The 70567-nt window shown below is 45.0% G+C and overlaps 6 protein-coding genes and 2 long non-coding RNA genes across 8 annotated transcripts; 6 read left to right on the top strand and 2 right to left on the bottom strand.

Moving 5' to 3' along the window:
• Positions 1–3359: 3359 nt before the first annotated feature.
• LOC101759064 (auxin-induced protein 6B) lies at positions 3360–4161 on the top strand. Its single transcript, XM_004966049.2, has one exon. The coding sequence runs from the start codon at positions 3483–3485 to the stop codon at positions 3912–3914; it is 432 nt and encodes a 143-aa protein (XP_004966106.1). The 5' UTR covers positions 3360–3482; the 3' UTR covers positions 3915–4161.
• A 1758-nt stretch (positions 4162–5919) lies between these two features.
• On the bottom strand, positions 5920–6886 carry LOC101786463 (auxin-induced protein 15A). The gene has a single exon (XM_012845435.2). It carries the CDS (start codon positions 6629–6631, stop codon positions 6248–6250), a length of 384 nt encoding a protein of 127 aa, XP_012700889.1. The 5' UTR covers positions 6632–6886; the 3' UTR covers positions 5920–6247.
• Positions 6887–11853: 4967 nt separating this feature from the next.
• On the bottom strand, positions 11854–28372 carry LOC101758656. Its single transcript, XM_004966048.3, has 26 exons — positions 27657–28372; positions 27498–27565; positions 27225–27411; positions 27086–27144; positions 26948–26990; positions 26508–26721; positions 26258–26283; positions 18891–18999; positions 18753–18827; positions 18017–18132; positions 17703–17817; positions 17477–17605; positions 16782–16829; positions 16375–16565; positions 16094–16290; positions 15720–16006; positions 15377–15526; positions 14754–15281; positions 14498–14647; positions 14277–14352; positions 13996–14123; positions 13204–13404; positions 12981–13118; positions 12791–12913; positions 12435–12653; positions 11854–12318 (listed from the first exon to the last, which is right to left on the bottom strand). The coding sequence occupies exons 1-26, from the start codon at positions 28370–28372 to the stop codon at positions 12139–12141; spliced, it is 4473 nt and encodes a 1490-aa protein (XP_004966105.2). The 3' UTR covers positions 11854–12138.
• A 9317-nt stretch (positions 28373–37689) lies between these two features.
• On the top strand, positions 37690–38854 carry LOC101758250 (glutathione transferase GST 23). The gene is made up of 2 exons (XM_004966047.2): positions 37690–38114; positions 38210–38854. The coding sequence occupies exons 1-2, from the start codon at positions 37764–37766 to the stop codon at positions 38582–38584; spliced, it is 726 nt and encodes a 241-aa protein (XP_004966104.1). The 5' UTR covers positions 37690–37763; the 3' UTR covers positions 38585–38854.
• Positions 38855–45997: 7143 nt separating this feature from the next.
• On the top strand, positions 45998–50284 carry LOC101757835 (methyl-CpG-binding domain-containing protein 2). The gene is made up of 5 exons (XM_004966046.2): positions 45998–46151; positions 47455–48038; positions 48444–48497; positions 48640–48791; positions 49669–50284. Exons 2-5 carry the CDS (start codon positions 47473–47475, stop codon positions 49863–49865), a joined length of 969 nt encoding a protein of 322 aa, XP_004966103.1. The 5' UTR covers positions 45998–46151; positions 47455–47472; the 3' UTR covers positions 49866–50284.
• Positions 50285–62710: 12426 nt separating this feature from the next.
• On the top strand, positions 62711–64397 carry LOC111256947. The gene is made up of 3 exons (XR_002677212.1): positions 62711–62947; positions 63975–64138; positions 64237–64397. It is a non-coding gene; the product is annotated as an uncharacterized LOC111256947 (long non-coding RNA).
• A 798-nt stretch (positions 64398–65195) lies between these two features.
• On the top strand, positions 65196–65934 carry LOC111256972. The gene is made up of 3 exons (XR_002677300.1): positions 65196–65306; positions 65694–65758; positions 65866–65934. It is a non-coding gene; the product is annotated as an uncharacterized LOC111256972 (long non-coding RNA).
• Positions 65935–66044: 110 nt separating this feature from the next.
• LOC101785658 lies at positions 66045–67566 on the top strand. Its single transcript, XM_022826238.1, has 5 exons — positions 66045–66332; positions 66403–66687; positions 66837–66985; positions 67067–67120; positions 67222–67566. The coding sequence occupies exons 2-5, from the start codon at positions 66538–66540 to the stop codon at positions 67316–67318; spliced, it is 450 nt and encodes a 149-aa protein (XP_022681973.1). The 5' UTR covers positions 66045–66332; positions 66403–66537; the 3' UTR covers positions 67319–67566.
• Positions 67567–70567: the final 3001 nt, after the last annotated feature.

Genomic DNA, 70567 nt, shown 5'->3' with positions numbered 1-70567 from the left:
TTGATTCAGAACGCACGCAGTGCAGGCACCCCCTGGCCATATCTCTGCACCAAAACTGTGGGTGCCTCAGGAATGGTCGCCGTTCAACTAATCACCACACTGTACACGGCTACCTACGCACAGTGGCATGCAGGTACGCGTACGTGTCTCGAGTCCAGAGGGGAGCTACATGCTGCAGTACACACTCACTACACGTGTCACGACCTCATAAGCGCTAGCTGCTGCAGGGGATGAACAGTGGCCTGCACAAGCATCGACACTAGCTTACTCCTCGGTTCCTGCGATCTCTGAATAACGCGCGTCCAAAATCTCGAGTTGCATGGTCCCCTGTCGGCTTCCTCCCTGCTCTGCTCTCGACCGATCGCCGAATCATGGTGCAGAGAGAGCTCTACAGCAGGCCGTTATAGGCCGGCAGCATACTTGCTCGTACCTAGTAGACGACGACGTAGAGGTAGAGACGACGTAGCAGCTTATCTGCAATCCCGTGAAGGCACGCCGCAGGGCTAGACGACGACGATCGATATATGCCTCTCGCTAACATCTCTGAAGAAAACGCGGCTGCAGGGATTAGCATATATGGTGGTCCTGACACTGCAAGTACACTTATTGACTCTTGTTTAAGAGATTAGCTTCAAGATCGGACAGAGGAGATGTCCTGTGCCGTACCTGATCATCATACCCCCAGACATACAGAAAAGCCATCGATCACAAGAACAAAAAGGATTGTACGTACAGCGTAGTAGTATATACGAGAGAGCAGGGTAAGCAGATCGATGAGCTCCATCGCTAAACTCCATGATCACTTCACATGCGTGCAACCGTTAATCAGGGGTTGCCCAGCTTGAAAAATCTAAGCTAAACAAATTAAGGCGCCAGATCGATCAGAGATTAAAAAAAAAATCAGGGCTCGTGATCTGCCTCGGTATCCGCGCGGCGAGAGGAGGAATCTATCCCGTTGATCGTACGACAGCAATCCCCCGTACGCCGATCTAGTGTAAATTCGTCAAGCATGCATTTGACTTATTGGCGAGTAGATCGAGCTTGCTTTGGGCGAATCTCTCCAGTTTGCTTGCTGATCTTTCCGGACTTCTGCTAGGCCTAGAACCAAAAAATATTTGTCATGCATTCTTCTGGAAAATTTAGTTCTTGTTTAGCTCTCTGTTGACCGGTCGAGATTCGACGACTATTCGACTAGCTAATGTTCAGTTAGATTAGATATAACCGCTTCTACCTAGCACAAAGAAAAGGAAGGAAGATACAACTGCTTTTGTGCACTAGGATATTTGCAAATTATTTTGTGTTCCATGGTCTGATCATATACAGTTTGTTAGTATATATAACTCTTGTTCAGGAGCCAAACTGAACATTATATTTATCAAGACTGAAGGATTATACTCTGATGATGATCCAACCTACTAACTGCCATCAAATGTGAACAGAGAGCAGAAGGGTGAAGTGCAGAAACATGAAAATTAGGTAGAATGTCAACACGGCTAATATAATTGTGCTAGCTAATAAAGCCAGTACTGGATGCAACCTTGCATCTATCTCACATTCATGGGCAGTTGATCCAATCCATGCATGATCTGCCCATCTGCTTGCAATTGCATTGCATTTGCAATGATTAGAGACCGATGGGAATCATCATGCAAATGGTGGTTCAGGATAAACTAATTGGGCCTTGGGTGCTGGCAATTGCCTATTTGGGTCCTCTGGCTCATGATTAGCATATGCGTGGTGGAGGAAAGGAATCTAGATCGTCTACTTGGACTGTACTTGCAATCTTCAGGAAATGGTCAAGTGCTGCATTCACATGATCTGGAATAATATCAGGGGAAATGCAAGTCTAATACTATTAAGGAATCTTGCATTAATGGTTTTCGCGCTTCATCAACCCATTTTGTTCAATTATTCAACGCACTTTGCCTTTTCCTTTTCTTTTAAATATAAAAAGGGGGAATGAATTCTACCAGGATCAGAACTAATATATGCTAATCATATGCATTAGAGGCATCTTACTGGTGACACGTATTTATTTTTTCATTGCTTAGGAGTAAAGCTTGATGATGATCCCGTATGCATGTGAATAAACCTCCTCACATGCAGATGCAGGCATGCACTCCCCTAGCTAGTCAGTCCCCTCTCTTCATCAGACCCTGCAGCCATGTTCTCCCATGCACACAGTTTGAAAAAGGAGAGAGAAAGAGTCTTGAAGTAGATGAGGAAGATAAAAGAAATGCAGTCAGAGCAAAAGTACAACAACTTTTTATACGTATCCATCTGTGGATGCATCCATATGGCAAGTTGGGGGTCCTCAAAATTTTGTTTGCGTTTGTTCAGTGGAGGCCACCTGATTAAGAATAATCCTTGATCGAGCGGTTTGTTTGTTTTGGCTCCCGTTGTTTTCATCTTGCCTCGGCAGTTTGTTTTGGCGATGCTGCACTACACTTAGTTGGATACACGTAAGGCAAATGATTCTCTGAATCCAAGTCATAATTTTTCCACTCCGTACCTCAAACTTCTGTCAGAGAGCGGGGTGTTTCAGAAGTGAGAATCATGTAGTATATGACCTCTCATTAGCCAGTAGGGGCAAATGTGTTCTGCTCTTTTTCTTTCTGAAAAATGAAGCACATTTAATGGCTCAAATCCAAACGAGATCGACCTAGTTTGTGACATTTTGCATTACAATGATTGCATCATTTGCAGATGCAGTTTGACTGTCTTCTTTGCACACTGAATGAAGCAGCCAAGGGTTCAAGATCCTTTCACCGAACTGCAGGCATGGATGCAGCATGAGCTGGAAGATGCTGGTGTAGAATTCAGTGTGACAAGAACAGCAGCGGAGTTCTCTACACTTTAGCATGCTTGACCGGTGACCCATAACATCCCTGAAATCAAGGGGGAAACCCAGCATGTATTCACATTTTCCACATCAGTGACATCACAACCAGCAGATCTAGGAGAGCTGGAGAGGAGACCAAGTTGGTAGTTCAGGGGACCATCAATCTCCATACTCACAACATGGACTGATTGACCATGCAAGTTCAGTACCATTGCAGTGAAGTCACTCAATCCTTGCCTACTAAACTGTGGGGTGTGGCTTTGCATTATTAGAACCGTATCTTCTAGATAGGTTATTCAACAATTTTTACCACACAATTTCTAAAAATGAATGGCACATAATGAGTGCAAAAAATGGAAAGACATTGTACGCATAATCAAATAATTTATGAATAAAAAAAGCAGGGCTCCCTTACCGAAAACTAATCATTAAAACAACCTCCATCGATTTGAACACATAAACTAACGTGAAGAGGCTCAGAAGTCACGAGCAGCCTACTCTGCGGCTCACACCCAGAGGCAATCGCCAATCCCTCCTCCTCCTCCTATATATTCTCGCCCTCCGTCCTTCTCCGTCCTCCATCACCTCTACCAGAGCCAGAACGCATCGAGCAATCACCAGCCACTGCATCTCGTCGGCAATGGAGGATTACCAGCAGGTGCAGCAGCAGCAGGGTGGCCGGGCGAGCAACAAGATCCGGGACATCGTGCGGCTTCAGCAGCTGCTCAAGAAGTGGAAGAAGCTGGCCACGGTGACGCCGTCGGCGTCCGGCAGCGGCGGCAAGGGCGGCGGCCGGAGCAGCGTGCCGAGGGGCTCCTTCGCCGTGTACGTCGGCGAGGAGATGCGGCGGTTCGTGATCCCCACCGAGTACCTCGGCCACTGGGCGTTCGCGGAGCTGCTCCGGGAGGCCGAGGAGGAGTTCGGGTTCCAGCACGAGGGCGCGCTCCGGATCCCCTGCGACGTCGAGGTCTTCGAGGGCATCCTCCGCCTCGTGCAGGGGAGGAAGAAGGACGCCGCCGCCGCCATGTGCGACTGCTCCTGCTCCTCCGAGACGGAGATCCTCTGCAGATGACGAGGCCGCTCGCCTGCTCTGATTCTCTGCGCTTTCTTCTTTTTTTTCCTCTCTCCTTTCTCGGGTTGGTTCTTTCTTTCTTCTTGGTTTTTTGCTGAAGAAAGGAGAAGAGGTTGCGTTGCACCGATGATGAGATCTGTAATCTGTACAACGATGGGAGGAGATGAAGGATTTTTTTCTTCTAGATCTGAACAAGGATCTTTTTATATGTAAGACAAACTAAAAGAAAAGCTTTGATCTTGCAGTTCCTGATGATTTCTGTCACAGCTCATTCTATTCTTAGCTGCATTGTATTTTTCTTGACAAACTGAAGCGAAGCAGATGAAAAATGCAGAAACTGAATCTAAGATAATGTCCTGCGCTCAGGTTCCTTTGCTTAGTATGCAAGTCTGTGCAGGTGGTAGATCAGCCGCTTAAAAGATTAACCGTACTTCCTCCGATAAAAAAATTAAGTTTTCACAGTCTTTGAGGTGAGTTATCATGGTGTTCAAGCGAGAACTTTGCCATTCAAATCTGCATATATGATTTTTATGTCCGCAAACTACATGTTTTAAAATATATCGATAGCCAAGATTTAAAAAGTTTGACGGGATATTAGTCAAAACATCATTTATTTGTGATCGGAGGGAGTAGTTCACGAGAGTGTGGTAAAAATATACTGTTTTAAACATTTAAACTTTTGGGAATGCCGGGCATCTACTGTTTCAGTCCGGAAGTAGGAATCAGAAGAAAAAAAAACTCTATTGTTTACTTGGTTCATGAGATACGCATGTACTCTGCATATTGCACTGCATTCTTAATTTCTGATTTTGTTGGCATATTCTTAACCACCATACTTCATATACTGTCGAGATTTGCAGGAAAAATAAAGATATTTCGTACTTATTCACATGGCAATTTGCCAAGCGCACCTGACTTCACATCGGCGACACATGAGAGGGGATACTCTGCATCTGCACCTGAATCTTCAGAAACCAAACCAGCATAATCTCTGCGTTTATCGCTTCATTTTGTTTTAAGTGCCTGAATTTACATCTGAAAACAACCTATCTTAACGATAAGCGACAGAATGAATGTGCACTTGCTATGTGCTACTGATCGTATCGTAGGGTTCAGTGTATCTGTTCTGCCAGGACAATCAGGTAGGGCCTGAAACTGAAGCATGTTTCTGCAGAAGACACCGTGGAACAAAGAACCAGGCGAAACTCTCTCCGAGTGTGAGGAAGCACAATGATTGGTCTATTCTGAGATGGGTGATTGGTCTGTTCTGACATGGACGTGTGTTTGTTCTATCTTGCAGCAGGGTACCTGGAATCCTGAACCAAACATTCCCCAACAAGCAATCTACAGGGAGCGAGATGCAGAGACAGTACCAGTTGCTGTCCTTGTAAGTTCATGACATACCAACTACAGTTTGAAATGTTAGCGCAGTTCTGAGAGGGACGTGCTTTACCTGAATTTGGTGTTTCTCAATGCTGAGAGCTGAAGTCAATCTGCAGAAAAGAGACTTAACATGGTGACCTTCCGTACATTGCTCAATGCTACATTCCAGGATGAAGTAATGAACATTTCAGATCCAGATCCAGAGCCTCTACTAGTAGTTGTTCAATTTATAGATCAAAGTCTTATTTTCTTGCAGTTTTTAAGTGAGCAATTTTCATTAACTAGTGATGCCTCAAGCATTCAAGTGCAGAGTCCATATTCTGTTTTAGTGGAGGTATGGAACTGAGGTCATGAGTTCGTGCATCACTTAGAAATGATGAATGTGAATATGGAGACGCACTGCCCCATCATCACAGATCTCCAACCAACCAAATAAAATCAAGTTCGGGTGATGGGAAACATGTATAAATCCACAAAATCTTTCCTTTTATTTTTTTAGTATAAGAACAACATGACCAGAATTCATCCCCTGACAGGGGAATCAGAAGTGATCCAAAATGCTTAGGAATCCACTGTCAGTAATCAGAGAAAGAAAAACAAGAACTGCAGAAACCCCATCGTCTTACTAAATGTTTATCCTTGATCAACAAAACAAAAAGTCTCCTACGGCCTGTTTGGACGTAGAAATTTGTCTCAAATCTTACAAGCTTTAAACATTAAAAAGCTTAATTCCCAGGAATTTTCTATATAATCCACGTTTCACGGAACAATCAACACACCATGCATTCACCTATGCTACGCTTGCATGCATGTGGCTGCTTGCTTGCACTCTGTAGTCTGTACACGAACTTCACCCTCAACTGAACTGAGCTGAGCTCATCTCATCATCTACACGTCAAGCAAATTGTACAAGAAGAAACCTAGCTACTAGGCCTTCGATCTCCTCACGTCTACCGGATGGCGGCCTTCTTGCCCTTGCCGCCGGCGGCGCCGTTCTTGCGCTGGAGGCGGCGGAGGAGGTCCTCGAAGTCCTCCTCGGCGCACGGCACGCGGAGGCCGCCGGCCTGCGCGAAGCCGAACTCGTCGGCGGCGCGCTCCATGAGGTCCCGGAACGCCGGCTCCTGGAGGTACCCCGTGGGCACGACGAACCGCCGGGACTCCTCCCCGGCGTACACCGCGAAGTAGCCCTTGGGCACGCCGCCCTCCGCCGCGGCCGCCGCCGGCTGCTCCAGCAGCGACTCCCGGAGGCCCGCGTCGTCCCTCTTCGCCTTCTTCTTGGCCGTCGGCGACGTCGCGGCGGCCTTGCTTGACCGGAAGTAGCCCATCACCATCATCGTCGATCGCCGGCGACGGTGAGTACGTACGTGTGTGTTTCTTGATCGCCGGTGAGGGCGGCGCGCGGCTGGAGGAGGGTTTAGTAGGAAGTGGCCGTGGCACCTGGTCGTGGGTTGGTGGCCGCCATGGCTGCTGGATGCTGCCTCCCGCGAGCTCTTCTTGGAGTTGGTGGCGGCCAACCACTGCAAAGGCGCAGGACGTGGTCTCCTCTCCTCTCCTCTTGTTCGTGAATGATTAGGGGGTTGGGGAATGAGGGGAGAGGCGGTCTTTTATACTGGTGGTGAATGGTGATGGTGATAATCTCTCGCTATAAAAAGAAAAGGAAGGGTGACGGTGATAAGTTTAATTAAATTTAATAAGGGTCTGATTGAGGTTTGATAATGTCCTGGATGAACTTCCCTCAGTTTGTTTTGTGAACAAAATCTGCTGGGAAACTAAAATACAAGCCATTCAGTTGCTGGTGCTCATGACCAACGGTTGTACTTGTACGCCGTGGAATTGTATTTTGTTTGATGAAATGCAATATCTGTAGAGGTCAAACTAGTTGATGTGCATATTTGTTTTCTAAATCTTTTCCGCGAGTAATATATTTGTGTTTTCTGACCACGGATTACATAAGAGGATGAGTAAATTTCATAATTCTATAAACAATTTTAGTATATCACAAAATCAGAGCAAATATAATTTTTTGTGTGAAGTTACTTATATCAACTATCAAAGTTGTGTAACAACAACGACGACGACAACAATGCTTTGTTAGAGACGGGCTCCCTAATTCCCATCCTAATGCGATAATTAAACTTACACCCAACACTATACCGCACGCAGCCGTCGCCAAGGAATAGCTAAACTTAATAGAAACTGTGAACGCAAGCAAAATCCAAACGAACGCACATTCATTTATTGATATATTTCATTCGAGAGGTGAAAAACAGGATTGAGAAGTATGAAACCGGCAAGCCGAGCTTCAGGCGAAAGCGTCTAAGTTGACTCGAGACCAAGATGATGATGATGATGATAAGCGGCCAAATGGAACGAGGAGGAGGAAGAGGAGAGGTCTCATTTCACCACGACCGTTTCTTTTATATAAGTACGGTTCAGATGCACTAGTCATTGCTGCTACCTTGGAGCAGTCGCAATCTGCTCTAAACAAATGGGTGTTCGGATTAATTTGCCAATTTGCGTCGATGATTGCCCCCTAATTAACTCTTGCACGCAATTGCCTTGCGGCCACCGATAGATGCGGATATTCCAGAGCTAGCCATGCATGATCCCAATGAATTGAATTCACCTTTTCTTTGCGTGTGAATTGCTGTGAGCAAAGTCTTTTGACGCGTAGCACCCTACAGTTTGGAGGCCGTATCCAGCAAGTACACAGGGCTGGTACTTCCCAGTACGAATGCATGGCACGTGGCGCCCTCGTATTGGCGGTAGATAGCCGCCTAAACGACCGTGCCGGGCCATAAGTTTGCCGTCCTTGTGTGCGGAAGCGTGCCGACCGTGCCGGGCAATAAATAAATAGAGTGCTAGGTCCTTTATGTAGTTTATGTAGGTTCCTCGAAAAATAAATAAAATTATAATGAAGTTTGTGCCGAAAGTGGCGAAAGCTAGAGTAAATTGAAGGGTAGGATGCGCTTGACTCCGCGAGTGCATAGAGTTGAGATATACGGTGAAAATTTGATCTTTAATTACTGCTTTTGCATTTTGTAGTTGGTGCATCCGTACCCCCTAATCATAGTATTTGTTTCGCCCTTCGCCAAATAAGCCACTTATTTGGTTTGTATGTACTTAACTTTCAAAGTTATGCCAAACATTCTTGCCTAACAATTGCATAATTTTGCCCCTAGCAATGGCCTTAAAAAAAAAAGAGGAGTACAATTAATAAATCAGCTAGCTAGAGGGGACTTGGACGCAAGAAGCACACCAATACCCCAATTACAAAAAGTTTCAAGGCGAGGACGCGCAGGACAACAAGGTACGAAACCGGGGAGGAGGAGAGTACGGCCGGATATTTGGTGGCCTGCCGCTTTCAACCCTTCATTAGTCAGTCGTCTACAGATTTCCTTGGTGTCTCCGTCGTCAGCACGTCCCGGCCGGCGTGGAATGCACGTTAATTCGCCGGTCAACCGGCCCTGCCAAATGTTAAGCGCAACCCACGTCATCATATCTAAACGCGTCTTTCCGGGGGAGATCGATTCTTCAGAACACATGCGAATGAATTTTCGACCTGATGTCATGCGGACTTTTGTATATGCAAAACTGTTGAGATCATATTTGACTTGAATTTGATTTCCAAACGAGGGGTTTGAATTTTGATGTACGGTGGTAGAGTGGTGTGGTTTTTGGAATTCTAGTGTGTGGAAAGAATTCAAAGCGTCAAAGCTAGCTAGCTAGCTGCTTGGCTGGCCAGCTTTGCAATCGCAAAAAGAGGAGTGCTGTATCGGGACTTCGAGTTGAGAGGTGGACACGACGCCTTCCATTGGATTGTATCGCGCCGACTGCCGAAGAATCTAGCTAGTTGATGAGGGCGATATGTCAAGCGCAGTATTGGAATTGTGTGGAAATGAGGCGATCTTGGGCTTGAAACGTCGACGGTGCGAATTGGAATCGAGGTGTCGAATTCGAAGAAAAACTTTGTGCCATTGACTTGGACCTTGATCCCGGCAGGCGTGTGATGGATGAGCTGTGCCCGTGCAATTCAGCATCGGTTTCGTACTTATGGTGTCGTCCAATCCACTCATCTGAATATGACGCTCATGGATGCAATTTCTAGTTTTTTTTTTAAGAACACGATAGATCTTTGTTTATATTGATGAATTCGTTCATAAATATGCAGCTTTCGGTGCGTCGTCCACTGACGTTCTACGCAATAGAAATAGAATATGAAGCACTAGTACGATTATCTTGCAGGTCTCAGATTAAATGGAGCTGGAATTGATCATGCGTGTGCAGTATATCCTGCATTGCTCACTCGAAACGAAGAAGACAAGAGACCCGTGACCCTGAATTTGGGCGGGGAGAAGAACTGGAGATGAGAGACGACGACAAGCTGAGATCCGATCCCTGTTTTTCCTCGTCAGCAAGTAGGTGAACTGGCACACACTGACACCCCAATGATTGATCTCTTCTTTTCTGCTCCTCTCTTTGGCTCTTCCTAGCTTGTGTACGATAAGATAACAGCCATGTCAGTTAACTGCCTGCTTATCCTATGCATGATTCTACCTCCAACAGCACACCACTATGCTAATGCTTCATCAGCTCGTCACCATTTAGTTGGGTTCTCGTCTCACATGACAAGATACAAATAGTGCTTCCGGAAGGAATATGCTGTGGACCCATGAGTACGGAATATTTCTACCTTATCACCTTTTCTTCTTCTTCTTCTAGAAGCCGGCCACGAACTGTATACATCAGGATCAGGCAAAGAGGAGGCCGGCACGTTTTTTTTTCTCTCAATTTTAATGGAGTGGCACACTCCAGTCCAGCAGCTAGCTCCATCGTATCAGTCCACCTTTTTAGCAAACCGGAGTGTGAAAGATGACCATCGACGACACCGTCATTTCAAAAAGAGAATCGAGGGCACAAAAACGTGCCCAGCAATTAATCCCCTCTTTTCCGAATCGGCTAAATTTATGATCAAAAGTTGCGAAATTTTATAAATCAAGTTGTAATTTTTTTGGTTTAGAGAGATGGAAGTCGTGGGGCACGTGAGTTTTGCAAGAGTTTCGGAGGTCAACGTGTATTGAGCTGGTGAGTAGTCCAGCACATCCTCCACTTCCCGTTGAGCCTCTCTTTCCTAATCACAAGCCTAAAAATTCCACTTTCCATGCCTTTTTTTTTCCCCACCTGATCTCTTGCAAAATGGAGTAGTAAACCCCTTTGCAAGAAAAAAACAGAAGTAATTGTTGTAGTGGTCTGGCGTCAAAAAGTTTAGCGTGGGAGCTCGATTTTTATACACGTCTCTCCACATGTGAGTGCTGGCGAGTCATCTTCACACCACAAAAATCAAAGTGTAGTCGAGGAAAAGTAAAAAACAGTCAAAACAAAAAAAAAGGTGGCAAGTTGCCTTCTGATTATTCGGTGTCCGTACGCAGTACGATTAGTGCGTGGAGACCGGCCTGAACTGGTCAGAAAAATCGGTGCCTGCAGATTATTCCACAAGACTGAAACGACCCATGGCAGATAGCCACGGATTACGCTTAACTGGCGCCATGAAGGCAACAAGGGACACCAGACAGAGACAGGAGGCAGGCGGGCAGGCGTATACATGAAGTCAAACCATGGTGCATGATGCAGAGAAATGTTAGAAACTTAGAGCGTGCTTGATACGAGATCCTATAGGAGGGTCACATCGAATGTTCGGACGCTAATTAAAAGGACTAAATATGAGCTAATTATAAAACTAACTATAGAACCCCTATACTAATTCGTGAGACGAATCTATTAAGCCTAATTAATCCATCATTAGCAAATAGTTACTGTAGCACCATATTGTCAAATCATGGACTAATTAGGCTTAATAGATTCGTCTCGCGAATTAGACTTCATCTGTGTAATTAGTTTTGTAATTAGACTATATTTAATACCCATAATTAGTATCCAAACATCTGATGTGATAGGTACTAAAGTTTAGGGGGTGTATCCAAACACCCTCTTATAATACCAAATCCATGGATTGTCAGTTGATAAGTGATAACAAGCTAAGTTTTTAAAGCGAGAGGAAACAAATTAAACTGACCTGCAAGCTTGCAATCACGTCTTCTTCTTGGTGCCTCATCGCAGCTCTTCGCGCATACCAAAACTGGGGGCAGCCGATGCAAAGAACAATTCGTCCTCGAGCTACAGGACATTCAATGGATTGGGTGCCAGGTCATCACGTTCGGATCTCCGTGATTACCGATGCGATCGATCACAATATAATGGAGAATTCCGCGACGACGTCGATCAAGTTGGTGATCGACAGCGAGATAAACAAAGGATGCTGCCGTCCGTGCGTGCATGATTTCGTGAACACGACGGCGCTACCTCCTGCTCACAGTCACAAGAAGCGACTGCAAGTTCGTCGTGACGTGGGGAACTTACCGTGCATGCCGTACAGGGTACAGCGATGCCTTTCGTTTTTCGAACACGTCATTTTCTTTCTTTTTTATTATGTTTAATTTTTTCTGCAACATGTTAACATGTACAGCAGTCTGCGACAGAAGGCACTGCTCCCCCACACAGCCCCTCTACACACGTCGCATTGGCAAAAAAAAAAAAAAAAGGACACAAGGAACCAACCTATACGCGTGTACGTATATACAGCTGTACGTACGTAAAGAATGGGTGTCGAATCCGGTCGAGCCTCTAAGGCCTCAGACGCGGACATACCTTTTTTTTTTTCCTTTTCTTCTGCAAAAATGGAAGAAACTGATCGACACACCTTCCTCTGGGACTATCTTGAGATCATCATCACCGTCATCCATGGATGTAAATGATGGTCTTCTGGCTGCTGCAGGATGGACCTCTAACAGCCAGCAGCACGGAGGAAGTTGTCGTACGGGCTCGCCGCCGGCAGCTTGAGGAAATCTTGCTGGAAGTCCTGGGCCGGCGGCGGGTGCGGGTTCTCGCCGTTGGGCGCGTTCGTGAGCTGCGGGAAGCCCTGCAGGTTGTCGTCGGCGAACGGGTTCGTGCTCCGCGCCGCGGTCTGCTCAGAGTTGGAATCATTGATGTCAAGACCTTGTTTTGGGTTATGTTCTGTTCCAAATGAATTGTTGAGGAGGGTAAAGGAATGGTTTTGAGAGAATGGGAGGTGCACTCTACCTGAGGCAACTGTGGGCCTTGGAAAAGAGCCAGCTCCATCTCGTTGGGCTGGCTGCTTGGCAGGCCAGCCGCCTGCACGCTCTGCTGGAAGCTCATGAAGGCGGACATCTTCTGCTGTTTCCCGATCGTCAGGGCTTCGCAATGGCTGGTCATATCCTTGAACGCCATGTCTGTTGACAACGGAGCTGCTCCTGCCTGAGGTGCTGCGTCCGCGCCAACCTGAAACACATCACAATCTTCACAAAGTTACCATGCCAAGCGACCACAACCTGTAACTTCGTGCAAAGGCTATATATATCAACATGACAGTACCACCCCAATGTCAGATAAAAATATGAAGGGGATGAAGACCATACCGTTTCAAGAAGCTGATCGATACTCAGAAGATCTGATGCAGGTACAGAAGATGCGCAAGCTTCTGTGCTTTCCGAAGCTTCCCCAAAAGCATCATGGTCATTCCCCAGGTCAATCAGCATAGCCTGTTGAGAAAACATACATGTTTAGCATGGAAGGTAAGAGACCGATACACGAGCCAGATGTATGGACCTCTTGGTGGTGGCCAGTCTCATGAGACCCTGATGAAGGATTATCAGTATGTGCTTCAAAGAACTGAGTGCTCATAGGACACATGTCATCAGGAGTGAAGTCACTTAGCAATTGGCTTCTCACATTATGCAACTCGGCCTGCAGAACTAGTGAAGTCATTAGCAGCTGCATGGAAATCGGTCAAACTGTGGAAACAAGATACAATTGTGAAGCTCAACATTACATCCATCATATTTGCAATGTTGTTCATGATTGTCGAGACTATGCATTCTCGAGATTGACTTTCTGATACTTCTATTTCTGAAAGGGACCTCAGTGCATTCGCATTGTCCTCCGGTGATCCATATATTTTTGACGGGTCATCTGAGGAATCTTTAACGGCCATAAGTTTGCTCTCATCCACCAAATGAAGGAACGGATCGGCCTAAACAAAATAGCAAACAAACGTTGAATATAAGGGCCACACCATACGTGACGAGTGAATATAAGGGCCTAAACAAACGTTTGCTCTCAAGACGCAGCAGAAGTGCTTCAAAAACTTAGTATATTAACAAAATAAATTGGATGGTTGTCAAACCAATGCATCATTATTGAGATCAAAAGATTTAAACCACATTCATCAATTAAACTCTAAACCATAGGGAACTGAAGGATATCAAGGGGCCATAAGATGGAAGGATGAAGAATCGATTCATGGGTACACAGTTGCTAGACTGTCACTACGAAACTCAGTACTCACTATGAGGTAAACAAAATTTCCAGGAACGATTAATATAGAAAGCTCATGATTTACAAACAAATATTAGGGTACATACAAGAGAAACAATGCAGCATAGCAAGTTTTGTTGCTTATAGGTTAATTTTAATTCAGACTCTCAGCTTGGATGTGTTCTTACCACTTTCCAACTAATATTCTATGCCATCATTCTGAATACAGTCTTGTTTAAGGAGTTAAACTACCATAGTCAAAAGAAATGCAGAAGAATAAAACTGTTCAAAATTTGTTCTTACATACCGCACGGTCATTGATCATTTGTTTACAGATTGGAATTAGTGGCAACACATTGTAAGCTCTTGACGAGAAAATAATCATGGTTGTGGACAGAGTAAACAAGGAGCGGCGCCGAGATGGTGCTAACGAATCTACAAGATAAAAAACAGGCAGTTAGAAAGGAACCAAAACCCCATTTAAGTATACATAACTACTGTGCCATCGTGTATAACATGAAGATAAACCTTACGTGGAACATTGAATTTCTATCTTGTAATGCTGCAAAGGGAATTTGACTATATTACCTGCTTCGGTGAGTGAATGGCTCCTCAAAGCAAATGCAACCTGAAAACTCTGAGTAAGAGCCTCAAAAGTTGATGCCTGGAAGAGGAAAGGGGAGAAACCATCAGCACATAGGACTTACGAAGGATCAGGTTGGACTTAGCGACAATTGAATGATTATCAGGTTCCTCTTACAAGCAGGGATTCATGTCGGAAAAGAACAACGCATAGAAAGTAGGCTTACCTTGGATCCAGAGAACAACAGAAGCAAACTGTAAGTATGAGCAATGGCTTCATAGTTTGCAGGAGTGTTTTCAGGAGATATTGCTTGAGCCCAAATGGACGACAGCAAAAGTGTGATCTGACGAGTGCTCAGCTTTACCAACACTGATTCCTGAATGCATTCAGCACAGTGCACAAACAGTTATTCATGATAAGAAATATTTTGCTCAAATATAGCTCATTGTTACTTCATACATCCAGGTTAGAATCAGTTATACCGTTTCCTCATCTGACTTGCTTGAGGAACTTTGGTCTTCCTTTACAGACATAGAAGGTGCTCTTAAAGACATTGAAGGACCTCTTAAAGATATTGATGGAGCTCTGATTGATACGGAAGGAGCTCTAATGGCCATTGAAGGGCCTCTTTTCATGGAAAAATTAGGAACTTTCATGCTACGCTTACGGCTTTGAGACACGGGCAGGATTTGACTCTTGTGTTGTCCTGTCCCTTCACCAATGTTATGCAAACTACTGTCCTTGCTTTCTCCTTGTGAATTGTCTGAGAACTTGTCCTTTTTCAACTTTTCAAAGATAGCAGCCGAAGAAGAAAATACGGACACAGCCCTAGAGAGTGTCCTCTGCATGTCATGCTTCTTTGCCTGCCCAGAGGGACTGGCTTGAATTGAAGGTGAAACAGAAGATGGAACTAAGACTATAGCAAATATGCGGTGTGCAGCAATACGAGCTTCATGATCAGGGTGGATCATTGTTAACAACAACTGATGAAACAGAGCTTCAGGAAACACCTGGCATCAAGTATAGAAGATAAATTTCAACCAGAAGAAAGTAGTGTTGCCTGAGATTAATTTTAACACTTAAGTTCATTAGTATAACAGTATACCTTATTCTGATACTGCAAATTTGGCACGGAAGCAATTATTTGAGCTGTGCGATAAACAGCAGCTGCAGTTGATCTAGCTACAACAGCAGTGCTCGCAATATTTTCCAGCATCACAGCCATCATGTCAAGAACTGGCCCAGCATCAGATACCTGATCAACACAACAGTCTTGATAAGCCTTATATGCATTGTGCATGGATGTTCATATGAGACTAATCAACATATTACACAAACCAGACTGCCAGTGGGGGATTAGTTAAAAAATCACACTTACGGAAGTAGCACCCTTATATTGTAACAAGAAGGAAGCATAAAACTTTAGATGGAGAGAAAGGAAAAGGCACCTTCTTTGACAGCTGAACTAGGCATTCATCTATGGCCTTCCGGAATTTTTCGTTCCATTTGACTAATTCCAAATCTTTACTGCCAAGAGTAATATGGAATGTCCTTTTCAAATGCCTCACAAGATCACTTATGGCACCTATTGTTGCTGCTGAAGCCATAGCACTGGATTGCTCTGCAAGGGTAGTTGCCACCTCCACGAGGCTAAGCTGCATGTCTGGCTGCTTCACCATCGCCTTGTGCTCAATATGCTTTATCAGTAGTGACAGCATTAAGTGCATATTCTGGCCTGCAGAAATCGTTTAAACAACATAAGTAACCATATTGCCCATATGCAGTATACTTAGTCTCAGAGACCACCATGGAAAGGGAGCACCTGAGCTTTCCACTAGAAGTTGCATGTCCAACAAGACACATAGAGCAAGTCCATTTTCTGACAACCATGAACTATTGTTACCAAAGTACCGAAACAAACATTCCAAGATGCGACGGAATGTGGTCGCCTCCCTAGAAAGCTTGGCCATATTGTGCACACAGATTCTGGACCAAAACTTAGGATCCCTAGCGTCTTCCCTGCAGCACGGGGATATGTTTAGGAACTACTTACTGTATAAGCAGCGAAGTAAATAAAAAGGAGCAAAAATAAGATTATATTACTCTGGCAGTTTTACTCCTCCCTTAACATTAACTATGTTCTCCCAAGAGGGGACCGTAGAGATGACAAAAGGGGAAGGAGGTTGCTCATCCTTTTGGTCTTCTTGCACCGATTGGTTATCGGCATCATTGGTACTTTGACCATCATTTTGCATCTTGTGAGGTGTGTAGTTTTCCAGTACAACTTGAACAACCTAGAAAATAAAATAGAAAACAAGAGCTGTGATGAAACATGTGTGTCTGCAATCTGCTTGCAAAAGTGATGGTATGGTAGTAACCAAATGAACATAAGCAAGGAACCTTCCTTGCAGTACCAAATAATGTTTCTTCTTTAGATGTAATCACAAGATTGGCATGTACATAGTAAACAGGAAAGTCAGGCAAGAAAAAGAACTCGCTTTAATACTTACATTGTCAAACTCTGATGAGATGTGAGAAAGCTCTCCCATAAACCAGATCTGCTCAACGAAAGAAACTACATGATATTATGACTGTCGAAGATATTTTCATTTGAAAATTTTAGATGCTAAGAGTGGTTTTGTGTTTATGGAATGTTAGAAGAATGAGAAGCAGTAATCTTTAAGAGGATGCCATTTGCATAATTCATTTGAGTTTTATGATGGAGCATACATTGAAATCTTTTTGAACAGAGATTGAAGTCCTAAAGAGCTACTCCTTCCAGTCACAAAAAAAATGCCGTGACCCTGCTGATATCCAAAGTGACATGTCTGCATGACTGGAGGGACTATATATTTGCAGAAATATCTGGATCTGTCTATAGATAGTGACGGGAAGTTACAATAATACATCAGAGGAACTACATGTTTAGTTATAAAGAAGAAGCAGGAGCCCAAATTTGCATGAAATGGGATTTGAACTTGGGTGATCCAGGCATACATCCACACCCTCAAAAAATTGAGCTAGGTTTAGTTCGAAAGTTCAAGTAATATGAAGTTAGTCGCAGGTACTTATCGCATATGAGCTTTCTTTGATCGCATGATAAGAAATGTATTAAACTGTAAATTAGACTTGTTATTGCTGGAAGTGTGCCAACATTCTTTTGGAATATGATATCTGTTTGATATGGTCTGATCACAGAACTTACCATAGCTGAAAGGGATTGCAGGGCTGCCGCTCTCAGGGACTTTGCCCTCTCATCTTCTCCTACTTCTTGGGCTATTTCACATAATCTTGGGACCAGCCCTTCCAAATTGAACTGATATGTACCATCCACCTGGAATATAAAGACAAGAAATCACTGATAATGAGATATGCCTATATATATACTGAATATTGCTAATGGACAATGGCATCCACCCTGATAGGAATACCTGATTGACAGCAAAATCAAACAAGGTTTCACACCCAATGATGCGCATATCGTCCTGTCTCTTTTGGTCTAAAAGAGTGTGTACAATGCTTAATAGGCTACTTGCAAACAGTGGCCTGCATTAAGAAAATAACAATTATAATTTTAACCACCAAGGCACCAAAAGCAATAATAAAGTGTAAGAAGTATATCAATTGCAAACCAAATGAAAATATAACATATGATTATTGGCATTAGGGTGCTGCTAGATTAACACACATAACTTCACAGAATCCAGTGCGATGAGAGCAAGAGAAACTTCAAAGGAAGACTCACATCTGTTCTTTACAAGAAACCAACAGCCTGCGATATATCAACATCACCACTTTTGCAAAGCCATATTGCTCACTTCTTAAGTCCCGGTAAATACGTTGCTCCAAGTAAACTGTGATCTGCTCAAATATCAATGTGCAAAAAGACCACAAGCTTACTGAGAATCTGAATTTGTTAGAACAGACTGAGAGTCAGTCATGTCTGGTAATATATCTAATAAGAATTACTCTGAAACAAGAGCACCACAGAGAAATGGCACTATTGCTACAGTGTCCCATTGCATTTATAATTTGTACTACAGTAGCTATAATACTGGCAAATTGTATTCTGAAGGTTCGTTTGGCAGCAAGAATAACTCGCTCAAAAAGTCGGCTAATCCTGGCATCAAACAACTAGTTCCAATGAGGAAGCAACGGGCGGTTTGCTTGCTCACACTCTTAATAGAATGGGAAATTGAATCTAATGCGAGGGTTTTCGACAGCCGGCACTCACGACGACTAAGACACTACTTGTCTGCTTGCAAGAATCAAGGAGGAGGCTGCACTCTGGTGCAAAACGCCTCAGAGAGATCATCCTAACTGCTTAGAGCTCTCTTGGGGTGTCTCCTTTTTTCTTTGTTGCCTCATTTTTGACCTGCTGTAGTTTTCCTTCTGTTTCTTGCTTCTTCTATGTCAATACAAGCCTGAGAGAATCTTGCTGGGCCTTTTCCAGAAAGAAAAAAGAAGATCAAGGGACGAACCTTTGGCATCCGAAGAGGGTTTTTCGAAGCATACTCGCACAACTTCCCAATCCTTCTTTCATTAGGTTCTTCATCCTGCAGCAGAAAAATAACATGGTCACATTTGACAAAAATAAAAGCGATGCAGCAAGTCCAAACCTGTGTTCTGGGAAAGATCTCTGCAAGGATCTTCTTGTACCGCTTCACGGGCATCCTGGACCGTGTGGTCAGCCCAGGGCAGAAATAGCACAGGCTCCCGCACGCCATCCTAGACTTCTATGTTAACAGCTGATAATTGTGCATGTTAGTGCCAACGCCAACCATAACAAACACCGTTTCGCAAAAAAAAAAAAACCATAACAAACACCTCATGATCCAGATTCCAACAATGAAATGATATAAGTTGACCCAAAGGGGGAAATTTTTTTTGAAAGCATCTCAGTTGAATTTATAAAATGTGAACCAAAAACAGATGATCAATCAGACGGATAATTCAACTTTGATGATAAGCACGCAAAGTGACACCAAAATTGAAATAGTGTAGAAATTTGTTTAAAAAAAGAAATGAAAATGAACCAGCAGGAACAGATGATCAATCCGCAACACACCATTAAAAAAAGAAGCGATTTTCGACAAATTGTGGACCAAAAATGAAGTGCAACACAGGCCGATCAGTCGATCACCCTCGAACCCCAGCGATCCTGATCATTAGCACAACCAGAATGGACACGGCGGATGAAAAAGCATGGGATGAGAACGAGGCCATTACATAACTACGTGGCGCCCGCCGGCCGGCAAGTTGGTCGGTCGGATCGAGCTGCCGCGGCAACGGGGTCGGGCGGAACCGGATCGGGGGAATGCGGGACGCCGGTGCGTCGGCGCCGGTGATGGTCGTCCTCCGCTCCTCCGCCTCCGACCGGGAGAGACGCGACGCGCGCCGGGGATGAGGGTGGGGGCGGTGGTGGCGGTGCGGGCGGGCGGGCGGGCGGGGAGGGAGGGAGAGAGGCACGCACGCGCGCACGCCCCCACGGTTATTCGCGACGCGGCTTTGCCCTCGGTGGCGCGGTGACAGGGGGGCGGGCGGGTGGTGGTTGGTGGGGGCGAGGGAGGAGGGGTGGTGGCGTCCCGCCGTTCGTGCGCCGGAGCTCCAGGACCTCCGCCATCCTCGGCGGCACGCGGCGCCAGGCTCTCCAGATTTAGGTAGCATCCCCCCTCCCGTGCGTCTGCTACTGCAACTCTGCAACTGTGCGAGCGCGCGCCCCAGCTGCCTTTGTTAACACTTTGAACGTCGACAGATAGAAGACCAAGATACGGTGAAGGACTTGCAACTTTGCAAGCAACCATGGAGGATTTTGAGAAGAAAATAAGTGTGGAGGACAAGGGCATTTATGTCAATATGGAAATACCATAGCGGGAAGGTGGATCCAAAAGTATCAAAGACCTATACAATGGCATATTTTTTAATCAAGGGAAACTGTAATAACAAGTTTATGAATAGATGAATTGTAATGAAAAAAAAATTCAAAGTTCGAACTGTACTTGCACCAATCCAATTAACCCTAAACAAAATGGAAGATCCATGCCACACCGCAGTAGCAAACACATTGCTTGTAACGTCAAGGATCAAATGCACTGGGAGTCGGGCATCGTAATCGTACTTGTGGAAACCATGCATATTTTGATGAATATGAACTTCCACTGACTCTGAATTGAGAACTAAAATTCAGGTGCGGTAGTAATTTCTAAACTTTCCAACATTAATCAACGGGTAGGCTATACACGATACTAGATGTAAAATCTAGAAAAGAGGGAAGAGGATGGAGCAGCCACAATGGTTGCACGAAGGTATAGCGTGCATGATAGCGATGTTCATAGCACTCAAACACCAAGCCACGGAGAGCTTCAACACAAGGTTAGCTGCTTCAACAGCTCAAGCATTGTCTCACGAAGTACGTCTTCACTATTCCCCATTTTGAGAAATAGGTGTTGAAATTTGGTCAATAGATCACATCTTTTATTATGCATGAAAAACAGAAAATATATGTTGCTTCCTATTCCCATGAATGTTTCCTCAATTGGAAGAAAAACAATAAACATCGACTCAATTTCAGTACATAGATTGACCTCAACCAGCACTCGAGTCAAAACACAGTCCAAGATGGGGTAGTTCATTTCTCAATTCCACTACATGTTGATCCCGTACAGCTCTATAACAGATTGCATCTCAACCCGGCCAAATTCAGGCCAACCTGCAATGTCAAGTCTAAACAACAAGAAAGGGACATCTTCCTCGATGCCAAAGTTCACCACACATACTTCATGGCTAATCCTAACCTTCCCACGTATATGGATGAATCTATAAACAGCACCGTTCTTCATACATTCATCATAGTTTGCACTGATCCAGAATACAGCCACCATAGGGCCATGCTTCAAGTGTCTCTCCAGCGCAGCTCGGATATGCATAGGCTTGGACACATCATATTTTTTGTATCCAGAGATCTTATGCATAGGACAAACAGGGCACTGCCTCTGCAATTGACAAATAAATAGTAATTGTCTGATTCACAAAGTAAGCCATGTGGCGTTGGCCATATCAAAAGCAACCGTAGAAAAACCAACTACAAAACTACTTGGGTGCTTTATATTGTTAAAGAGTTGTTTAGATTGTTTATACTTTAACTAACGTAAAACATATGCAAACTCCTAATTCATGCATTTATTTATATTCTAAGATTTTAACAAAAATCGGGTGCATATAAACAAGGCTTCGTAGTAGTATTAAATTAAAAGTTGCTTTCTCATGTGCTAAAAATGCTTGACCTTGTATGATTTTATTTTAACTTTAGTTGAGCACACAAAACTTAGATCGGAATTTGAATTGCACAATATATTAGTGTGTATGAATCACTTGTAACAAGAAATAAGAAAATATGTTACCTGAAGAATCAGGTTATAGATATGCTCCGATGGTACTCCTATCTCTTTCAATATCTTCAACAATTGCTCTACTTTCCCGAACTTCGTCATCTCGACATCAGCACTCAAAACCTTTTTGCGCTTTTGCTTCAAGTACTTTATAGATAGATTGTCTACAAAGCCTCGCTGGAGTCGCATGTTTGACTCCAAAGCTGCAATAACTGAATAAAAGCTGCATTCATCTGCATATGAATTTGTAGAAGTTAAACGAACAAATGATATATCATGTGATAGTAATGGACCTTTTTCTAATAGAAAGCAAAACTAAATGTAGAAAAATTACCTTTGGGAGTATTCCGCCTCCTGGTCAGAACAGGTGCACCATTAGCGGTCCTGTTCGTCCAAGTGAAACGCCGGTAGTTCCTCTTGTACTTCTGTACTGGTCGCATATCTATGAAAAAAATCAAAATTAAAACTTGCACACCTTGCAATTAGACAAACTTACACAAACTACATTATTTACATCAATTCAAATAAAAACTGCTTAAAAACAAATGCTGGTGAGTTAGAAAAGTTAGAGGACAACCGTGGAAAAGGAGCATATATGATGAGCAGCAGGATATGTTCAATCCAGTTCAGAAGAATTTAACTATTATGGGCTAAAAGACGCCAAGGATTCAATTTATGAAACAACATGCTTACTTTCTGAAACTGAAATGGATCTGTTACCATCTTCAGATTGTTTGCCTAAAACAATAACTCACAATCATGATCAGGCACAGCTGCTCTCAGTTGGGGATGTTAAATTAAAGTTCAATGTTAGACTAATACAAACATCAAAAGGTGATGGTGAGTTACGTGAAGGGACACAGGATAAAAATGAAAAGGGATAGGTCCTGAAGGGAGGACATGTTCCTCCCTTTAACCTCATATACAAACCAGCAGCAAGGAGCTAAAAGATGGCGAAGATTCAGCGTATAGAACAGCAGGTCTACTGCTAGAGGTTGAAATGGATAAGTTGCCAACGTGTAACAGATCCACAGATTATAGAAGAGTATGTAGATAAGCAAGAATTCATTATTGTGAAGAATACAAATAGAAATGAAATGGAAATGGGAGTCAGTTTAATGAGGATTAGCAAGCAATGGAGATGGATGGGCAGGTGGAGAAGCCTACTGATACTATAGCAAAGGAGCTGATGCAACAGCAACAACAAAGCCATTTAGTCCCAAGCAAGTTGGGGTATGGTAATCAACACTGAATGTGTGATGTGTAGGTAGCTTCACATTGTAGGGTGTGATGTAGCATCTCAACCACAACTTTTGTGCATCATTTTATTCAAAAGGTGATAGGGGTGTTTCCCTTGGTTGAAAATAGAAAATCAATCTGAAAAGGTAAGTACATAAATTGATCTATTACATATGTTGCAAGATTATCACTTATCACTGTCCTGAACTTCTAAGAGCAGATGCGAATGATGTTCCTCAAACAATCGTTGCTTGCCGGAGGAAACAAATGAAGTAAATTGGGATCATAGCAGGATGTAGCTGAGAAGCATACCTCTTTAACGGTAGTAGCAGATAACTCAAAGATGGATGATTGATCTACAGCGCCTACTGCCAAGGAAAACAACATATTAATTTAAAGACTTCCAGATGATTTAATTCAGATTCTAAGAGACGAAATCCCCAAACTACACGCAAATCAGTGATAAAACATGATTGGAAAGAAAATGAAAACTAGTTCAATCACAAGCCCCACAACTGTGAGCAGTATTACGGGTTTCCATTGAAATTTGAATTTGAATGGAGATAACTCCATATGAAACAACAAAAACTAGGCTAAGGTTGATATGTTGATGAGACAGCTCCGATATGCAAAAAATTCACTGCAGTTCCATAGCAACCTAGGTTGCTTTTCCGGTTTTCCCAATCACCCACTGCTTGTATTCTTCCCGGTATCACCGAATTCATGTTGTCATGGTTCAGTGCCCTCGAAATAACTAAATAATCTAGCATAAAACTGAAGGTACGAGGAAATGGATATTACAGATTCAGATAACACTGGTGTTCAAAAGTGCTTGGGCACAAATGTTCCCAAATTAACTCCAGGAAATTGCATCAGGTGAAGAGAAAGCGTCACCTCAGGGGTTTGACTCCACGAAATGGCTGCCCAACCTGCGGTCGACCGCGATGAGATATACCGAGCTCTGTAAGCGACAGCAACAGAACACTGAATCGTCATCACGCAACGTCTCCGGCCATCAGTGGGTTTTGGGAGGACGGACATTCCAGAATCCAGAGAGTGTTTTACCTTGGAGTTCGGACTCGGTGGCTGCGGCGGCGGGAGTCCGACGGTAGGCTGCCGTGAGCCGCTCAGCCTGTGTGGGCGGGAACCGGGAGGACCGGAGGAGGCGAGGGCCGAGGAGCCCGCAGATCAGCAGCGAAACACGCGTCGCGGCCGCCTCCGCTCCGAGCCGGAGCAAGAGGCCGGATGAGCAGATGCGACGGCAAATGTGGGGTACGGCCGTACTGGGGTCCGAATGGCGGCGGCGGGGAGGACAAGGCTGCGATGATTCGGGAGCTCGGCCTGGGAGAGGAGGGTTTTGCGGTGCCAGCTGCCACCCACGCCTGCTGCGACGGCGTTGTGATGAAAGTGCCACTGTTCTGCGGGCCCGGCCACGGTGAAAATGCAGTATGCCTATCGGAAGCTAATTCCAAAAACAGAGAGTATTACTGGCCGGGTACTATGCTTGGTAAGTTAGGGGATGTTTGGATACAGGATACAAAACTTTAAACTTTAGGAGAGGTCATATCGGATGTTCGGACGCTAATTAGGAGGATTAAACATGAGCTAATTATAAAACTAACTGCAGAACCCCTATACTAATTCGCGAGACGAATCTATTAAGCCTAATTAATCCATCATTAGCAAATGGTTACTAAAGCACCACTGATAGTTTAGCAATCCTTGTCATATGACTCCGTTTCAGCTGCAGTCACGGATCCATGGCTTTTGGGTCGCCATCTCAGATATTCACGAACGCCAGAGTCACCATCTCACTGATCATGGTGGAAGGGCCGTACCACATGTATCTCCTTAAGAAAGTTTGTAGTCAATGTGATCAAAGTTTATGGTATACACGTCTTATACATGGCCAATAATGTAATTCTTGCTAATCTTTCATTTTAAATGCATTGTGTTTTGAATATAGCATGTGACAAACAACAGATGCACATCATCGAATAAAAGGAAGGCATCACGCGAACCAAATAGTTTATTGCATTGTATATCATACATACATCCCCAGCTCTAAAATTCACATTTATGTGCACATCTTGATGTACCAGACTACCAGAGTCCGGAAGACAAGACGTCACATCTCATCACAAAGGGGCGCATGGCCACCTAGAAAATCGTACATATACACAAACATTGACCAGCCAGGAGAACATTTGAGAAACTGTATGTTTAATAATTAAATAATTCGGTGCATTTAAGTTCAAATAGCTGCCTAGTTGTTATGATAATAACAAATGCTAGCAAAATGACCAGCCTTGTAGCACGACCCATCTGGATGCTTAATTCTGTCGCTACACGCATAACAGTGACCCTTATCCTGATCTTGAATCATATGACAGCTCCGAATTTGATCGCGGCGTCCACCTGCAAAGTTAATGACGAGTTATCTTTCTACAATGAAAAAAGAACTAAACATGAATTGAGATCCAAATACACGTACACAGTTGGTTGTTCTCATCCAACAAGCGAAAGCAGGTAAGAGCCATAGCATTGGGGCGATAGCCAATCTGATGCAACTCTGCGAACACAAGTACTTTCCCGTCGTTCTTCTTTGGGCCATTCTTGGCCTTGGCATAGAAATTCACATGGCGATAGAGTCCAGAGGCCTCAAACATCACGGCATCAGCAATTGCCTCAATAAGAGCATACTTAACCTAAACAAACAAACAAATTTACAATAAAGAATTTAGTCCAAGTAACCTGAACAGTATGGTAAATGAAAAATGAGATCAGAGACTACTATGGCGCATTACAAGTCTTAGTATCTACAGCAGTACAATAATGAAGAATTATTGATCATTTGGTTTCGGTTCCTTATGTTCCGCCAAAAGGCCTACTTTTGTCCTTGAGGTTTTAAAAGCTGCCTGACTTGGTCTCACCATGTAAGCATGCTGACTGAGCAAACCTTTCCTGTGACCTCCTTTGCCCTGGCACTCTACACAGAATATATCTAGCCCTATTCCTCTATGACAGTTTGTTACAAGTGAGGAGAAAATGACCTAAAGCTATGATGACAAAGATAACATATTAAGCAATCAGGAATTCCTAATACCAATATTAGCATTCCCAATCAAATGCCAATGTCTAGCTTGTTAGTCCAACTTTAACAACAAAGATAATACATTGAGCAGTCAGGGATCAAAGTGCTCATTATCACAATAGAGATAACAAAAAACAACGATTTGTGTGTTACATGACTAGCACAACACGAAGCTTTGCTTGTATGCATGGTGCTTTACAAGTTGTTTGGTTATTAGCAATTGACAAAGAAAACGGTGGATTGAGAATGCAACGGTGCCTAGTGCAACAATAGCCTGTTAACTAGGGATAGAGATATTCAGTGCAATTTGCAAACTTCACAGAAATAAGACGACAAGCTAACCATTCAAACTAAGTTGTGCTAACAAATCACCAGGCACCAGCCTCCATGCTGTTTGAAATTTGTAAACTTTCTTTCTAAGGAAGCACTGAAGGAAGACATCATCTTCATTTAGCTGGTTTTAACTTGCTCAAGTCAGCCTCTCTTGCAGGAAAGAACATGGAAAAATTAATTACCTTGTTGTTTTTGTTTTTGTTGTAACGCTTCAGAGCCAGTTCAGCAAACCTGCTATCTGCTAGCTTTTGGTCAGCTTCTTTATCCACTCTTATATTAGGATTAGGATCACGCCAACTTTTCATCACAGCATCCATAAAATCATCAACCAATTCAGTATATGCAGAATCTTCTTTTGTCTTGAGAACAGGATCTTCAATTTTGAAGTTGGAATCCCTGTTTGAATAATTCTTTCAGAACAACATGACTAGGATGGATGAAAAAACAACATGAGACTATTCATCAGAAGTATAACAATGACAAAACAAACGAAGCTTTTTTTGTGTGTGTGTGTTCGAGAGGGGGTAAAACAACTAGCTAGTCACACAACGATGGTAAGAATGGAACTCATATTGATTCCAATGTATCCAACAACCCAACACAAGTTCCAAAAGGTAGATACCTTCCAGAAATCCCTGAAGCGTCGTAGTCTGAATCAAGCCAACCTGGAAACCATATTACAACAGTTAAAAAGATGCACACCTGTTTATATCACAATTGGAACAAATCTGCACCTAAATCTAGAACTGCGAAGTGATACCTGGAGTCTCATTCTTATCTTCATCACGTGAACCTTGTTCTACATCCTCGCAGCGGTATCTGCATGTATGCAAAAGCATATGAACTTAGAACATGGACGCAAACAAGAGATAAGACCCAAAAGAGAAGTAGGGCTCTACGTTGGACTTGTCGGGCTCTTATAGCCATCATCCCATGGAGACATTTCCATTGGCATTGGCGATGGTGGATTCACTCTTAGCGACAAGTGGTGCTGGACACTTTCGCCATGGTCGTGCGGGCTGAGATTCCTCTTGCTATCACCAAGATTGTGGAGCCCTTGGTCACAGCTTGATGGGTAGGCCATCTCTGGAGACCACAGTAACAATTGATAGTCAAAACGCGCTCGTGCCAATTGTGAGGGAGGGGGGAGGGAATTGATAAATGAAGATCACCTTGGGTGTGCCGGCCATCAGCATATCTGCCTCTGCTTCCACATCGCTCCCCATCATCATACCAGTGCCTGCCTCCCAAAACACAGGAAACATTGGAACACTAAGACCAAGCTGATCAAGGTACAATGAGTCACACACATCATATCAGCACAGCCTTACCTGCCGCTTGGAGAGCCCTTGCGTCCATCTTCGAACCGGTACCGCTTGGCAGACGGCAGTGACTTGGATCCCTTGCGTCCGTCTTCCGACCGATGCCGCTCGGGCAACGGCACTGACTTGGATCCCCTGAGCGGCGAGTGGAAGCGGGGGCTGTGGCCGCTCTCATCACGGGCGCGGTGGTGCTGGTGCTCGCGGTACCCCTCCCCTTGTGTAGATCGGATAAGCGCTGACGGCACGGGCGAAATGTCAGACTCTCGCCGTGGCCGGAGGGGGCGCCCAGAGGAGGCTCCGCTGCTTATCATGTGACGATCGGGCGCCGGCACGACGCTGGGAGAATCCACGTCGTATCCCGCAGGGCGATGGGCCGGAGGAGGAGGCATGGACGCCGAGAAGCCACCGGCGCCACGGGCGCGGTCCCGGTGATCTGGTGGGTGCCCGTCGAATGGGGGTGGCCGGTGATCGATCGGGTCGTAGGCGCCGTAGCACTCGCGTTGATTGAGCGAGTACGCGTGATACGGCGGCCAGTGACGGCCGCCGCTGGAGCCAGCGGCGCGACCGACCGGGTGAACGGCCGCGGATAAGGACGTCGGGTAGCCGCCGGGGCCGCGAGTGCCGATCGAGAGGTGGTCGAGCGCCACCGGGTGGGAGCACAGGTGGCCTTGCCCGTGCGGATCGAGGCCACCGGCCGCGTGCGGGGGATCGGCGGTGCGCACCATGGTGATGAGGTCTAGCCGTCTAGGTTTTCAATTGCGGTGGGAGACGGAGGGGAGGGGAAACTTTTTCCGGGCGTGTTCGGCGGTGCTGGTGGCTGGCTTGAGGAGAGGACCGTAACTACAGCCTGGCGCATCGACTTGATTTCGTGTGGCGATGATCCCGTAAATAAAGTACCAAAATATTACGCGGAACCGGATCGGACAGGGAGTTCTACTGCTTGATCCAAATAGGCTACTCCCTCCACCTAAATTGTATTCGTTTTGATATTTTTAAATATATAATTTTTAATATGCTACTCGTATCAAAAGGTAGAGATGCAGCAGTTTCATCCTCCTATATCTAATAGGTCTCCTGAGCGTGTCGCCCCTGCGGCAGCTCGGGCGAACCCCCGCCGCCCCGCACCTCCAGCCCCAACCCGCGCCCCACTCGCCTCGCCGCCACCCGAACGGGCTCCTGGAAGCCCGTGCAGCCGCAATGACGGTGGCGGTGGGCTTCTTTCCGCCTGCTCGCAAGCCCCTCAAACCCTAGCCCGCTGGCCGCCACCACCACCTCCACGCGGTGGCGCTGGCAGCTCGTAGTGGCCGGATCTGCACGTCACCAGCATGGATCCATCACCCTTCGGTGCCCTGCATGGTCGCCTCCTCCCGTTGCTCGTCTCAACAATCATACGATCGCTTGCTCGTCGGCGTCGACTGGGAGGGGCCGTCGGTGGTCGTCGCATCGGGGCCAGGAGGCGCATCGTCGTCGTCGTCCCACGCCTCGCCGCACGGCTCTGGGCCGCTAGTCCCTGCGGAGCTGCTCCTGGCGCTGCTGCGGCCTGCAGCTCCTTGGCGCTAGGGCGGTGGGTCTGCCGCGGCCACGAGCACGGCGCAAGGTGGCCTGCGGCGGCGGCAGCATGGTCCGTAGCGGCCGCGTGTGCCTTGGTGTCTGGGCGAGCGAGGCGGGGGCCGCGGGATGGTGGTGAGGAGCGAAACGACGTTGTATGGTGGCTACGCGCCGGCGGCCGCCGAGCGCGACGCGTCGGATCTGAGCAGGCCGGCTAGGGCCGACGATGGCATGGAGGCAGTGACACGCAACCGTAGCAGCTCTGTGCGCGGGAGAGGAGGAGGTCACGGAAGCAGGTGGCGATGGCGGAAGAAGGCTTGCGCGCTAGAACTAGGGCACGGTGGCTCGCAGCGAGCAGTGGAGGCTGCACGCGGAGGCACTGCACGTGTGCAACGGTGGTTGGATGGCGGGCTTGCGGAGTAGAGGAGGCTTGGTGGCGCGGTGGTGCGACACCCCGAGGAGATGCCGGCAACCTTGGGGTGGTGGTCGCGTGCGAGTGGCGGAGGTCGAGGGTGGTGCCTCTGGGTGGCAACCGCAGCGGAGGTGGAGGTATGGTGGCATGGCGCATGGAGGCGCAGCGGCAGCACTGCCCCGGCTGGGCTGCTGTGGCTGTGGTCCAGGAGTGCCGAGCCGTGAGTGTGCAGTGAGGGATTAGGATGCTCCGGGTGAAAGCCCTCGCCGGCCTTCGTTCTAGTAGGAGATGACGGCGGCGCCCTAGGGTGTTGTTTTCCCCATTGGGGGCGTCATGTTGGAGCTAAAACCCTACTGCATGGGGTTTCTCTAAGTGAAAATCCTGCCCAAATCCTGGACGAGCGATGGCGGTGCCATTGGCGTCGTGCCCTCCTTGGAGGCGTCGGCTCTAGAGACCCAACTCGGCTTGGCATTGCTGGTCCATTGTTCATGGGTGGCAAAAGTCGGTGGCGGCAATCCCGCCACGTTGCAAGCTAGTGCTGCCAACGGTTAGTGCTGCATGGGACTATGTCAGAGGACGGCACTTGCTGCAACGGCATCGTGGGACGACTAGGCTTGCAGCGGACCATGACGGGTTCCTCAGCTTGGCTGAGCCATCCGGTGCGATGCATCATCAGAAGACGGTGCAAGCGACTTCTCTAGCACGCTGACACGGCGGTGGAGGCTATGTGTGTGGGTGAAGCAATGAGGAGAGGCTAACTTGGTGGTGGCCCGGCTGATTGATGGAGATCTGGTGAAGCAGGGCAATATTGCTCACCACCCTAACGGCGACAAAAGAAACATATCCGTGATGTGGAGTACCGTGGTGGGCGTGGCGAGGCCTGCGCGTGCGGTATTTTCTTCGAGGCGACGAGATCGAGGTGGAGTCCAACAGCGGATGTGGCGAGACCCCCGCGCGTTGTGTTATCGTGGTGGCGACCGCGAGGCAGCCTGCGAGAGGTCCGAATTCAGTGGTATCACTCTGTCAGGTGGAGTGTGGTGTTTGCAGCGGCACGTCGGCGGAGGGTCCCGTCAGGTTCCATGTCGATGTAGGGTCACGACGGAGGTTTCGGCGACTACATGAGGGTGAATGTTGGTGGGTGCCGCAGTAAGCTTTGTTGATGCTGCCGTTGGAAGGCGGAGTCAAATCCTAACTGCAGGCGGAGTCAAATCCTAACTGCAGGCGGAGTCAAATCCGCTTGAGATGTGTTTGAGTTCGGCGCGTGTTGATGTCCCAATTCAACCGACCGATGTGTTGTTTAGTTGAGTTGAGTACTATTACGTGGTACGATACATGTTGATGACCCATTGATGACCCAAACCAACCTGTCAGTATTTATCGTTGTTTTTTTTCATTTTGTTGTATTTGCTCAGTCTGCGATTCATTTTTTTTAATATAATCGACAACTATCCTATCTGGTTCGTTTTAAAAAATATCAAAAGTTATGTAAATTTTAAAATCAAAAAGATTTCGTAGCTTTTCACGTAGGGAGTAGATTGTACGTGAGGAGCTAGGTTATGCCTCAAATGTTTATAATTGTGGGTAAATTTTTAGCGTAGAAAATGCTTCCATATGTGGAGACTGCCGTACCCGTACGTCTAGTCCTCCCTGATCTGACATTTTCGACCAAATTTGCCATTAGATTAGGAGGTGTTTAGATCTTTAGTCCAGACTAAAATTCATGTCACATCGAATATTCAGAGATTGATTAGGAGAACTAAACATGAGCTAATTATAAAACTAATTACACAGACAGAGGCTAATTCGCGACATTAATCCATCATTAGCACATGTTTACTGTAGCATCACATTGTCAAATCATGAACTAATTAGGCTTAATAGATTCATCTCGCAAATTAGCATACATCTGTGCAATTAATTTTGTAATTAGTCTATGTTTAATAGTCCTAATTAGTATCTAAACATTCGATGTGAGTGATAGGAATTTTAGGAGGTTCCGAAGAATCAAACACCCCCTTAGCATGACGCTGAAACACCCCCTTAGGCTCCGTTTGGATAGTTCCTGGTAAAGTTTAGCACCTATCACATCAGATATTTGGATACTAATTAGAAGTATTAAATATAGGCTAATTACAAAACTAATTGCACTGGAGTCTAATTCGCGAGACGAATCTTTTAAGCCTAATTAGTCCATGATTTGATAATGTGGTGCTGCAGTAACTATTTACTAATGATGGATTAATTAGACTTAATAGATTCGTCTCGCGAATTAGCATAGGGTTCTGCAATTAATTTTATAATTAGCCCATGTTTATAATTAGCAGTCGACGTGAACGAGACGTGTGGGTCTCCCCTCTTCGTTTTTAACACAAATGTAATTCTTTCCATGCTATCCTCTGCTTAATCTCCAAGGCAAACGAGGCACAGAATCATGTAACTCATCTAGAAGATGTGTTCTGCTTTCTTGTCTCCGAGAGACATCAGCTGGCTGCTGGCATGACTCCAGGAACGCAACAAAATAACATAGGCCGGAGTTTGGTGCAAAAATGGATAAGGTCTAGCATCGGATTCAAGCATCAAGCGTCAGAAATTGTCTATTTCTGAAGCATCAATCTATGAAGGCATAATACCTAGATAATGCAGGACAGACACAATAAACTTATATTTAACACAATCTTACATATCATGCGACATATGAGTGGATATTCTTTTTTCATTACTTTTCAATGTGGATGTAACATCAGATGTGCCTCCTGCATATCCAAACAGCAGATGCCACTCCTGTGAGCAAAGAACCAGTCAAGCAAAAAAATCCTCAGGGGATTGCAGTGAAAAGTTAAATGCAAATTTGATTGAGTAGAATATATTTTTATCAGTAAAAATGCCAACATGATAGTGTGCAGTCATCATGTATGAGATTATGCAGAATCAGGCATTGCTTGTGCCAACCAAAAGATGCTCTGATGGCTAATAAACAACATTTGCCAAGACCTTGTATCTAAAGTAAATGACTAAAAGACAACGAGATCAGACCATATTTAGAGGCAATTGTAGTAGTCCCATGACACATTCACCTAACAAATCAATAAAATACTTGCAGAGATGTGGATATAACTTTGAAATTGCAACTGCAGAGGTTAAGAAGTCAGGGAGTCCACAAACAAATGGAAATGTAACACAAAATAAATGAAAATATGATTTTGCCAAAAAGAAAAGACACTGCAGAATGTAATTCTGACTATTGATTCAAGCTGCATAACTGAAGATAGTAGTGTGGTACCAAACTGTAACAAACTTCATGTGTTTTTAGTTGCATCATACAAGTACGAAAGCACACCATTTTTCTTCAAAAATCTGTGTCCAGGATAAACATGATACGGCATCTTAATATGATGGAATAAGATTGATTTTTACGGTAAGGTTACAGAGCTTTATCCTAACTTGAACAATTCTGATGGATCTCTGCATATCAATTATCACAGAAACATTGTTGTCAAGCTGTTTAAGGCGAGGTGAGCACATAAAACTAAACATAGGGTGGATCAAATAATTAACTTTCTTAATCATTGTTAGATGTATATGTACTGTTGATATTTTACCTTTTCTATTAGGGGGTTTTGTGTATATTTACCCCTCCATGTACCTGTATATATATGGGCCTGCTAGTGCCCCTATTATGAATACAAGTGCTATTCCTAACAATCATCACCGCAATATGGTAGGATAAAAACTAAACTGAGAGCTCTAAGTTCTATTGTACTCAACATATTTTAAGGTGCCAGCAATAGAACCTTACCAAACTCATTACAAAACAAAAGATGGGTTTCATCAAACTTAAAACGTATGATCCACTTGTGCACAAAGTCTAGGCCAATCTGTAAATGGGTCAAAAGCAAAAGTAAAAAAAAATACCTTAAATACACTGTTGTAGGACTGAGATATCATTTATTCCGTTTGCGGGGATGCATACAACCAATAAAATTGTTGGCTGGATGAGTTATACCCGTACAGAAGTCACAGTTTTTAAGATCCCCTGCATATGAATTCCAAAGAAACAATGTGATATCAGATGAACACCATTATAAAATGGGAAAAGAAAAAGGAAAGTGCAACAAAAAAAACTGCAAGAGTAGCAACTGAGTATGAATATACACAAATACTCCTTTTTTTAAGAAAACATAAGGAGCACGCCCCTGCTGGTTACAAATTAAATTAGAGAAAAACTGAACAGGAAGAACAATAAAAGAACATGAAAATGAAAGTACTCAGAACATTAGTTTGAATCTAAACAAATAGGTTGTTGTGTGGGGACACACTTATCGGAGGCAAGCGTTCCAAGTTGGAGTCATCGGCTATAGAGGAAGTTGCAAGCAGCGGGGGTATTTATTCTTTCTTGAAGTGAGATGTTCTACACGCATGGGAGAAAATATTCACTCTAAAACATCCCATAATTCCAATTTTTTATATATTCATAAATAGTAATACCTTGCATGGAAGCGATTAACATGTGAAAGGCCAGGTGCCCAGATTAGTAGGATGCCCCAATCGATCTGCAAGTTCAACCTCAATGAGGACGAATCAAGTGATAAACTCAAGAATCAAGAGGTAGGGATTAACTCATGAATAATGAATCGAGATGGGCCAAACGGTACGGCACCCTGCCGCCGCCACTACCGGTCTAGGGAGGACGGAAGGGAAGGGGTGGGTAGAGCGTGATGCTGCGATCATCCCAACCAAGCATCACCACACGTAGTACGCGATGCGCAGCGTCGCGGATCGCGATGAGTTTCGAAGGTGGTTGCGTGGTGGTGTAGTAGGACTTTTTTTGCGTTTGCCTGGCAGCCTAGCGCACTGGCCGAACTGGGCCATAGACACAGCACTGCTGGGTGGGCTGAGCTCGGAGATTTCTTTTTTGTTTACCTTATATTACCCTAGCCCGTCACACCTACTAGCTTGTACTGTGTTTGTGTAACATTTTGGGACTTTCTAGCGCCCGGACGTCTGATGGGAGACGTTCCCTTCGAACGGTGGGCCCAACAAAAGCACGAATCATCTGCCACTAATAGATTCCCATCTGATGCTCTAATGGTCTGTCGCAATAGGAATCGATAATGTCTGCAACATCATAGATGGAAATGTGCAACATCAAAAATATTCTAAAAATATTCTAAAGTAGTTCATTGCATTGAACCAATTTTAAAGAAAAATCCCACCAAAACATTGAAATATGCTTGATGTAATAGTGATCAAAATAATCTACAACACTCAAAATATCTCATCGCAACATTCATAAATCAAAGATGCAACACCTTCAAACAACAAGTGCAACATCACCGTCAATTCTCCCATTGCAACATCACAGATTGTCCTTACAACATCTCAAAACATCTTTTGTAGCATGAGAAATCATCAGTTGAAACATTCGAAATCAGCTAATCAATCATCTCAAAATCTCGTATTGCAACACGAAGAAACAATAAATGCAACATCTTAAATCTGTTGGTGCAACATCCATATAATTCACCATCCATAAATCACATGTTGCAAACAAAGCACTTGAAAATCCCTCATCCTCCTTGCTACCCATCGACGGCACCGAGGACCGTAGTGAGGCGATCATCATCGCTTCCATTACTTCCTGCCCCACCGCATCGCTGCTGCTCCCCACCACAATACTGCCTCGCTTGCAACAGTAGAGAAGGATGCCTCACAGATGTGGTAGACACATGGTCCTCAATGACCAAGACCACCTCGCGCGTCGATTGAGATGTACATGGAGCATGGGGCCTAGAGACAATGCTCCACCGTATGTGCCCATCAACGGTGACTAGCTGGAGATGAGGAATAGGGCAACATCATCAGTGGGTGGGAGAGGAGGAGGACGTGGGTTGGGTGGAACAGCAGGAAGTGGAGCAGGCTGGGGAGGAGCTGAGTGGTGATGAGGAGCACAAGTGGAGCAGGCTAGGGAGGAGCCGAGCGATGGCGGGGAGCCGTGCGTCGGCGAGGCACCATGTCCTTCGTCTCCAGGTGGAAGAAGAGCAGAGATAAGATGGGATGAGAGAATGAGTGGTCAAACGCTGGGGAAAATATCTACTGGGCAGATGTGGATGGGATACGGCCACATAGACGTCCGATTTTACTGATCGGATCGGACGCACGATGCTGAGCATTACTATAACATTTTTTATACCTGCTCTAAAGATGGTTTCTATAGTACAGTAGTGACCATTGACCAATTCCTAGGGCCCCGTTTGAATCCAATTGTGGATTCTAAAAATCTATATTTTGGATGGATTCTTAGAATCTATATTCTAAGCAAAATCTGGATGGTGTTGTTTGGATCCCTGAATTCTAGAAGCTGATTTTGTGGTTGTTGTTGGCTAGATACCTTTAATGCCCTCACTGTCATTTGTTCCTCAACATGGGAGGGTCAAGTAATTACCTGGAAGGACAAGGGCAAAATGGTAAATTGTACAAATAGAATCTGGCAAAATCAACTCATGGCCAGCTTCTGGGATTCTCAAAATCCAGAATTTTAGCTTCTAGAATCTGAGCAATCTGCTCTGTTTGGAGCCATCCTAGATTTTAGCTTCTGGATTCCGAGAATCTATCACAATCCAAACGAGGCCTAGATTGTATTTTGTAACATTCTCCCATCTTTCACGAAGCTTCTCAAGATCTCATCCATCTATACGATACACTCTCCGGCTCCAAATAAACCTCTTGCTACCGTATACATGCATGCATTCGTCATTGCTTGTGTCAGAGATAGTCCAAGTGGTGGGAAAAGAAAAGATGACATCGGCGGAACCCAAAATGCTACTTGGTGGGCAGCCTTTGCTGACGGCTTGGCGCTGGCTGCATCGTTGCAGAGATGCGGAAGAAGCGGAGGCGCTAGCATGCCTGGAAGGAGTTAGGGGGTGTTTGGATACGAGGTGTTAAACTTTAACACTGTCACATCAAATGTTCGGATGCTAATTAGGAGAACTAAATATGAGCTAATTATAAAACTAATTGCAGAACCCTATGCTAATTCGCGAGACGAATCTATTAAGCCTAATTAATCCATCATTAGCAAATGGTTACTGTAGCACCACATTGTCAAATCATGTACTAATTAGGCTTAATAGATTCGTCTCGCGAATTACACTCCATCTGTGCAATTAGTTTTGTAATTAACCTATGTTTAATACTCCTAATTAGCATTCAAACATCCGATGTGACGGGTGTTAAACTTTAACACCGGTGAGCCAAACAAGCCCTTAGACTAGCAGCAAGATGGCTGTATAGGATATGATCATGAAAGCTGATTGTTCGACAGTTATTGATAAATTAGGAGCACCTGGTGTTGACAGGTCGCTGATTGCACCAATCATCCTTGATATTAGGCGGGATAGCATACAGCTGCATAGTCTACGTTTTGCTAGGATTTAGGAGAGAGCAAAATAAAATTGCGCATGAGCTAGCTCATCTAGCCATTCGCTTGGGAGAGTATCGTGTTTCTTTTATTTCAGTTCCTGAGTGTATTAACACTCTAGTATGTAATGAATCGCCGTAAGCAATAAAGCTCTTCCTTTTCGGAAAAAAAAATGTTGCTGTCGTCGGCCCAGCAAATGAAACAAATTAAACAGGGCATCATATGTTGACGTCATTGCTTAGGCCAGTTGTAGATATATGCAATATATATACTACGGAGTATTAAATAACCTGATCATCATCTATCGATTTGATATCCTACGAGTCTCACTTGAGTTGTACCATTCGATTCTAACTGTGTAACATTCTCCCATCTCTCACGAAGCTTCTCAAGATCTGATCCGTCCAACAACAATCCTATCTCTCCGGCTCCAAGCCTCTTGCATTTCACATATGCTCGCAATTGCATTCGTCGTTGCTTATGTCAGAGGTCAGTCTAACTAGTGTGAAAAAGAGAAGACAACGACAGATCCTTTCCTTTCCTTGGAGAAGACGCAGCACACCAACTCTGACCATGCACAGAGACCCACTCTAGCTTGCTCAACCAAACGTCCCCTATAAATCCACCAGCAGCAGCTAGCTAGCAGCTAACTCACTCATCTGTTTCGCTCTCGCCAAGCTTAAGACACAAAACCCCACGACGAGCTATCGAGGCAGCAAATAAGACATCTGATCAGGAGATGTCGTCGTCGTCGCAGAAGCCAGCACAGGAGGCGGCGCCGGTGAAGCTCATCACGGCGTTCGGAAGCCCGTTCGCGCACCGCGTGGAGGTGGCGCTCGCGCTCAAGGGCGTGCCGTACGAGCTGGTCGTTGAGGACCTGGCCAACAAGAGCGCGCTGCTGCTCGCGCACAACCCCGTCCACCGCTCGGTCCCCGTCCTCATCCACGGCGGCCGCGCGGTCTGCGAGTCCCTCGTCATCGTCGAGTACGTCGACGAGGCGTTCCACGGCGGGGCGGCTCCGCGGATCCTCCCCACCGACCCCTACGACCGCGCCACCGCCCGCTTCTGGGCCCAGTTCATCGCCGACAAGGTGCCTAATCTTCTTTATTTCAGTAATCATCCCACATCAAGCACGCATGCGAATCCAGAATCCTAATAAAGACCTGAACATTTTTTTCTGCGCAGTGCTTGAAGCCGCTGTGGCTGTCGATGTGGGCGGACGGCGAGGCGCAGGCGCGGTTCACGAGGGAGACGAAGGAGAGCCTGGCGATCCTTGACGCGCGGCTCGATGGCAAGAGGTTCTTCGGCGGCGACGCCCTCGGCTTCGTCGACCTCGCCGCCTGCACACTGGCGCACTGGCTCGACGTGCTGGAGGAGGTGGCCGGGGTGCGCCTCGTCGGGGATGGCGAGTACCCGGCTCTCCGCCGGTGGGCCAAGGAGTACACCTCCGACGAGACAGTGAAGAGGTTCCTGCCGGACAGGGAGGAGCTCGTCGCCTTCTTCGCCGCTAACAAGGAGAGGTACACGTCCATGGTCAGGGCAGCGCTGCAGCAGCAGTAGCTCTACCTCCACTCCATCCTGCTCGTTGGATACTTGTATTCACGGATCGTATTGCATACGTGTGATGTATCAATTTCCAGTACTCCACTTTGTTTCTTTTTTCGAACAATTACTCCACTTTGTTATGCTGAATTTTGTTTTTGTTGTATGGAGAGTCAGGTTTGAGCCTTTTGTATTGTGTGTGGAGAATGGTTGGGACACTAAACGCTTACGAATAGTGCACTGATTAGTGATTGAGCAGAAATAAACGCATTTTACCATCTCCCCCAATTATCAATGGCAGATTTCATTTTTGTTTAAGTAGTTCGCGCAGAACCAATGTTTTAAATAGCGGGCGAAGGAATTTAGCGGTAAAACTCTAAAACAGCTGATAGCGTGATATAGCGGAGTTAAATGGGACTATAGCGGAATATAGCGGCTAAAGGGTAAATAGCGGTACCATACCTTAAATAACCATAGCGGGCTACTATAGCTCTGCAGCTATAGCTGTAGCGGGAGATTTAAAACGTTGCGCAGAACTAGTATCACTGCCGCAAGCACGATGCAAACCCGACTGCCCGAGCCGGCATTAACGCTGCTTGGGCAGTGGGCACGTCCGCCCACGTCTCCAACGCGCCTCCATCGCCTCCGCCACGCACTCGTCGGAAACCCAGCCGCGCGCGACGCCCAGCGCCGGACGGCCGCGCCGCCGCGAACGTCACTCCGATCCGGCGGCGTCGTCGGCGGACGCCTCCCGGCCGTAGTTCCAAGTTCCGTTGCCATCCTCGCAGAGCTCGAGCGTCCCTCACCGGGCGTCGGCGGCGCGCCACGCCGGGCGGCATGACCCCGGCAGTTAAGCGGGCAGGGATTCCCCGGCGACGTCACCGGCACGCCGTACCGGCGGGGCGAGTGCGGGAACGTGTAGGTCCGGCCGCCGGTAATGCGTAACGGAACCGGCGCTCCCGGACGACGCCATGAGCTGCGCGGCGACGAGGAACGCCGGACTCGGAGGTTGACGCCTTGACGGTATTCCATTTACCGTCCGGGGGTGGACGGTAAATGAAATACCGTCCACCCCTTGGCTTGTTCCGGTCGTTGGATCAGCCTCGTGGGGCCAGGATCGGTCGTTCTGAATAGTTGCGGGCACCAGTCAACGAGAAGTTCCCGCGGTCCTCGCGCGCTGACCGCCGGGCTGCCGCTCCCCTGAGCGATGCGCCGCGCCGAGCTTCATCCTGTGAGCTCCGGCGCCGCCGAGGAAGCAGACGGCGGCGAGGTGCGGGAGCACGGAGAACTCGGCGTCCGAGGCCGCCGAAGCGGAAGCCATCAGGGACGGATGACATGGGGTCGATCGGCGGCGTGTAAGACTTGGCGGCACAAGCGGGGCGGTTCAGAAGCAGTTGGCACGCAGCCTCGTGCACGCCTGGGGCACGAGCTGCTTGTTGCTTCGTCCGGCAGCGGATGTCCTCCTCCGCCGATACGGCGCCGCCCTCCCATGAACAGCACGCCGACGTGCGCGCGTGTGTAGCTGGCCATTCGAGCCTTGGAGGTGCCGAGTGCGCGCACTTTGTAGCATGCAGCTGCGGCGGAGGTCAGGTTTAGCCGTTTGGGTGGTTCTCTTCCACGATGCCGGCGACTCGTGGGGACTCCTGGCGCGGTTCGTCGCCATGTGCACGCTGCACGCGGATGGAGACCTCTGCAGCCAAAGGACAAAAGCAGGGAAGGGAAGGATTGCTCCTCTTCAAGCCAGCAACGGGCAACGGCCAGCCCTGTTAATTGTTCGACCCTAGGACGCGGGCTAGCTGCAAGTCCATTCCAAGAGAACACAACAATGCTTTTTCTTGAAATAAGTTTTCCTTGAAATAAACAACCCAACAATCCTTGTTCAGTTTATTAATAATGCTTTTTTTTGTTGTACTGATTAGCCATGGCTTTGGCTTGGAACTGAGGGTGCGTTTAGCAGAGCTCCCAGAGCTGATTCTCTACTGATTCCAGCAGGAGCTCTGCCAAATAATTTTTCAATTTTTCAGAAAAAAGTGATTCTCTGCTGATTCTGTGGAGTGATTCTCTGAAATGAACTAAGAGGCTGGGAGCTGAAAAAAAATAGCTTCTCCTGATTCCGTGAAGTGATTCTTCATCATGATTTTAAGAGTTTATGCTAAAGAATCAAAGAGAATTACTTTCAGCCACAGAATCAGAGAATCAGTTCCCATAAAGAATCAGAATGAGATGGAGCTTTACCAAACAGACCCTGAATAAAGCCAACGACGTCAACACTTACTACTAACTGAACTAACCACACAATTGAAAAAAAAGAAAAAAAACACGCTTTCTACAATGGCAGCATGCAGCAAGTGCTAACCAGTGGCGAAGCTAGGAATTATACATAGGGGTCGACCAAACATGTTCGGCAAAATATTACATGCGTAGGCACTAAATTTAGAGCAAGGAACTTCTTTTTTATAGTGCTTCTCATGTATTTATTGCTTACAAGTCATTAATAAGTATATTTGTTTATCTATGCAGCTGCTAATTCATGCTTTAACCTAGCATCCACCAAAGCTAATGAGGGGTTTAAAAAATTACTAACATTAGGGGGTGGAGGGGGGGGGGGCAATGGCCCCTACTAGCCCCCGACTCCGCCACTTGTGCTAACATGGAAGTGCCTGGCAGACAATCGTTTTGTTCAACGTAACTCCCTTTTCATGTTCATTCATCCATCATGGAGATGCACAGTTATTCATCTTCAATATGATCATCAGTCTTCTCTTTGAAAACAAACTATCCACTCCTCAGCCCTGCCAGTCATCGTCGCCGCCTCTCCTCACTACGACCATTGAGCTGTGAGGGGCACGCCGGAGGGGGAGGAGAGGAGAGGTGAGATTTTCTGTAGAGGGAAAATGAAGGAGAGAAAAGAGAGAGGGCTGGGAACGCACACCACATAGGATAAAGAGAGGAGCGAGAGGAGAGATTGAGGAGGCCATCTGCGTCTCTGCGCCTTTGCGGATAATGTATGGACGACGCACTTCAAGCTCAGCTCAACTCCAGCTCCGGATGCCAACCCCCCCACCCACCCGCGCCTTGAACGCCTCCACCATCTACGCCAGACCGCCACGCCCTCCTCGCTCATCGGCACCCACCCACCCGCGCTGACTCCAGAATCCAGAGAGTGTTTTACCTTGGAGTTCGGACTCGGTGGCTGCGGCGGCGGGAGTCCGACGGTAGGCTGCCGTGAGCCGCTCAGCCTGTGTGGGCGGGAACCGGGAGGACCGGAGGAGGCGAGGGCCGAGGAGCCCGCAGATGAGGTGTCGCCGATGGTGAGCCTCGTCTAGTGGATGCAATGCCGGCGGTGTATGGTGGTGTAGCCGTACGTGTGCGCTCGGAGGAGGCACTGGTGGAACTGCTTATGGCCGTCGGTGCCTGACGTGTTGTAGGCTGTGAAGGGCTAGGCCGCTGGCCTGGACTTAGTGGTGGAGTGCGGCGAGGACTGCGTCGCTGAGGTGACCAGCGTCCCCGTCCAATGAAGTCACGGCGGCCTTGGCTACCACGAAACGACGACCACGGCATCTCGGCCTTGGCCACCACAAAACGATGACCACGGCATCTTGCAGGACGGCGGCCATGGTGTGCAAAGAAGTTGCTGCCTCTATTGCAAAAGCAAAACCTTGGACATCTACCTGGTTCCAGCACCGGCCATCGATAGGAAGAACAAGGAAGACATTTTCTATGGCAATGAAGCGTAAGTGTCCAAAATCCATCTTACCCTCTGGTGGTAAGGCCCTCTGGCTTCTGTTCTTCTTCTTGCGCTCAAACCAAGTGTATGATAACGTGTTGAAGAGTGAAAATGTTGAATAGATTGAATTGATTGAACAAGGGTACTGTTATACATATATACAAGCCCAAAGGTAAGGATGGCAACGGATCGAGTTCGGGGTGGATTTCGGGTCCGCGGGTTTCAGTTTCGATTCCTAGTTTTCATCCACGGTTTTTTGGGTTCGGATACCCGAAATACTTCGAGTTTGGGGCGGATTCTTAAATCCACCCGTGGAGCTCCATCAGGCCCCGAAACATTGAGCCCCATAAAGCCCACCTAGCGAACCCCAGCTATATAACGCCTCCGTCCCGCACCCGGCACCCACGCACCCCCGGTCCCCCGCACCTCGCGTCCCCGCCGCCCCGCGACCGCGGGGCCGCGACTCCTGGTCTCCCGCACCCGCCGTCACCCCCGCGCCCATCGCCGCCTCATCCTCATCTATCGTCCCCACGCCCATCACCTCCCTCATGCTCAACCTAGCGCCACCGTCCCATCGAGGGCTTCCGTTGCCCTCATCCTCCTCTTGCCCCGCCGCCGCCCCCTTCCCTCGACGGTAGCCACCCCCTTTCCTAGATGGTCGCCGCTACCCTCGACGACCACCACCCCCTTCCCTCGACGGGCACTGCTCCGCCCCTTCCCTCAATGGCTGCCGCTCCAACCCTTCCCTCGATGGCCGCCGCCTTCACTTGATGACCGCCGCCCCCTTCCCCTGATGGCCGCCCCCCTTCCCTCAACGGCCGCCGCTCCACTCCTTCCCCCGATGACCGCCGCCCCTTCCCTTGATGTCCACCACCCCCTTCCCTCAACGGACGCCGTGTCGCCCCTTCCCTTGACGCCGCCCACTCCTCTGCCTCCTGCTCCTCCGCCGTCCGGCAGTTTGATTCAATGGGGGAGGAGGTTTCTAAGTTGTGGAATCGTGATGAGCAACTTAAGTTCAACGCACTTGAGCAGTTGAGCATGTGTGTTTTATTCAGACCCTCGTTGACGTACCATTGCTCCAAGTGATCTGATTTTTGCCGATTTTGCATTAGGGGACTATATTCACTTAGGTTCAAGCTTGCCGATTTTGCAATATTCTCGGGTTTCGGTTAATCCGTCGGGTTCGGGTATCCATGGATTTCGGTTTTGGGGATGGATTTTCACCCGAATTAGTGTTTGGGGCGGATTTGGGTTTTAGGTTTGGGTTTTAATTTTGGGTGCCCAGACACTCCACCCGATCCGAATCCGCCCTATTGCCATCCTTACCCAAAGGGCATGCAGGTGTCCGTTCGGGAAGGACATGCCCCTTCCCAAATGGCCCCTTCGATAACTTGTCATTAGCAGTTGCTAATGATGTTATTAACTAATAATTTAGTAATTAGAGTAATTCATCACTAATTCTAGTGTTTCACAACAAGCCCTTCGCACTTCACGTCACACACTTGTTTTCTTTCAAAACTACATCACAAGTGTGAAGCCCATTTCGTTCCACACAGTTACGACACAAGTGTACATGGATTTCCATATTGTTCCTCACATATGGATTACTTCAATCTGACAGCTCAACTAAAACCCACACGACGACCATGACTTACAGCACAAGAGCGCACAAACGTTTAGTTAAACTAAAGATGCAAACCCCCTAATGATGTTTACTCCTTGGAGTTCTTTGATCAACGACTTGTGAAGTGTAGAATGACACCTCTGCTTGGTGCCCTTAATGAGAGTGTCAAGCTCATCATCTCCTAGGGTGGCTGTGGCGAGGGGTGATTCGGTTCAACTTCGTATCCGTGGTAACGTTCTCAGCACGCTCCGGAACCTCAATAGTCCAGCACCAGAGTAGACGCGGCTGCAGTGGCACCAACATGGCCAATTCCCTGAGTCATTTGCTTTGGCCACGTTGGATATATCCAAAAGGGGAATTGGAAATGTGACGTAGGAGTAATAAACACCATCCAATCCCTTTTAAGTCCCCATTAACATTGGACAAGTGACTAAAATAGCTTTAGTCCGGAGTCAAAAATGTACCCCCGAAGACCACCGGGGAGAGGAGCTTTAGTCCCGGTTGTAAATACTAACCGGGACTAAAGACCCCTTTAGTCCCGGTTGTAGCGGCTAGAAAATATCGCACCGACGTCCCCCTTTTATCCTGGTTGGGAATTCCAACTTGTGTCCCAGTTGGAATTTCCAACTAGGACAAAAGGAAGGCACACACACGCTCCTCCTCTCTCTTTCTTATCTTCTCCACCTTATCTCCTCCTCCCTTTCTCTTTCTTTTATCTCTCATGCACAGGCAGCTCTCCTCCTCTCCCTTTCTTCCTCCTCCTCCTCCTCATCTCCCTTTCTTTTCCAGGTGGGCGAGCGGTGACTCCAGCGTGCGCGGGCGAGTGCCGGCCGGGTGGGCGGCCTGGGCGGCGCGGGCGGGTGGCGCGGATGGCGTAGGCGGGTGGCTGGCGGGCGGGCGGTCGGCAGGCATAGGGCACGGTGGGATTTTTTTAATTTTTTTTTCAAAACTTTCCAACCAGGACTAAGGGAGTCATTCACCCGGGACTAAAGAACCCCCTTTCATCTTGAAAATTTTATTCTGGTTGGACATTGGAGAGATATGACCCTTACCAACCGAGACTAATGCTCACTTTTACGCTAGTGAAAGTTTAGAAAACCCATATAATAACTAATGAATCTGCATATAAGACAAAAAAGTATCAACATCCATCGTTGAACCTTATTTTCTTGCACAAGTTATTCCACTATTCCCTAGACATGTAAGTGATCCAATGCCATAACTATGATTTGTAAAACTTTCTTAATTAGCCCATGGCGCTACATGTCACACACTTATTTTCTTGTAAAACTATATCACAAGTGTGAAGTTCATTTTTATTTCACATAGTTCTTATGGCAGATACACTTACAACGCAAGTGTTTGTTACATTTTGTTCTACAAGGATGGATCACTTCAACCTGATACATGACGACGAGGACTTACAGCACAGTAGTGCACAAAGGTTCAATTTGAACTAAACATGCAGCCCCTAATCTTTACTCCTTGAGGACTTGCCGCTAAAAGTTTTTTTTGAAAAAAAGAAGATATGTAAAGGTTCAATTTGTCGATAAATGATCTGCAAACGGTGCAGGATGACATTTCAACTTGTGAGGGTGCTCTTGAGGAGGGTGTTTCCTCATCTCCCAGCATGACTAGCTGTAGGTTGCGGTGGTTAGACGACGGCTCAATTTGCTTCTCCCTCTTCATTAATCACAGTTCACGTCAGCTCAATTTGCTTACGTGGCAGTATAAAGATCGCACCATCCTTATTGTACATGCCTTTTGCCGGTTGAAAGTATGAAATTTAGTAAACACATACCACCCTATAAACCGGCAACAAAACGTTCAAGAGTTTAGAATTTGAGGTTAATTCAAGGAAAACATTTATTATTGTTAGTAATTTTGGGAAATTGTTTTTAAGTGGGAAAGCAATAGATAGATATGTTTATTATGATTTATGAGTGGTGTGGTGTCAGTATCTTCCAACCAAAAACACTATTACAGGACACGCCTTTAATTTTTTTGGGGCTCATGTCATGTCGTGACTCGCCTTCACCGAATCCGACGGCGCACACACACACTGACCGCCTGACGCAGAGCCCAAGCGGGGCACAGCGCAGCGCGCGCACCGCCTCGCCCTCGCCCTCGCCGCCTCCGCCTCCCCACCCCACCGGCCACCGCTCCTCCCCTCCGTTGGAGCCCGCTGGAATCCCAGGAGGCGGCGCATCCTCGGCGAAATCGCCGTCGCGCCGGTCGCCCCTTTCTCCCCCACCATCTCTCCCTCCTCTGCTTCAATCCACTGATTTTTACTTTAGTTTCGTTTCCTTCGTCCACGATCGCGGCGGGTTACTGCGGGAGGGGACGGGTGTCTTCCTAGGACGAAGCGGCGGGCGGGCGACCCTAGCTCCCCTCGCCGGTTTCTGTTGCGCGTGCGCGCCGCTTGTTCCTGCAGATTCGCTTGGCGTTGGCGGTTGCTATTTTTGGCGATTCTGTGTTAGTTCGCCTCCTTTTGTGTTGCGGAGCTGGGGTAATCTTCTTGCAATGTGGGTTTTGGGGGTTCGTTGCTGCTGCTCCTTTTGCGGCAAGATGGATTTGCGGTGTGAGCTTTTGGTTGTGGTGCGCTCACTTGTTACCGATCTTCCGGCAGCCTGGTCCCAGCTACAGCAGCAACTTTTGGGGGTGGGGGAAGCTCGCTAGAGATCTAGTTGGAGTGTTATCTACTCCCTCCATCCCAAATTACTATTTGTTTTGACTTTTCTAGATACATTGCTTTTGCTACGGATCTAGATATACGTGCGTCTAGATATGTTTCTAGCAAAAGCTATGTATCTAAAAAAGATAAAGCGAATAGTAATTTAAGATGGAGGGAGTAGTGTTTATCGCAATTACAAGCTTGTGTATACTTCGGCCCTCTAGTGTTTATTCGGGTTCAGCTGTGATCTGATTGTCAGCCAACACCGATGGTCTTTATATATGCAACAAGGACAATGAGGGGGACCAGCATGGATGGGCCGGTCTTCATGTGGGGAACGTTCTTGTTGTCTGGTGGTGGTGGGTTACATGTGGGGCTATCTGGATGTGGGGTGCACCAATCACTAATTTGTTCAATGCTTGGGAATCAAGGGACATAATTGGTCCTAATGTGGTGCTTAATTTTTGTTCAGTTGCTGCACACATGAGGGGTTTGGTGCGAATCGCCACTCTATGAGCTTAAATTTGGTGCTGGCCTTTCAGTTTTACGATGTAAACATTACCCAGTTCAGGATTACACTGGTACTGAACCACACGTTTTGGAAGTTGCTATGACACGTTGTTAGTAGAAATGCAATGTCTTGTGTGTTTGTGTGCTTATGTTTATGACACATTGTTAGTAGTAGTGCAATGTATTATGTGTTTGCAGTGTCAATACTTGCCAATTTTAATGTTTGCATTCTCAAACTGTACTGATTTCAAGCCATTTGTTGAATTGCTAGTATTCTTGCAATTTCTTAGTGGGGCAGAATCCTACTGAAGAAATGCTAATGTTTACTGAACCTTGTGTAATCTATGATGCAGGTAAAACACTATTCTGTCATGAGGACTTTTCAGGGTCAAAACCCTGAGAATAGGGGAGACCATACTTGCAAGTCTTTGCCTTCCAAAAAGAAGCTTTGCAAGGTACCTGAATCGGTTGAAGGGCATATTATTGATGACGATGATGATGACAGCAGCAAGGATTACTCTGTGCGAGACGCATCAAAGCAGGTTGTCCTTTACAATCCTGAGATCACACATGATAAGCAAAGTGACACGGATTACTATACTTCACCGCGCCAAAGTTCCAAGAAGCCAAGATATGGATATGGCACGGTTCTACCTTCTATTGGTGCTTATACTGTGCAGTGTGCCACCTGCTACAAATGGAGGATCGTTCCAACAAAAGAAAAATATGAAGAGCTGCGGGAGAGTATTTCTCAGGAGCTTTTTGTATGCACAAGGGCTAGTGAGTGGAACCGTGCATTATCATGTGACGAACCGGAAGATATGTCACAAGATGGAAGTAGGGTGTGGGCGCTTGATAAGCCAAACATTGCCCAACCCCCACCTGGCTGGGACAGGGAGGTCAGAATCAGAGGGGCTTCCACCAAGTTTGCAGATGTGTATGTCACATTTTCCTCCTTTCTTTAACTTGAGTTGCAGCAAGACTTGTGGTTTGCCATAATCAGCTGCTTAGCTTAGGAAAACTTGCTAAAGGACTGACATGATATTTATTATTACTGCAGTTAGCTAGTAACTGTTTCTACTTAGCGCTCAAGCCATAAGTAATACTAGTCTCTTATAGCATGTCAGTGTGAACAGCACAAGCAGCCATTATTATATTATCAATCGGCAATGATGCTCATTGAAATCTATTATTTTTAAAACTTATTCTCTGAAGTTTTCATTTTGATAGTCCAAACATCAACTATTGATACATGCTTGTAGGACATGCGGGGTACCTTTCAGAGCATATCACACGCAGTATACTTGATATTAACATATATATGTATTATGCTTAATTTCAGGTATTACACTTCTCCATCTGGGAAAAAGTTGAGGTCATTGGTTGAAATCGGAAGGTGTGTTTATCCATTGATACTTTGTTCTAACTACTGTGTATGCTTATGTAACCGACTCACCTAGTTTGTCTAGTAGTACAAAGGACTATGGCATGTTTTGAAATTTTGCCATGATGTGATACATCATTATTTTGATATCCAGGTACTTGAAAGAGAACCCACACTACATCAGGGAAGGGGTTAACTTATCTCAGTTCTCATTTGCTACTCCTAAACCCCTGCAAGAAGACTATGTTCGAAAGCATACACTAAGAGATGCTCATGAGCTGCTAGAGTTTCCTGAGATAGCTCAAGGTGTGTTAACTCAGCCCAGCATTTGTTGAATGGTTGGCTATGTGCAATTTATTGTTTATTTCTTGTCATCCCCCACATTTGTTTGATAGAGAATGCTGCAAATCAGGATGCAACGGTAAGGAGTTTCAAAACTTGATCAAATACTGCTTTCAAAAAAAAAAAAACTTGATCAAATACAGCAATCACCATACAACCAATAGTGTTTGCTAAAACCTGGGTATGAGAAAAATGTAGTATTCCATATGTAATTCATGTAGGAATTAGGATATTGGTATTCAATACCACAGGGGGAGCCAGAAATCAGCCATGCCCCTCTATGTCTCTTCGATTGTGTTTTCTTAATAGGACATTAGTGGTATTTTCGTTCTAGGCTGAGGTCTGAATCTCTGTCAGCACTGGGCCTTTGTCCATACCTGTTATGTGCTATGGTGCATAAATGCTGAATTCAGCACTGGTAACATTCCTAGGGGCATACCCTTCATTGTAAATATTTACTCTCTCTACATATTATGAGGAGCCCTTTGCACTTAAACCTGTCAATAGCCCCCAATGAAACTTGATAAGTTCTTCATGCTACAGTTTAGCTGCAGATAATTGACCTTACTAGCTCCCTTGTTCAATGGATTATAATCATCAAGGAATGCATTCAAATGAGTGATCAAAACTCAAAAGTCATGACACTATCTGGATTAGGATATATATTGTGGTTTCTATTTGCTATTTTGGATTCTTAACATCTAAATTTTTGTTTGGTATTGTTTATTTGCTGTATATATTTTCTTTTCCTAGTTAACAGCATTTCCTGTTGAACGTAGCTGTTCTTGGGGCATGCTGAATGATGTTTTCTAACTGTTTTATATCGCTGTTACTTGTGCAGTTGATCCACTGTGTTGGGCAGCACCTCCTACTCGCAGAGAACTGCTCACTGGACCTAGCTCTTCAACTTCAGATCCTGCTAGCATCAACCAACCTGAGATGTCGGACCGCGTCGACCTTCACCAGCCTGAGGCATCTGAACCACCATCTCGGTACCGCAATATGAGAGCCCTGAAGCAATTGTCCTCGAGGAAGTGACAAAGGACTTTGCCAGCAGCGAGCAGTCCACTCGGAGAGCAATCTGGTGGGCACTTCATTGACATTGACTATGTGCCGCTGTGAACTCCAGACACAGTAGCCTCCTTGCTGCGGGCCTGCTCTTGTTTTGGTATCATTTGCTGCACCTGTTCCGAGAGGGGGCATTAACCTATAAGCAGCCTAGGGTCTTTGCAGTCTAAGGGCGCGGTTGAGCAGATGAATCGAATTTTGGTAATGTATATATGCCGGACATGGTCGTACTGACCACCAAACTAGGCAGCTGGTATCAGATACCTTGCAGAATGTTTGGTGTATGTATGCATTTTCGTGCTAAACCGGTATTGTAGGGCTACTGATACCAGTGTAACATGAAGGCTTAGAGCAAAATGAACATGTTGGATCTCCCAAAGCTTCTGGACGATCTGATTCCTGTTCTGAATGTATGAGCTGCCAAAGCTTCTAGATGTTCTGGTTACAATGCCCCTATCACAGTTAGGGGTGCCAGCAGAAACTCCGTCCGTTTGTGTGAATTGACTCCGAGTTCCAGGCTCAGAAATGCTAAACTGTGATGATACTTCCGTTTAGTGTTTATTAAAAGAAAACAGAAGATAATCTCCACAAAGATATTCCTAAATCTCACAATTATTTTCAGTACACTACAGGATCACGTGGCTGGTGTAGCAAATACACTGGGTTGAACCCAATGGGGCGCTTCTGTGACGATTGACGCTGGCATGACCATCTCAACGGACCCATCATCCAAGTCATAGGCATACACATTCGTGATGGCCTTCGGCGGCGTTCCCTGCCCCAACGAGCCAGCAGCAACAGAGGCCTCCTCCGCCGTCGAGCCACCGCCGCCGCCGCCGCCGCATTGCTCCGGGCCACTGAACGACTGGCCCCTCGGAGGAACCAGCTGGTGTCCTCCAGCTCCCGGCGCTCCAGCGGCGTCCGTCGTCCGGGAACACGGAGCTGCTCACTCCGCGGATCTTCCTGCTCGACAGCTTCTTCGAACTTCGCTCCACGGCGAACATGGCCATGGGCAGCTTCGCCTCTTCGGAACCGTCGCTCTCGTCACGTCATTGGGTTCCACAGCAAAATTTACCATGAGTCCTCTCTGATATTGGTTTTAAGTCAAAGTTAGTGTCTTTAAGTCAAATTAAGCTTTACCCTGAATAACGATGTTTATTTTTCTCTCACTATTGTTTACATGAACAACAGTTTTGCAATATAATAATGTTTCTATTTAAAACAATATACTTTGAAGAAATTCACGGTCAAAGTTGACTCTTGTAGTCTGTGTTGATATCAAATTTCTTATATTTATGATGGTAGGGAGTATACGCCTTTCTCTTGGAAATTATACGAATTATCTTGGTGAATATGTCTCAACCCTTGTTTACTTCCCTCCAAAATCCCAACTTTAGCACTATTCAAAAAGAAGATTCCCCATCACATCAAATTTGCGGTACATGCATGGAGTACTAAATGTAGATGAAATCAAAAACTAATTGCACAGTTTTGTTGTACTTTGCGAGACGAATCTTTTGAGCCTAATTAGTCAATGTTTGGACAATAATTCATAAATATAAACGAAATCCTACAGTTGCGCATTTATGGCAAAATGCTAATTTTGCCACTCCCAAATTAGGAACTAAACAAGGCCTCAGTTGGAGTCAATAGGAGAGGAGGGGAATACCTGAAGTCAAAGCTGTCATGCCGAAGCTTCTTCCATGGCCGCTGGTAGTTCTTCACGTGGTATGTCTCTTCAACGAACTAAAGTGTTCATTCACACGCCACGTACAACCAGATAGTTACTCGTTGTTTAAACTTTAAATGCAGCCCAGCCAACTGAGCTACACCCACTATAATCTGGATTTTTTTTTCAATAGCATAGATAGCTTCTTAACACGGGTGACATTTCCTAGAGAAAACAACGATAGATGTGATATTTCCTAAAAGACCATTACCCTCATATGTAGGTTCCCTTTATGGACTGACACAAGATGAACACAAAGAACTGTTGGAATCAGTAAAATCGTTTTTTGAAAGTGCTGTGAGGATCATCAGACTAGAGGAGGGGGAACTTGATTCAACCGGCAGCACTTTTCTTCTGTACAGCAGTGACAGCAAGAGTTTGTATCTGACATGTGACCATAATTTTGGGGAAGTTGCAGGCGAGGCTTTTATTAGGTTGTATAATGGAGAAGAAGATAAAAATTACCTGGTTGCAGAGATCCTTCGGTGAAGTGACAAACATGATCTTTTGTTATTTTCGGTAAATTCGGTGCCTAAACGTAAATGTTTGGAGTTCTCTACTGATAAAGTAAAGGAAAAGGACAGGGTTGTGATACTTGGGTATGTCAGTCCAAGAGTACCTATCGAAGGTGAATCCGTGCAACCAGTACTTCTGACAGAACCAACACCTGCGTAAGTAGAAATAGTTAGAGACCGTTTAATTGTTAATTTTATATTACTTTCCTCACTTAGTTTTTCTATGAAAAAAATGACCGTTGCTTCTTTTGTTCTTTTCATGAATAGTGTTGAACCATACTAAGATAAAGCCAACGAGGACCATGAGAAGGTCTTCGTTACCTGCGAGGCCACAAGTGGTGTATCGGGATCCCCTTTGTTCAAGAATGGTAAAGTTATTGGAGTGCATCTAGCAACTGATAAGGAATGGAGAGAATCTGTTTCAGCTAACACAGTGTTGCAAGTGCTGCGAGGATGGCATGGAGTGGGAAATGTAAGTTTGAATATTTTCCTTTTCTAGTTTGTCAATGTGAACCTTGTGCCCTTAGTAACTTTTGTGCTTTATTCTAATTCTGGCATTGAAAAAAATGATCACTTGTGAGCTCCAGGAAAATATGTGCATGTATATGAGCAGTCAAATTCGTTCTCTTGTGTATTTTGCCTACTAGGTTCCAATATCTACTAGTGTTTCGTTCAAGCTGTTGCATATGTGCATATGTTTTTTTCCCCAAACATCTGGCAACAACAATTTTTTTGTTTTAGTTCACCTTTTCTTTTTTTTCAATTTTTGTAGGATAACATGGATACCTTTGAGACGTTGTTTGAAATGGCCTATAAAGATTTCAAGCCATGTGCCTAATGGTATGTCAATATTTTATCATAATAATGTTTCTCCATTTTTTTTGCCTTTTACACATCAATCATCTCATTATCTAATATTGTGCAGCTGAGTTGTCAACGTTCCAAGAAGAAGAGTAACCAAGACTGGTTTCCGAATGCTCACTTCTTATTCTATCATAAGAAATGATAAAAAAGATTGGTTTCAGAATGTTCACTTTTTATTCTATCGTAAGGAACGGTCGAAGTAGTCAGAAGATAACTAAGATTTGCAATGATGTCAAATTAACCATTACAATGTTCGATTTTAGGATACAATTATGTGTGGTGTTGTATATTTTTTAGAGGACTCAAATTCCATTGAGCTGAAGATGTGGAAATATTACTGCAGTCGCAACAAACAATCACTAGTAGAGAATTCACCTTCCATGCGCCCCATTTTGTCCCGGTTTAAAGTTGACCTGGGACAAAAGGTTCACCAACCGGGACTAAAGCTCGGTCACTGGTGGGGGGCTCACCAACCAGGACCTTTTATCCCGGTTGCAAAGGCTAGTGGAAAAAAAGACCCTGAGAGGCCTTTTATCCCGGTTTGAAACACCAACCGGCATAAAAGACCCCCCCCCTTTTATCCCGGTTGGTAACACCAACCGGTTACCAACCGGGATAAAAGGGTCGAGAGCCTTTTATCCCAGTTTGTAATACCAACCGGGATAAAAGGGGGTCTTTTATCCCGGTTGGTGTTTCAAACTGGGATAAAAGAGTCCCCAACGGGGTGGCTAAAAGAGGAGTAAATCCTCCGAACCCTTTTATCCTGGTTTGTAATACCAAACGGGATAAAAGGGGGTCTTTTATCCTGGTTGGTGTTTCGAACCGGGATAAAAGGGTTCCCCACGAGTTAATACAAAAAGATTGCATCCTCTATATAGTCAGATGTGCTGTCTTGGTGGAATGGCAAGGAAGCTATGTGTGAGGCTGGAGGTTGTGGGTTCGAATCCCACGCAGCGCGCACGTGCATATTTCGCGTGAAAAATCGCGTGACTTGTGACTTTATCTTGGAAATTATACTGAATTATCTTGGTGAATATGTCTCAGTTGGAGTCAATAGGAGGGGAGGGGAATACCTGAAGTCAAAGCTGTCGTGCCGAAGCTTCTTCCATGGCCGCTGGTAGTTCTTCACGTGGTATGTCTCTTCAATGAACTAAAGTGTTCATTCACACGCCACGTACAACCAGATAGTTACTCGTTGTTTAAACTTTAAATGCAGCCCAGCCAACTGAGCTACACCCACTATAATCTGGATTTTTTTTTCAATAGAATAGATAGCTTCTTAACACTGGTGATATTTCCTAGAGAAAACAACGATAGATGTGATATTTCCTAAAAGACCGTTACCCTCATATGTAGGATGAACACAAAGAACTGTTGGAATCAGTAAAACCGTTTTCTGAAAGTGTTGTGAGGATCATCAAACTAGAGGAGGGGGAACTTGATTCAACCAGCAGCGCTTTTCTTCTGTACAGCGGTGACAGCAAGAGTTTGTATCTGACATGTGACCATAATTTTGGGGAAGTTACAGGCGAGGCTTTTATTAGGTTGTATAATGGAGAAGAAGATAAAAATTACCCAGTTGCAGAGATCCTTCGGCGAAGTGACAAACATGATCTTTTGTTATTTTCGGTAAATTCGGTGCCTAAACGTAAATGTTTGGAGTTCTCTACTGATAAAGTAAAGGAAAAGGATAGGGTTGTGATACTTGGGTATGTTAGTCCAAGAGTACCTATCGAAGGTGAATCCGTGCAACCAGTACTTCTGACATAACCAACACCTGCGTAAGTAGACATAGTTAGAGGACCGTTTAATTGTTAATTTTATATTACTTTCCTCACTTAGTTTTTCTATGAAAAAAATGACCGTTGCTTCTTTTGTTCTTTTCATGAATAGTGTTGAACCATACCAAGATAAAGCCAACGAGGACCATGAGAAGGTCTTCGTTACCTGCGAGGCCACAAGTGGTGTATCGGGATCCCCTTTGTTCAAGAATGGTAAAGTTATTGGAGTGCATCTAGCAACTGATAAGGAATGGAGAGAATCTGTTTCAGCTAACACAATGTTGCAAGTGCTGCGAGGATGGCATGGAGTGGGAAATGTAAGTTTGAATATATTTTTTCTAGTTTGTCAATGTGAATCTTGTGCCATTAGGAACTTTTGTGCTTTATTCTAATTCTGGCATTGAAAAAAATAATCACTTGTGAGCTCCAGGAAAATATGTGCATGTATATGAGCAGTCAAATTCGTTCTCTTGTGTATTTTGCCTACTAGGTTCCAATATCTACTAGTGTTTCGTTCAAGCTGTTGCATATGTGCATATGTTTTTTTCCCCAAACATCTGGCAACAACAATTTTTTTGTTTTAGTTCACCTTTTCTTTTTTTTCAATTTTTGTAGGATAACATGGATACCTTTGAGACGTTGTTTGAAATGGCCTATAAAGATTTCAAGCCATGTGCCTAATGGTATGTCAATATTTTATCATAATAATGTTTCTCCATTTTTTTTGCCTTTTACACATCAATCATCTCATTATCTAATATTGTGCAGCTGAGTTGTCAACGTTCCAAGAAGAAGAGTAACCAAGACTGGTTTCCGAATGCTCACTTCTTATTCTATCATAAGAAATGATAAAAAAGATTGGTTTCAGAATGTTCACTTTTTATTCTATCGTAAGGAACGGTCGAAGTAGTCAGAAGATAACTAAGATTTGCAATGATGTCAAATTAACCATTACAATGTTCGATTTTAGGATACAATTATGTGTGGTGTTGTATATTTTTTAGAGGACTCAAATTCCATTGAGCTGAAGATGTGGAAATATTACTGCAGTCGCAACAAACAATCACTAGTAGAGAATTCACCTTCCATGCATCCCATTTTGTCCCGGTTTAAAGTTGGTCCGGGATAAAAAGTTCACCAACCGGGACTAAAGCTCGGTCAGTGGTGGGGGGCTCACCAACCGGGACCTTTTATCCCGGTTGCAAAGGCTAGTGGAAAAAAAGACCCTGAGAGGCCTTTTATTCCGGTTTGAAACACCAACCGGGATAAAAGACCCCGCCCCCTTTTTTCCCGGTTTGTAACACCAACCGGGATAAAAGGATCGAGAGCCTTTTATCCCGGTTTGTAATACCAACCGGGATAAAAGGGGGTCTTTTATCCCGGTTGGTGTTTCAAACCGGGATAAAAGAGTCCCTAACAGGGTGGCTGAAAGAGGAGTAAATTCCCCGAACCCTTCTATCCCGGTTTGTAATACCAACCGGGATAAAAGGGGGTCTTTTATCCCGGTTGGTGTTTCCAACCGGGATAAAAGGGTCCCCCACGAGTTAATACAAAAGGATTGCATCCCCGATATAGTCAGAAGTGCTGTGTAGGTGGGATGGCAAGGAAGCTACGCGCGAGGCTGGAGGTTGTGGGTTCAAATCCCACGCAGCACGCACGCGCATATTTCGCATGAAAAATCGCGTGACTTGTGACTTTCTCTTTGAAATTATATGAATTATCTTGGTGAATATGTCTCAGTTGGAGTCAATAGGAGGGGAGGGGAATACCTGAAGTCAAAGCTGTCGTGCCGAAGCTTCTTCCATGGCCGCTGGTAGTTCTTCACGTGGTATGTCTCTTCAACGAACTAAAGTGTTCATTCACATGCCACGTCCAACCAGATAGTTACTCATTGTTTAAACTTTAAATGCAGCCCAGCCAACTGAGCTACACCCACTATAATCTGGATTTTTTTTCAATAGAATAGATAGCTTCTGAACACCGGTGATATTTCCTAGAGAAAACAACGATAGATGTGATATTTTCTAAAAGACCATTACCCTCATATGTAGGTTCCCTTTATGGACTGACAAAAGATGAACACAAAGAACTGTTGGAATCAGTAAAACCGTTTTCTGAAAGTGTTGTGAGGATCATCAAACTAGAGGAGGGGGAACTTGATTCAACCAGCAGCGCTTTTCTTCTGTACAGCGGTGACAGCAAGAGTTTGTATCTGACATGTGACCATAATTTTGGGGAAGTTACAGGCGAGGCTTTTATTAGGTTGTATAATGGAGAAGAACATAAAAATTACCCGGTTGCAGAGATCCTTCGGTGAAGTGACAAACACGATCTTTTGTTATTTTCGGAAAATTCGGTGCCTAAACGTAAATGTTTGGAGTTCTCTACTGATAAAGTAAAGGAAAAGGACAGGGTTGTGATACTTGGGTATGTCAGTCCAAGAGTATCTATCGAAGGTGAATCCGTGCAACCAGTACTTCTGACAGAACCAACACCTGCGTAAGTAGAAATAGTTAGAGGACCGTTTAATTGTTAATTTTATATTACTTTCCTCACTTAGTTTTTCTATGAAAAAAATGACCGTTGCTTCTTTTGTTCTTTTCATGAATAGTGTTGAACCATACCAAGATAAAGCCAACGAGGACCATGAGAAGGTCTTCGTTACCCGCGAGGCTACAAGTGGTGTATCGGGATCCCCTTTGTTCAAGAATGGTAAAGTTATTGGAGTGCATCTAGCAACTGATAAGGAATGGAGAGAATCTGTTTCATCTAACACAATGTTGCAAGTGCTGCGAGGATGGCATGGAGTGGGAAATGTAAGTTTGAATATTTTTTTCTAGTTTGTCAATGTGAATCTTGTGCCATTAGTAACTTTTGTGCTTTATTCTAATTCTGGCATTGAAAAAAATGATCACTTGTGAGCTCCAGGAAAATATGTGCATGTATATGAGCAGTCAAATTCGTTCTCTTGTGTATTTTGCCTACTAGGTTCCAATATCTACTAGTGTTTCGTTCAAGGTGTTGCATATGTGCATATGTTTTTTTTCCCAAACATTTAGCAACAACATTTTTTTTGTTTTAGTTCACCTTTTCTTTTTTTTTTCAATTTTTGTAGGATAACATGGATACCTTTGAGACATTGTTTGAAATGGCCTATAAAAATTTTCAAGCCATGTCCCTATTGGTAGGTCAATATTTTATCATAATATTGTTTCTCCATTTTTTTTGCCTTTATACATCAATCATCATATTATCTAATATTGTGCAGCTGAGTTGTCAAAGTTCCAAGAAGAAGAGTAACCAAGACTAGTTTCCGAATGCTCACTTCTTATTCTGTCATAAGAAATGATAAAAAAGATTGGTTTCAGAATGTTCACTTTTTATTCTATCGTAAGGAACAGTCGAAGTAGTCAGAAGATAACTATGATTTGCAATGATGTCAAATTAACCATTACAATGTTCGATTTTAGGATACAATTATGTGCGGTGTTGTATATTTTTTAGAGGACTCAAATTCCATTGAGCTGAAGATGTGGAAATATTACTGCACTGGCAACCATCACTAGTAGAGAATTCACCTTCCATGCGCCCCATTTTGTCCCGGTTTAAAGTTGACCTGGGACAAAAGGTTCACCAACCGGGACTAAAGCTCGGTCACTGGTGGGGGGCTCACCAACCAGGACCTTTTATCCCGGTTGCAAAGGCTAGTGGAAAAAAAGACCCTGAGAGGCCTTTTATCCCGGTTTGAAACACCAACCGGCATAAAAGACCCCCCCCCTTTTATCCCGGTTGGTAACACCAACCGGTTACCAACCGGGATAAAAGGGTCGAGAGCCTTTTATCCCAGTTTGTAATACCAACCGGGATAAAAGGGGGTCTTTTATCCCGGTTGGTGTTTCAAACTGGGATAAAAGAGTCCCCAACGGGGTGGCTAAAAGAGGAGTAAATCCTCCGAACCCTTTTATCCTGGTTTGTAATACCAAACGGGATAAAAGGGGGTCTTTTATCCTGGTTGGTGTTTCGAACCGGGATAAAAGGGTTCCCCACGAGTTAATACAAAAAGATTGCATCCTCTATATAGTCAGATGTGCTGTCTTGGTGGAATGGCAAGGAAGCTATGTGTGAGGCTGGAGGTTGTGGGTTCGAATCCCACGCAGCGCGCACGTGCATATTTCGCGTGAAAAATCGCGTGACTTGTGACTTTATCTTGGAAATTATACTGAATTATCTTGGTGAATATGTCTCAGTTGGAGTCAATAGGAGGGGAGGGGAATACCTGAAGTCAAAGCTGTCGTGCCGAAGCTTCTTCCATGGCCGCTGGTAGTTCTTCACGTGGTATGTCTCTTCAATGAACTAAAGTGTTCATTCACACGCCACGTACAACCAGATAGTTACTCGTTGTTTAAACTTTAAATGCAGCCCAGCCAACTGAGCTACACCCACTATAATCTGGATTTTTTTTTCAATAGAATAGATAGCTTCTTAACACTGGTGATATTTCCTAGAGAAAACAACGATAGATGTGATATTTCCTAAAAGACCGTTACCCTCATATGTAGGATGAACACAAAGAACTGTTGGAATCAGTAAAACCGTTTTCTGAAAGTGTTGTGAGGATCATCAAACTAGAGGAGGGGGAACTTGATTCAACCAGCAGCGCTTTTCTTCTGTACAGCGGTGACAGCAAGAGTTTGTATCTGACATGTGACCATAATTTTGGGGAAGTTACAGGCGAGGCTTTTATTAGGTTGTATAATGGAGAAGAAGATAAAAATTACCCAGTTGCAGAGATCCTTCGGCGAAGTGACAAACATGATCTTTTGTTATTTTCGGTAAATTCGGTGCCTAAACGTAAATGTTTGGAGTTCTCTACTGATAAAGTAAAGGAAAAGGATAGGGTTGTGATACTTGGGTATGTTAGTCCAAGAGTACCTATCGAAGGTGAATCCGTGCAACCAGTACTTCTGACATAACCAACACCTGCGTAAGTAGACATAGTTAGAGGACCGTTTAATTGTTAATTTTATATTACTTTCCTCACTTAGTTTTTCTATGAAAAAAATGACCGTTGCTTCTTTTGTTCTTTTCATGAATAGTGTTGAACCATACCAAGATAAAGCCAACGAGGACCATGAGAAGGTCTTCGTTACCTGCCAGGCTACAAGTGGTGTATCAGGATCCCCTTTGTTCAAGAATGGTAAAGTTATTGGAGTGCATCTAGCAACTGATAAGGAATGGAGAGAATCTGTTTCAGCTAACACAATGTTGCAAGTGCTGCGAGGATGGCATGGAGTGGGAAATGTAAGTTTGAATATATTTTTTCTAGTTTGTCAATGTGAATCTTGTGCCATTAGGAACTTTTGTGCTTTATTCTAATTCTGGCATTGAAAAAAATAATCACTTGTGAGCTCCAGGAAAATATGTGCATGTATATGAGCAGTCAAATTCATTCTCTTGTGTATTTTGCCTACTAGGTTCCAATATCTACTAGTGTTTCGTTCATGGTGTTGCATATGTGCATATGTTTTTTTTCCCAAACATCTGGCAACAGCGTTTTTTTTTGTTTTAGTTCACCTTTTCTTTTTTTAAATTTTTGTAGGATAACACGGATACCTTTGAGACGTTGTTTGAAATGGCCTATAAAAATTTTCAAGCCATGTGCCTACTGGTATGTCAATATTTTATCATAATATTGTTTCTCCATTTTTTTTTGCCTTTTACACATCAATAATCTCATTATCTAATATTGTGCAGTTGAGTTATCAACGTTCCAAGAAGAAGAGTAACCAAGATTGGTTTCCGAATGCTCACTTCTTATTCTATCATAAGAAATGATAAAAAAGATTGGTTTGAGAATGTTCACTTTTCATTCTATCGTAAGGAATGGTCGAAGTAGTCAGAAGATAACTATAATTTGGAATGATGTCAAATTAACCATTACAATGTTCGATTTTAGGATACAATTATGTGCGGTGTTGTATATTTTTTAGAGGACTCAAATTCCATTGAGCTAAAGATGTGGAAATATTACTGCAGAATTCACCTTCCATGCGCCCCATTTTGTCCCGGTTTAAATTTTGCCCAGGACAAAAGGTTCACCAACCGGGACTAAAGCTCGGTCACTGGTAGGGGGGCTCACCAACCAGGACCTTTTATCCCGGTTGCAAAGGCTAGTGGAAAAAAAAAAGATCCTGAGAGGCCTTTTATCCCGGTTGGTAACGGTCGAGAGCCTTTTATCCCGGTTTGTAATACCAACCGGGATAAAAGGGGGTCTTTTATCTCGGTTGGTATTTCTAACCGGGATAAAAGGGTCCCCCACAAGTTAATACAAAAGGATTGCATCCCCTATATAATTAGATGTGCTGTGTAGGTGGGATGGCAAGAAAGCTACGCGTGAGGCTGAAAGTTGTGGGTTCGAATTCCACACAGCGCGCAAGCGCATACTCTGCGTGAAAAATCGCTTGAGGGGGCCTCGTGAGAGGCTGGAATTTCTTTTTTTTTTTAACAGCGCCCGCCGTGGTGACCGGTGCATGCATAGCCTCAACACCCAAGAGTATGCTACCGTAAATAAGGTCAGCAAGTTGAGGACAATCGCATCCGAGCGTTGCTATGTTACAACCACATGGGCAATGATTAATTATTATTTGTTAGTATTTGTGGATTAATGCTGGTCTTTAGGTATGTGTAGTTTTCGTGGATTGAAATGCCAATGAGGGATTTAGGGCGTGCTTGATCATATCCACAACTCATCGCGCTAACTTTTGGCATCCCGCAACGATGTAGTTAGAGCTGAATCAAAAGCTTGTGGCTCATTAGCTCGCTCGGCTCGTTATGCTAACGAGCTCAAAGTATAACGAGCGAGTTCGAGTTGGCTCGCCAGCTTAACAAACCGAGCAGGCAAGCAGGCCGAGCAATGCAGTAGCAAGCCAGCGACCGGCCCATGAGCACTTTAAGCCCAACACAAGAAAACCCGGGCGCGGCGTTGCCGCCCGCGCCACCCTTAGCTGACCAGTGCAAGAATGTAATGCGCCTGCCAACGAGTACAACCCGCAGTCCCGTTCGCCCCCGCCGCCACCCTTCCACGAGATATGCCCGCCAGCGGCGGGAATAGCCCCCGCGCACGAGGAGTCCTCCCCCTGCCTCCACCCTTCCTGGTATAGCCCCCCCCCCACCCCCCACCCCCACCCCCACCAAAGCAACGGAGGGGATTGAGCGTGGGCGGCGGCCAGAGCAGGGCGCCCCGCCACGGCCGCGCCGCCGGCCCGCCCGGTCGCGGTCGAGGCGGCTCGGTCGGCCATGCCGCCCGCCTGCTTGGAGCTTCCCATCCGCAGCCGCCCGGATCTTCCCGCTGCGGCCGCCGCTCGGAGCTTGCTGACTGGAGCTCCCCATCCACAGCCGCTCGGATCTCCCCCGCCGCGGGAGCTTCAGATTTCAGAACACGATCGTTAGGAACAAAAATCCCACCATGCTCTTCCTCACGCCAGCGCAGCTGCCGTCGGCGGCGGCGTACCCTCTGGTGCTGTATCCACTGCTCGAGCGTGCACGATCTAGAGAGGTCCCCTGCCCCTCGCCCAGGATCGTCGCTCCCGCCGCTGCGGGCGGCGAAGCGGGTGGTGCTAGTGCGGCATGGGCAGAGCACGTGAAACGCAGAGGACCGCATCCAGGGGAGCTCCGACATATCCATGCTCACGCCGAAGGGCGAGTACCAGGCCGAGACCTCCCGCCGGATGCTTCTCTCCAACTCCTTCGACGCCTGCTTCACCAGCCTATGTGTACCTAGAGAGTAAATCGAGGGGTTAGCCAGTGTAAGGATCGGACATCACAGAAGTTTGGGCCTTATTGGACTATAAGCCCAGCAGGTAGACAAGGCCCGAAAAGAGTCCATATATCTCCCCCACCCCTCCAACCCAGAAGCACGGAGCAGTAGCTCAATTTCCCATCGTCGTCGGGTCACACAAGCACAAGCCCTAAACCTTCTCGGCATCTCGCGGGCGGTGTTGTTACGGTTGGCGGCGAATTCGGCCTGTGCAACCACCAGCAGTGGCGACGCATCTCGCAGATCTCGGAGTGTTCGGAGACGCATCTCACTGCTGGCAATTCCCCTCGACCCTAGATCCAATCTATCTCCGATTCCTCTGCTTCATCGGGGACAAGTTGCGCGATGTAAGTATCTGTTTACTTGCTGCTTACTGTTCAATAGTTTTGTTTAGGTTTGCATACTTTCTGGCAGTCTTCACCAGCTGCTAGGAACTGGCTGCTAATATTTTCACCACTTGCTGATTTGCCATACAGAACTAGGGTTTGAATTGGAGCCTTTTTTACATATTATGTAAAAAAATGAGTTTTTGTATACTAGTTTTGAGCACTTCTTATATAATTTTGGCCAAATTGCTCTCATAGCACTCAAATGGAACGGTTTTTGCACCTCCATTGTTTTTTTAACTCAGCATCATATTTGACTCAAAATCTTCTTCATGTAGCACTGCGCTGTCAGATTATATAACAATGGCCCATATTAGCCATGGACTGTATCCCGCCATTAACTCCGCTAACTCCCATCTCGTCAAAACCCAGATTGTACGCTAACAGCCCAGATTAGCCATCGATCCTTTTCACCATTAACTTTGTTAATGAACTACCATCACGTAAGATCCTTTCACCTTCATGACTGCCCCAATCATGCGGCCCTTCTCCTTCCATGCTCTCTCACTCCACTAAGGTGCCCACACCGAGTCGCTGTTGCTGCCGCTCCTCCACAGGCGGTGCGGCTTGGGAGGGAAGGGGACAGGAGCCGTGCAGTGATACATGTAGGGAAACCAGATGCTGTGGTGGTGATGTCCATCTGGCTTGGAGAAGAGGAAGAAGCTTGGTGGTTGGCATCTAGAGCGGTCTGTAGGAAGAAGGTGCTAATAACTTGACAGAGTGTTAGGTTGGGAGACAGTCAGACAGTGGGTTGGATTCTAGTGGTAACTTTGCATGGGGCAAAAAAATAATTGTTTGTAAGAAAATCTTCTCCATTCTAGTGTTATGAGATTCCCTATATTTTCCCTGTCAAAGTACACACTGTTTAAGTGAGCCTGTGAAGATAAAAATTAGCAAAGGTTTCCAATTTATGTTGGGGCATTATGATTAATCATGCAATGAGGCCTAAGTAGCTTTACTAAACTTTTGCATTTACTCTCTGCTTCAGGACTACAAAGAATCTTAAAAACAAGAGGGGGGCTGAGAGAGGCGTGACTCGGGAACGGAGAACCAGAACTAGAAGGGACAAACTCCAGCTTTCAAGTGGCAGTGATGGCCCAAAACACTCACCCCCAAAAAGATTGTGCCGGGCCATTAGAAGAATGTTGAGATGTGAGTATTGCTTTTGAATTTGCTGCTGCTTCCTTTTCTGTGCACATATTGCTCTAATAGAACACTAACAGTTTTAGAGTATCATATCTGTTAACTAGTACAAGCGAGTCGGGCAGCGTTGGCTGAATTTGATGATAAACTATGTGCTATTGAGGAGGAACGATTTGGCACCACGTTTCCTGATCGGGAAGTCTCAAACATCTGCTTTAAAGAGAAACCATTTGGTGATGAAGTTAAAAGTGACGAAGAACTTTGTGAATCCGATGTTGTTTCGCTTGCTTTGTTTGATGGCGATTGTGCTGGTATGCTTACTAATATTCCTAATTTGTATTTTGTTATTTTGCTGTTACTGTTAATGATTTAAATTATGATCTTGTGCAGAAGAAAACATGTTATTTGCATGCTCTGGTATAACTCTACCACCTGGAAGCGCTATACTAGAGCTAACAAGATTTGTCACTTCAGCATGTTTGGTTAGGGAATTCAATGACAAAAGAAATAGAAATGATGACTTGAGGGTTGGTGCTGCTGATCATTATGTCCTTCATTTCGATTTGTTTGTTCAATGTCCATTATGTGCTGATCTACTGCTTTATCAATAGATTCAAGTGCGCCTTCCTGATAACACAACTACTGATGGATTCTTGGGACTATATGATAAAGATATTGCTATTGTTACATCCATCGACTACCTAGAGGACGATCCTGTAGATCTCGATCTTCAGGAATCACCTGACTGCCCTGATGGTCATGTACTAGCTGCTGGGCGTGCCTTCAATTCAGGCAGTTTAATGGCCATGCGTGGGTCTCTGTCTAATGAATCCCCCAACATCTTCCTTTCTGATAGTCAAGGTTTAACAGAGGTATGTTGTTGATATATTTTTACTTTTGGCATTACGGAAAGCTTGAAACTAATATTTGCATTACAGTATCTTTGGTCTAGTGTATCACTACATGCACCAATGTGAAAAATGCATTTTTCCTTCATAAACCATGCCACTTTGCTTTTGTTCTAGGCTGCACTTGGAGGGCCAATTGTAGGAAATGACAAGAGGTTTCATGGGATGATTGTTGATCTTTGTCATCATGGTAGTGAGAATAAGAAATGTGCCAAGTTCCTATCACCGAAATCACTTCGTGAGCGCTTGGAGTTGTTTCAGATACTAAAGTACGTATTTGGCAGTTCCAGTATCTGTGAACTATATCTTCCCCAGTTAGTTTATTTATATTGTTACCCTTTTCTGGTGATATAAGCACTTGTAGCCTTGTGGGTTTTCACTCTGTAATTTGTGGGTTGGAAACAAATTGGTTCTTGTTACCTCTCCTGCATTAGTGCTGTCTCCTATTGCTAAATTAGGACCCTTGCTTAATTTTGAAGCTAGTGTGTCTAAATTAGAAAGTGCTAAAACAGTTCATTCGGATGATATGGCAATACTTATATTTGTGGCATATGAATCTGCTCACTCCTGTCACGTCTTTCGCTAAATATGTACGAGTTTGATTGCCTAATTTTGTCATACCTTGAGTCAGATGTCTTTTTGCTGTTCTATTGCAGTCCTAGAGAACTCCACTTCCGTAATTATTCATTGCCTGAAGGTGTATCAAGCGTAGTCCCTTCAGGTGTGAATTATCTTGCAAACCATCATTGTAAATGTTACCGACAATTGACTGCAGAATATTTTGTGTCGTCATTCGGAGTACTAATACTAATCACCTTGTTGCATCAGGATTCATGAAAACTATTTACCGGTTAAAATCCTTGGGCTATCCAATGCCACCACCACTTGTGCTTGAATGTAAGTTCTTTGGTTTTTATATTTCTGATGTCCCTTGTGCTCTTCTTTATAATTAACTTCTGATCTTGTTTTTTTAACCAGTCAATGGGGAGTTGCTTCATCAATTTGAAGACCGATTTGGTGAATTACTTGCTTGGAAAGGGTATCCTTTTGGTGATCCACCCAATGATACTTTGGAGTCTGTCTGGGGGGAGCTTGAAAAGGAAGTTGTGACAAATATATCCCGTAGTGTTGTCTCACTTGCTTCTTTCAACAGAGATCACTCGAGGTCTTTTGCTTGCACAGGGTTGCTTATAAAGTGGCAGGGAAGAGCCAAACGCAAACGCACTGTTGTCCTGACTTCTGCCAGTCTTGTTAGAAGCCGTGATAATGAAGACAACATTGATAAAAACTTGAGGGTTGGTGCTCCTATCACTCTTGGTCTTTTAAGTTATATGCAGGTTAGCTTAGCTCTCTTAATGAATGCAGATTGAGGTGTTCCTCCCACCGAATCAACGCTGCGATGGAACATTGGAATTGTATAACTTGCAATATAATATTGCTATTGTCAGTATCAAGGAACGTTTCAATGCCATTCGACCTGCAGACATTCTCGATAAAGAAATGGAAGTGTCACCTGAAAAGGTAGTGGCTATAGGGCGTGACACTATACATGGACTATTGATGGGCACAATTGGTGAAGTGAAAAGTAGTAACGAGGATTGCAAACTTAATTGCAAAGAGCTTCAGTGTTCCACTTGTCACATCACGAAGGTAGCATGTTGAAATTTTCATACTGTTTCTTTACATGGTAGCCTGTATTAAATAATTGCATTAGAATCCGAGTTCTCTCTTTAATCACAATTCTTCCATTGAATCAGGAATTAGAAGTTTAACAGTAACATTTGGCTTTTTGGTACTAGGCTGGGATCGGTGGCCCTCTTATTGGTTTTGATGGAAGTTTTGTTGGCATGAACTTTTATGATGGAAGTGATGTAACTCCTTTCCTTCCAAGGGTTGTGATCTTCAATCTTTTAAGAAGAGTGGTTAATTCCGGATTACCAGCAGAAAGGTATTTTTTTCTGTTATTTCAGTTGTAACTGGGTAAGCATAATAGTGTGAACTTACAATGGAAAAATATGTTGGATGACAGCGGAGAGTATCCTATGCCCATACTTGATCATTTCATGGTGGGGGAGAAATACAGGTAATATTTGTTCTGCTTTCTCGTTGCCACTTGTTTGTGACTTGAACTATTTTATTCAACAATCAACCTACATTGGATCAAAAAAATATTTTGGATGACAGGTGGCCAGTGCCAGAACCATATTGGTATCATGGTGAACTTGACGTGGATATGGACGACGATGATTTCCCTGGGCTCATTGGAAGGACACTCAATTAGGCGGCCGTGCTATTAACACATCGAAATATATTAGTATCATGGTGCACCATGTGGATAGATATGATGAAGACTACCAATCGGATGTCAAGCCTGTTCTGCACATCTTGCTAGTATTTAAGTAATCAGTTATCATTGCCCTTCTGTCTAAAATGTATGTAACTGCAGGATCATATGACTGACAGTTGCCACTTTCAACTTTGCTAAAATATTTGACTTGAACAAAATGCGCTTAGGTTTTGCCATGCTTATTTCATTTGGAATTGTGGGTGGGGGTATTTATGCACTCAACTCACCACATGAAGTAAATCAAAACGTGGATCTGCTCTTTGCGATCGCCGGAATTTGAAATCGCTTGTTAATCATTTATTTATGCCCAAGACCCAGATTTTTGTTTTGAAACGGAAACATATGCTTCCAGAGTTGAAGAGGCAACCACCGTCTCTGACGCATGCCGTCCACCTAGTACCTAGTTTAGATAATGCGTATGCTATTATAAAAGATCCAGATTTTGTATTTGTCACTTTTTTTAGACCGATTTTGTGTTTGTCACTTTTTTTAGACCGATTTTGTATTTGTCACTGAAAAACTTATGCCATCGATCAAATCTCTTTGGACCCTAGTGCCGGCCGAAAATTATTTTTTTGGAGACACGGCATGGCGCCGGGAGGTAGAAAAAGAATGGATTGGGATCATAAGTTTTTTTGTGACCGATATAGAATTTGATCTTTCAAAATGATATGTGCGTAATTCACCCTTTTTGCTAAGGCAGGTTGACCTGTGGACAAGTAGCATTGTGATTTGGAACAAGAGCGAACGTTCAGATACCGTCTGAGAGTACTGAGTATATTGAAGGCTCACATAATAACACGCCGTTCGTTAGAATTCAAGAACACAAAATGAATAGTGAAATGCATAGACAATACTGTCGTGGAGGGTTATTTTGGTCTATAAATTGATCAACTTAATTAAAAGAGAATAATTCCGATCATCCTCGAGATGTGTCATAAGCAATGCTCAGGATTTAAACACACCTCACAACTATTTAACATCACCACACACAAAGTGTATCCATACATAGTTCATCGCATTTCATAGAGTTTCAAGTTTACATACATTAAGTCTTTGAGTTTTGCAGCGAAAAGTCTAGTTATCGTGCTCATACGTACAACCAAGATGAAAAGGTTAACACTATATGCAAATAGTGCCACTCTCATATCCACCCACCGTCACTTCTCACTGGCACCTCCGTCCATGAGGTAGAAGTACCCAAAGACGACCTTCGGCTGCGGATCACCTGCAACAAATTAACAGCATCTTTGTCCAAATATAGTATATACTTGCCCGACTCTCAAGGAGAATGCATTTAGTTAAGTAGCAAGGAAATTGGTATAGGAAAATAAGTTGCATAAAAACATTTATATTTGATCAAGTTGTGATAAGCAAAAGACACGATATTCTGTCATCTCTAAGTTAAGCATCAAGCAATGGTATTAAATAATCATGATCATGTGAACATGAGCTCAATCTTCCATGAACTCCATTCGATAACTCTGCGAGAGTGTGCTCTTTGACCGGGAGTGCGGTTATTGCAATAGATTAAAATCCTGCATGAGTGTACAACTTTTCCCACTCGAGACGCAAGACCAACGACCATACCCATAGCTCAAGATAAGTGTTGATTCAAACCCCCAACCATTCACATACCCACACCCAATTATGAATGAACGATCGGAACGGATAGATGTACCGAACACAGCCGATCACACCTCATCCCATCCCGCGCCGAATCCGGTCAAGGCAAGGTGTGACTTATGCTACCTGGCTTGCTATTCCCATATTAAACATGTGGTTTATACGATATTGTGCTCAAGCAATAACAATAAGGGCTTAACCACTTAAACAAGACTAAATTAAGTGAGCTCCGATCTCAAAATGACCTACCATTCTTACTCAAGTTCGATTCATCATTCAAGCAGTTCAACTTATCTACTTGAATAGGAAATTAAGCAAACATGCTTATAACTCACGAGTGTCACCTCTACCCTTCTATCGAAGTTAAGCACTGATAAGAAATTAAATTCTTGACACCTATACAATCATACTCACCTAAAAGGATTTGTTCTACATCAAGGATGGTGATGCATTGAGTAGGAGCTAAGCAAACATACACGTAATATTAACTCATGTACATACAAGACACATATGATTCATTGATCCAAAATAAAGTTAAAGAATGCTTAGGTGCCTGCCTTGGGGGTTCAAAGGAAGCATAGTCAACGATGGGCTACAGCTTGGGATCACCCACCTCCTGCTCATGCGTTTGTTTCTACACAAATGTAATGGTACATAATTAATAACATGCATGGAGATTGTTCAAATGATGAATGAGATGCATGAAAAAGTATGTAAACTATTTTTACCATACTAGTACATCAAATATAAGCAAATAGTACATGATAGAACATAGAACACATAAATCTTACACAAAATATGGTTTTACACAGAACCATGAATAACTCATCAAGTTCCCAAAAATAGCATTGCTGGTGGTTTCGGCGACCGATTGTAGTGGGATTTGATTCTACAGCTTCCTTAGATAATGGATACTTCATTTTGGCTCATAATAACAGCATGCATAAAGGTTTGGATAACATGCAACATCAATGGAGCTGAGCTTCCATAGAGGTTAATGGAGGTGCTTCGAAAGGAGGAGAGAGAAGGGGCAAACCATAGGAGAACCTCAACTATGATGGAGAAGGACGATTTAAAGGGCCACATGTTGGAGTAGAGTGGCGCTGAAGGATATCAGTGACAAGCTTGCTTCACCGAAGGTGGGTGAGAAGCACATAAAAAATAGTCAGCTGCTTGATCTTTAGCTTGGGGGAGATGGAGGGCAACGTGGGGGGAGGAGGAGGAGCTCGTCCTTGGCCTGGCTAGAGGGCACGGCCAGGGGCGCTCCCAGGCGACAGCGAGCAGGGAGCCAACATGCTCGAGGCTCATAAAAAGAACGAGAGAAAGAGAGAGGGAGAAAGATCCGGAGGGGAGGGGGTTCGGGGAGAAAGGGGAGGGTCGAGAGGTGCTCCTATATGTTTTCCGAAAGGTAGATAAGCAACTTATCTTTAAAGTCCATGTAACATTTTTTTAACATCCATCAACATTTTTTGATATTTATCAACTTTTTTTAAAAAAACCTGACTTAATTGTTACCAACATTTTTCTTTAATTTTTTACACTCACCAACATTATTGC

Source organism: Setaria italica, chromosome IV (assembly GCF_000263155.2).
Source record: "Setaria italica strain Yugu1 chromosome IV, Setaria_italica_v2.0, whole genome shotgun sequence".
Classification (NCBI taxonomy): domain Eukaryota; kingdom Viridiplantae; phylum Streptophyta; class Magnoliopsida; order Poales; family Poaceae; genus Setaria; species Setaria italica.
Note: the sequence above shows the minus strand (reverse complement) of the source record. Positions and strands in the feature narration are given on the sequence as shown.

Coding starts and splice junctions, on each gene's coding strand:
- LOC101759064 (XM_004966049.2), top strand. CDS start 3,483: ATGGAGGATTACCAGCAGGTGCAGCAGCAGCAGGGTGGCCGGGCGAGC.
- LOC101758656 (XM_004966048.3), bottom strand. CDS start 28,372: ATGGTGCGCACCGCCGATCCCCCGCACGCGGCCGGTGGCCTCGATCCG. Junction 19,000..26,257: donor CTAGTTAACAGGCTATTGTT/GCACTAGGCACC, acceptor ATAGAAGTCTAG/GATGGCGTGCGGGAGCCTGT. Junction 12,914..12,980: donor AGACTGGCCACCACCAAGAG/GTCCATACATCT, acceptor TTTTCTCAACAG/GCTATGCTGATTGACCTGGG.
- LOC101786463 (XM_012845435.2), bottom strand. CDS start 6,631: ATGATGGTGATGGGCTACTTCCGGTCAAGCAAGGCCGCCGCGACGTCG.
- LOC101785658 (XM_022826238.1), top strand. CDS start 66,538: ATGGAAGTGTCACCTGAAAAGGTAGTGGCTATAGGGCGTGACACTATA. Junction 66,688..66,836: donor CCACTTGTCACATCACGAAG/GTAGCATGTTGA, acceptor TTTTGGTACTAG/GCTGGGATCGGTGGCCCTCT. Junction 66,986..67,066: donor TCCGGATTACCAGCAGAAAG/GTATTTTTTTCT, acceptor GTTGGATGACAG/CGGAGAGTATCCTATGCCCA.
- LOC101757835 (XM_004966046.2), top strand. CDS start 47,473: ATGAGGACTTTTCAGGGTCAAAACCCTGAGAATAGGGGAGACCATACT. Junction 48,039..48,443: donor TCCACCAAGTTTGCAGATGT/GTATGTCACATT, acceptor GCTTAATTTCAG/GTATTACACTTCTCCATCTG. Junction 48,792..49,668: donor GTTTCCTGAGATAGCTCAAG/GTGTGTTAACTC, acceptor TTACTTGTGCAG/TTGATCCACTGTGTTGGGCA.
- LOC101758250 (XM_004966047.2), top strand. CDS start 37,764: ATGTCGTCGTCGTCGCAGAAGCCAGCACAGGAGGCGGCGCCGGTGAAG. Junction 38,115..38,209: donor CCCAGTTCATCGCCGACAAG/GTGCCTAATCTT, acceptor TTTTCTGCGCAG/TGCTTGAAGCCGCTGTGGCT.